The 68,908-nt window shown below is 31.9% G+C and overlaps 7 protein-coding genes across 8 annotated transcripts; 3 read left to right on the top strand and 4 right to left on the bottom strand.

Moving 5' to 3' along the window:
• Positions 1-25,976: 25,976 nt before the first annotated feature.
• Positions 25,977-27,570, top strand: LOC127247716 (CBS domain-containing protein CBSX5-like). The gene is made up of 2 exons (XM_051269689.1): positions 25,977-26,390; positions 26,526-27,570. Exons 1-2 carry the CDS (start codon positions 26,062-26,064, stop codon positions 27,370-27,372), a joined length of 1,176 nt encoding a protein of 391 aa, XP_051125646.1. The 5' UTR covers positions 25,977-26,061; the 3' UTR covers positions 27,373-27,570.
• Positions 27,571-32,187: 4,617 nt separating this feature from the next.
• Positions 32,188-38,397, top strand: LOC127247086 (MLO-like protein 11). Its single transcript, XM_051268791.1, has 15 exons — positions 32,188-32,800; positions 32,989-33,046; positions 33,132-33,349; positions 33,442-33,558; positions 33,908-33,968; positions 34,397-34,491; positions 34,687-34,761; positions 35,505-35,590; positions 35,881-35,930; positions 36,044-36,084; positions 36,430-36,600; positions 36,681-36,716; positions 36,803-36,870; positions 36,958-37,018; positions 37,111-38,397. Exons 1-15 carry the CDS (start codon positions 32,666-32,668, stop codon positions 37,468-37,470), a joined length of 1,632 nt encoding a protein of 543 aa, XP_051124748.1. The 5' UTR covers positions 32,188-32,665; the 3' UTR covers positions 37,471-38,397.
• Positions 38,398-43,124: 4,727 nt separating this feature from the next.
• LOC127247095 (putative nuclear RNA export factor SDE5) lies at positions 43,125-46,105 on the top strand. Its single transcript, XM_051268802.1, has 10 exons — positions 43,125-43,292; positions 43,763-44,217; positions 44,319-44,344; positions 44,417-44,738; positions 44,840-44,925; positions 45,003-45,059; positions 45,136-45,203; positions 45,306-45,403; positions 45,488-45,561; positions 45,626-46,105. The coding sequence occupies exons 2-10, from the start codon at positions 43,764-43,766 to the stop codon at positions 45,740-45,742; spliced, it is 1,302 nt and encodes a 433-aa protein (XP_051124759.1). The 5' UTR covers positions 43,125-43,292; position 43,763; the 3' UTR covers positions 45,743-46,105.
• A 1,038-nt stretch (positions 46,106-47,143) lies between these two features.
• LOC127248156 (choline transporter protein 1-like) lies at positions 47,144-51,182 on the bottom strand. The gene is made up of 10 exons (XM_051270388.1): positions 50,830-51,182; positions 50,080-50,441; positions 49,851-49,996; positions 49,454-49,637; positions 49,294-49,367; positions 48,937-49,050; positions 48,514-48,870; positions 47,928-48,188; positions 47,625-47,852; positions 47,144-47,520 (listed from the first exon to the last, which is right to left on the bottom strand). The coding sequence occupies exons 1-10, from the start codon at positions 51,033-51,035 to the stop codon at positions 47,329-47,331; spliced, it is 2,124 nt and encodes a 707-aa protein (XP_051126345.1). The 5' UTR covers positions 51,036-51,182; the 3' UTR covers positions 47,144-47,328.
• Positions 51,183-53,290: 2,108 nt separating this feature from the next.
• On the bottom strand, positions 53,291-56,954 carry LOC127247882 (vicilin-like seed storage protein At2g18540). The gene is made up of 8 exons (XM_051269947.1): positions 56,417-56,954; positions 54,976-55,021; positions 54,715-54,764; positions 54,566-54,607; positions 54,299-54,412; positions 53,825-53,903; positions 53,664-53,735; positions 53,291-53,540 (listed from the first exon to the last, which is right to left on the bottom strand). Exons 1-8 carry the CDS (start codon positions 56,905-56,907, stop codon positions 53,493-53,495), a joined length of 942 nt encoding a protein of 313 aa, XP_051125904.1. The 5' UTR covers positions 56,908-56,954; the 3' UTR covers positions 53,291-53,492.
• A 409-nt stretch (positions 56,955-57,363) lies between these two features.
• LOC127247922 (expansin-A12-like) lies at positions 57,364-58,429 on the bottom strand. The gene is made up of 3 exons (XM_051270012.1): positions 58,297-58,429; positions 57,906-58,221; positions 57,364-57,835 (listed from the first exon to the last, which is right to left on the bottom strand). The coding sequence occupies exons 1-3, from the start codon at positions 58,421-58,423 to the stop codon at positions 57,520-57,522; spliced, it is 759 nt and encodes a 252-aa protein (XP_051125969.1). The 5' UTR covers positions 58,424-58,429; the 3' UTR covers positions 57,364-57,519.
• A 1,821-nt stretch (positions 58,430-60,250) lies between these two features.
• Positions 60,251-62,784, bottom strand: LOC127247171 (E3 ubiquitin-protein ligase RMA1H1-like). Of its 2 annotated transcripts, XM_051268907.1 has the most exons (3): positions 62,646-62,784; positions 60,845-61,403; positions 60,251-60,756 (listed from the first exon to the last, which is right to left on the bottom strand). In XM_051268907.1, the coding sequence occupies exons 2-3, from the start codon at positions 61,397-61,399 to the stop codon at positions 60,718-60,720; spliced, it is 594 nt and encodes a 197-aa protein (XP_051124864.1). In that variant the 5' UTR covers positions 61,400-61,403; positions 62,646-62,784; the 3' UTR covers positions 60,251-60,717. The 2 variants fall into 2 exon arrangements, with proteins under 2 accessions (XP_051124864.1, XP_051124863.1); XM_051268906.1 differs by having other exon boundaries at positions 60,251-61,403.
• Positions 62,785-68,908: the final 6,124 nt, after the last annotated feature.

Genomic DNA, 68,908 nt, shown 5'->3' with positions numbered 1-68,908 from the left:
GAACTAAGGTCCGACTTATTGGACAAACTCATTCAGACGGTTGGTGGCCTTCTTTTTTACACTCCAACGGAATCACCAGCCGTCCCCATTCTGCATCGGCTGATGGAAAGACTTACAGAGCTCAAGACTGAAGTGGTAGTCATTGGCCTTCTGTCAGCCGAAACCCCCCAGCCCGACTTCGATCAAACAACGCTGGAGAATTCTTTGGCCAAGACTCGAGAATCCCTTCAGCATACTACTGGAAGACTGGGTGGTCTCCTTAGCACGAAAGCTCTGGTTGATGATGCCATTCAGAAAAAGGAGGCAGAATTGCAGGAGCTGAGGAAAGAACAGTCTACCCTGGATAAGCAAATTACCAATGAACAGCATCTGCTTGAGAAGTATACCAAAAATGAGGCTGAATTGGATCAAGAGCTGAAAACCCAAGCCCGATCCCAATTCATCAGAAGATATCAGACGGCTGCCAATACCAGAAGGCTATCCAGGGATGAAAACAAATGGACACAGATAAAAACTGCCCTAGGGGCACTGTTGTAATATTTCCCCCTTTGTAACAACAACTGACTTAGTAATCCATTTTTTCTTTCTTCTCTCAAAACAAGGATCACCTTTCAATTCCCAGCTTTATAGGAAACGAACCAAACTCCTTCTTTAAAAGCACACTGTTTCTCACATTTTAAGAAACATATTCCCAGGCATATTTTAAAAATCAAAACACTGAAAGTGTGAACAAACATGGCGAATGACCGACCTCATGTTCCATCAAGCAACTGGGAGGGTGTTCTTCAACCCTTCTTTGTAGGTAATCACCCTATTGGAGGCCATGCAGAAGACTTGTTATATATACTCAAGCAACTAGACTTCAAATTCCGATTCTCCCAACGAGGTAGAAGAACTATTCATCGCGTCATCCGCCTGATGGAAAAAGTCATTGAGGGGTATGAACCTCTTCGTGACATCCTCAGCCGCATCCCTGATCTCCATCATCACATGGAAATGATTGAAAATCATGCAGCAACCATACTTCCAGACCTTGGTTGGGATAACATATTTTCCAATCAACGAAAAGTCTTTTCAAGATTGCGTACCATTGTTGACCGTGAACATCAAGCCCTAACAGACATGCAAGCACGTACCCACCAAGATCTAGATGACATGCAAAGCCAATGGGAAAGGTCCCGACCAGACTTGGAAGATCTTATTGAAGAAGAACCAGAGCTAATATCCACTCACTGGGATGAAAAGTCTGATTCAGAGACAGAAAATTTCTCACAACTACACGATGACTAACAGAAATGAACCTTCCAGTAGGTTCGAACCCCCATAAATGGGTTCTGAATAATATGTGGTTTCAGGCAGTTTTGTTATCTGAAAAGGCAGGATAATACCTCTTCAGATATTTAGCATTAATACAATCATGTACTCTTCTACCTTCATGATTTACAATAATGAACGCGCCATTTCCAATATCTTTTTGAACAATGTATGGTCCTTCCCAATTCGGTGACCACTTTCCCAATTGATCAGTTTTCTTATATGTAGGAAGAATGGTCTTCCAGACTAGGTCTCCTTTTTGGAATGTCCTGTGAAGAACTTTCTTTCCGTAACTCCTTGCTCTGATTTCACTCTGTTTCACACTTCGATCTATTGCATGGAGACGGTTAACATCCAAATCTTCTAACTGCTGCAACATAAGTTGTTGGTATTCCTTTGTAAGATCACTATCAGTAAATTCTGTTCGGCCGGATGATACTCGAATTTCGGCTGGTAAAACAGCATCTTGGCCAAACGTAAGTTGGTACGGTGAGAACCCTGTGGCCGTATTTCTGGTATTTCTATGTGCCCATAAAGCCTGGGACAATAACAAATGCCACTTTCTTGGGTTCCCTTCAATCATCTTCTTTATAATCCCAATGATAATCTTATTTGCTGCTTCCGCCTGTCCATTGGCTTGGGGATAATAAGGTGAAGAATGATGTAACCGAACACCGAATTCTGCCAAGAAATTAGAGAACCTTTCCCCTGTAAAGACCAAGCCTTGGTCGGTTGTTATAGACTGAGGAATACCATATCTGTAAATAATTTGGTGCAAAACGAAGTCTATCACTTCTTTCTGATCCACATTTTTCAAAGCAACCGCTTCCACCCATTTGGTAAAGTAATCAGTCGCGACCAATATGAAACAGTGATGTTTCGATGAAGCAGGATGTATCTTACCAATAATATCCATAGCCCACGATTTAAAAGGCCATGGTTTTGCCAAGAATTGTAATTCGGTTACTGGCAAATGATTTAAGTTTCCATGTCTCTGACATTCCTGGCAGCCTTTTGCAAATTGTATGCAATCCTCAAAAATCTTAGGCCAGAAAAAACCCAAGCGATGAATGGCCCATCTCATATTGAGACCTGCCCGATGAGCTCCACATATCCCACCATGTACTTCTGTCATCACTTCTAGAGCTTCTTCAGATCCCAAGCATTTCAAAAGTAAACCTTCAAATGATCTCTTGTACAAAATTCCATTTATCAATTGAAAACGTAAAGCCTTCAATCGTATCGCAATTGAAACACTCGCACCAGGATTCTGTAAATACAGGATAAGCTCCGTTCTCCAATCGGACACTGTTTCGCCATCGGACTTCTGTCCGATAAAAACTTCGCAATCGGGCTCCTGACCGACCGTCTCCTGCCCGACAGGCTCGCAGTCGGGCTCCTGTCCGACACTCTCCTGCCCGATCATAACTTCACAATCGGGCTCCTGACCGACAGCCTCTTGCTCGACCGTAACTTCACAGTCGGGCTCCTGTCCAATATCCTCTTGCCCGTTCGTAACTTCGCAGTCGGGCTCCTGTCCAATATCCTCTTGCCCGACCGTAACCTCGCAGTCGGACTCCTGACCGATATCCTCTTGCCCGACCGTAACTTCGCAGTCGGGGTCCTGTCCGATAGTCTCCTGCCCGACCGTAACTTCGCAGATCGGGTCTGTCTTTCCTTCTATGCCCGACTTGACCTCCGACCACATATCCTCCAGAATTCCTTTACATGCCCTTTGAGCCAATTCATCAGCACGTTGGTTTTCTTCCCTCGGAATGAACTCAATTATTACTTCTGAGATTTTTGTCAGTAACCGACTCACAATGTCCCTATATCTGCGAAGATGAGGGTAATTGCACACATATTGATTGTTTACCTGGTTGACTACTAATTGAGAATCCCCCCTTATGATTACAGACTGGACCTTCCTGGCAATTAAAGCCTCCAAACCCAAAATTAAAGCTTCATATTCTGCCGAATTATGGGTCATGGATTCCAATCGTAGTTGTAAGTTGATCTTTTGACCATCAGGTCCTTGCAAAAAAACCCCTGCCCCTGATTTGTTTCCAGAGGTAGAACCATCAAAGAACATCAACCATGTTCTGGTACTTATATAAGGCACACATCCGACCTGTAGATTATCCAGATATGATGCACAACTAAATGGTCGGACACTATCACAAAGAGAATACCCGACTTGTGAGAATTCTGCCAAGAAGTCGGCTACTGCTTGTCCCTTAATTGCCCTCAGTGGGGAATGGTGAAGATCGAAAGGAGCCAATTTGATGGCCCATTTCATGAGTCTGCCCTTCATAGTAGGTCTCTGTAAAATCAATTTGATGAGATCCACCTTTGATATGACCTCAACTCTTCTGGGCAGCAAATAATGCTCGAGTTTAGTGCAAGCGAAGACCAATGAATAACACATTTTTTCTGGGATAGTGTAATTCAGTTCTGGTCCTGTAAGGGTTTTACTGAGATAGTAAATTGCCCTTTCCTTCCCGTCATCACCATCCTGCGCCAATAAACAACTAACCACTTCATATGTATTTGCCAAATAAAGTTTGAGTGGCCGACCTTGTTTGGGAGGCATCAAGACTGGAGGGTGAACCAATGCCTGCTTGATAGCATCTAAAGCCGTTTGTTGGTCGGGACCCCATTCAAAGGCAATTTTTCCAGCTTTCAACAATTTAGTAATGGGTCTGACCTTGCCAGCAGCATTAGAAATGAAACGCCTCAAATAATTCACCTTACCCAACAGACTTTGGATTTCTGTAACCGTCTTGGGTGGCCGACTATCAAGAATGGCTTTAGCCTTGTTGGCATCAATTTCAATTCCTCTCTCATGAACTAAGAATCCTAGAAAGCTCCCGGCTGATATTCCAAAAGCACATTTGGTTGGATTCATCTTCAACTTGTACTTCTTCATTCTTTCAAATGCCTCTTCAAGATCTCTCAAATGTTCGTCAAAACTAGCAGATTTAACTATAACATCATCAATATACACTTCCATAGATCTGCCAATTAAATCATGAAAGATTGAATTCATGGCTCTTTGGTAAGTTGCCCCTGCATTCTTTAACCCGAATGGCATGACTGTCCATTCATAAATACCCAAAGCCCCTGGGCATCTGAATGCTGTCTTAGGAATGTCTTCTTCTGCCAAGAATATTTGGTTATAACCTGCATAGCCATCCATCAGACTAAGGATTTTATGCCCTGCTGCTGCATCTATCAGCATGTCGGCCATAGGCATCACGTATTCGTCCTTAGGGGTAGCTAGATTCAAATCCCTGAAGTCGATGCATATCCTTATCTTACCATTTTTCTTGACCACTGGCACAATATTAGCCAGCCACTCCGCATAACGGCAAGGTTGAATGAAACCCACTTTGAGAAGTTTTTGGATTTCTTCCTTGATTTGAGGCATCAGATCTGGACTCATTCGCCTTGGAGGTTGTTTGTAAGGTTTACAACCTTCTTTGATGGGCAATCGATGCTCTATTAGACTTCTTGTCAAACCAGGCATCTCTGAATAATCCCACGCTAAACAATCAATGTTGTTTCTAATAACTTCAAGCATCATTGTTTGTTGCTCTTTAGACAAATAACCACTTAACCTGATCACTTTTGGAACCAATTCGGTTCCTAAATTAAACTCCAATAACGGGTCTTGTGATGAAGCTGTTGGTTCTGTTTTTTCTAATAAGTCGGGCCAACGAAATTGTTCATCTTCTTGGAGGTGAACATCCAGAATCTCTTTATTATTTTCTACTTTATGTAATAACTGTTTTAAATAGAACTTATTAATAAGAGAACTACATACTTCTAAAGTTGTATCTTCCATAACAAACAACTTATACAGAAATGGGTGTGGCTTTATCATGAGCCATACAATAAAGGTGTTCTTTTAATAGAACATCGAGTTCTGGCCAGTGACTTTATAACCCTTGTTTGGGTATTCCCTGGCCATATACAACTGAGACATCGGAGCCAAATGACTAGAATAAAACACTGACTCTTCCACTTGTTCTGTTACGTCGAATGGGTTGTCATTCGCTTCCATTTTAAAGACCTGATTTCCTTCCCAGAACATTAACTGTTGGTGCAAGGTTGATGGCACACATTGAGAGGCATGAATCCAATCTCGTCCCAGCAAAAGAGAGTATGTAGTATCTGCGTCCACAATAAAGAAAACAGTGGAAATTTTCTTTGGTCCGACCTCAATTGTGGCAACCATCATACCTTCAGGCTTGGTCGGCTGCCCTGTAAAACTTGTCATTTCGAATTCCACAGGGGACAGATCATGAATTCCTTTCCCTAGCTTCTTGAGAGTCTTCAATGGCATAACATTAAAGACTGCTCCATTATCCACGAAAACCTTTGTGATTGGTTTCCCACAAATGTGAGCATTAACATACAGGGGTTTCAAATGGGAGTTCGCACCCTCTGGAATAGGAGGAAACACAATTGAAGGTGCTTCCGACTGAGGCTCAGAATCTGTAATCTTTGCCCACTCTGTTTCCTCTAATTCGCCATCTGCCAAGAATGCCCATAAAGGTTCGTCCATAGTATCATCTACCAGACTCGCCCACGTCGGTTCATCACTCATCTGGTTAACCTCTGTCATTCGACAAGGGATTCGTGGTCCCAGACGAGATTTAACAGATCTTGAATTTTCCTCTGTAGGCACCACTTCTTCCTTCGTCTCATTTCGAGATTGAACCGTCAAGGATTCAATACGAAATTCTTCCAGAGATGGATTGATGTTGATCCGTTCACAATGTTGGCATCTAAAACCTTTAATTATTTCATCTGCCATTCCTTTACCTTTCCCCTGTCCCGACGAACTTCTTTTGGTATAGTCGGAAGCTCCTAATCCGTCCTTCGGTTGCTTTCCTGACCAGACCCGACGGGACCGACTTATTGGAGACTGAATGGCCGCTCCCTGCTCGTCGGTCGTTTGTTCTGTAAAGACTCTAATGGACTGATCTCCTGTCAAGTGGTCGGCCGCATTTTGTTCGTCGGTTCTTTGTTGCACTGCAGGAACTCGTTTCCCATACTTTGCAGCATACCTGCGTTTGGCATTGCGAATCTGTGTACGATTCATACCTGGGAAACGAGGATCTATATCAACGGGTAAAGGCTTTTTATTTCGAGCCCAATCGTTCCCGACTGAACCCGTTTTTCTGGTCGGGTGGTCTCTCACTAAAACCTTTTCCTTCACTTCCACGTTAAAAGAACCGTCTGGACGGTCCCATTTTTCAGCGACTGGCCTTTCAACAACCTTGAGTCGTTCTTCCGGTCGGCTGCTATTTGGCTGATTCCCTTTCTTTTTTCCGGGACTTGCCTGAGTTTGCTCCCCTGTTTGTCCACTATTGACCGAACTTTTCCTTGTTTCCGAACTTGGTTGGATGTCAACCATTGCAGTTGTTACTTTCGGAAATGGTTGCTGGTCTACACCTAAAGTGATGTATTTGAGCCGACCTGTCTTGATGGCTTTTTGAATTTCCTTCCTAAAATGAGTACACTGACTTGTAGTGTGTGTGAAAGAATTATGCCACTTACAATATGGTCTCCCTTTGATTTCTTCTTTAGTGGCAAGTCTTTGGCCCTTTGGAATACGGATCTGCCCATCAGTCAGTAGGATATCAAAGATTTCATCAGCTTTCGAACTATCAAAGGTCGGTTGCTCCTTTCCTTCAGATCCTGGTACTGGCTTCAATTTAGGACATACATACGGTTTTCCAGAAAGGATTTCGGCTGCCATCTCTTCTGACTGATTAAAATCAAAGTCGCATGTTTCTGTTCCCATACTTGCCATATGTTGGCCTCTATTACGCCTGTTATGCTGATCTTCCTCTCTGAACAAAGACTCTAGACGTCCTGCCTTGGATGCAAGATTTGCCAAATCCTCAACATCCAGGGCAGTGAGTGCCTTTCTTAAACGATTATGCATATTCCGGACCACTAAATTGGTCATCTCTTTCTCACTGATTACCGTAGGACATCGTCCCTTCATCAATCGCACCCTTTCTATAAACTGTGAAGCAGTTTCTTCTGGATACTGTCTCAATTCAAGTAAATCAGTTAAAGAAACAACTGGTAAAGGATTAAAGAATCTAGCGTGAAATGCCATCTCCAATCCTTCCCATGTCTGAATTTGTCCAGGAGGTAGACTTACAAACCATGAAAACGCCGTTCTGGTAAGAGACAAATCAAACAGCTGTAACTTATAAAAAGGGTTATTGCCAACCTCTCCTAATTGTGCTGTGAACCGACCAACATGTTCTATGGTGGAAGATCCGTCCTCCCCTGAGAATGCATGAAAGTCGGGTGGTCGAAAATTCCTTGGGAGAGGGTGTTCATGAATGATCCTTTCTGGGAAAGGTCTTTGATATGCAGGGCGGTTAGCCATCTGAGGAGTTAATCCATACTGATCCCTTAATATATGTGCAATCTCATCAGGATCTACATGAAAGCGTTGATGATCAGGAACCTGGAACGGATCCTGCACAGGAATATGAATCGGATCATGTATATATCCTTCAGGCCTGTCCTCCCTTGTATTGTTCGGCTGCGAACTGGTAACCCTTGGTCCCAGTGGAACATTGTTGGGAAAAGTCAAAGGAGTTTTTCCCCGATCCATTCGGTTGGGATTTGTGGCACTTGGGAATGTACTATCCACGAATGATGGCCCTGCGAAATTTGCCTGTGGTCTGGACGGTGACACTCCTGGTGGCGTTTGAGTGGGTTGAAGACTAACCCTTGACAATGCTTGATCTATCATGTTCTGCAACTGACTCTGTTGCTCACGCAACATGTTCGTTTGTTGCTCACGCAACATATTCTGCATAACCAAGGTATGCTGGTTGTTCATTTGTTGAACATAAGACCACCAATCAGTTGGTGGTTGTGGGATTTCCCCGGCATTTGGCACAATGGGTGGTGGAACGGATTCTCCCACCGGTGTCGAAGATGCTTGCGGTTGTGACCCTGCCATATGGACCCTTCCGATGATTCGGCCGGATCTAAGACGTATGAAATTATCGCCGGAATTGGAATGAGCAATTTTGTCTTGCTCCCACTGTGGTCGCCAATTTGTTGATGTAATTTTTCAACAAAAATAAAGTAAAATTCAAAGATATAGAAAATATCCTTAAACTTGATTAATTAGTGCCTGAGATTAGGAATCTCTAAACACTGTATGGTATAGAAAATAAACTGGAAAATAAAAGACTGAAATTTAAAGTGGTGATCCCCAAATCTGACTTTGCTTTGTTGAAGTTGATTGAAGATACCTTGCCAAATGATGATCCAAATCCTTAAATATTCCCTGGGAAACCGTACTGAAAACCGTCACCCGAACGGTTACAACGTCTCCTTCTCAACCGTCTTCCAACCTTTCTTATGCTGACACGTGTCCCCAGCAGACCAAAATTCCCTATATTTCACTCCTTGAGCCGACCACAGACCTTCCGCTCTTTTGGCCCGACTTCGTCCTTCGTCCGACCTACTTCTTCGCCCGACCCCACTTGGGCCGACCTCCATATCAACCGCCCCCTGTCTTTGATCAAAGGCCTCCGTGTTTGTCCGACTCCTCCTTCTATCCGACCTACAGTTTACCCGACCTGCGGATATCCCATCTCAACGACTTTCCGTCTCGAGGACCTCCCGACTTGAAAACCTTCCGACTCATCGTCTTTCCGTCTTGCGGACCTCCCGACCTGAAAACCTTCCGACTTGAGGTCTTTCCGCTTGAGGGCCTCCCGACCTGAAGACCTTCCGACTTGAGGTCTTTCCGTCTTGCGGACCTCTCGACCTGAAGACCTTCCGACTTGAGGTCTTTCCGTCTTGCGGACCTCCCGACCTGAAGACCGTCCGACTTGAGGTCTTTCAGTCTTGCGGATCTCCCGACCTGAAGACCGTCCGACTTGAGGTCTTTCATCTTGAGGGCCTCCCGACCTGAAGACCTTCCGACTTGAGGTCTTTCCGTCTTGCGGACCTCTCGACCTGAAGACCTTCCGTCCTGAATTTTTCTTAGAAATAAATAAATAAATTTATTTTCCTTGATTTCCTCACGGTGTCCTTCAGCCAGTTCAATCAACCCTATTGCCAGGCCCATTCCTCGTTTTACCTTGGGCTTTTAACCTAATTCTAAATTTCGTACGTAACACATAGTAATTCAAACAATCTTTGTAATTATATATATATATATATATATATGCATAATTCAGTATATTGCTAATAGCACATTTAACATCACATTATAATAGATATTATAAAATTATCATTATCAACAAGTTACATTTTATATTAATAATATATAATATAAATGTAAATGTAATAATATATGATATAATGTAATATGTAACATGTGAATGCAACATATATTTTCATATATTGATCTCATTACAAGATATATATTGAAACAAAACATCCCGTAATTATGAACAAAAACTACTATATGTTTAAATAACATTTGTCAATTTTTTATGTACTTATTGGGGCGTATATATATACATTCATGTACAACATAAGAAGTTATTTTCTTTATATCTGTTTAGTTAGATAATTGTTTAAGAATAAATCGATTTTAAATGAATAAGTTTAAATTACTTTTAATCTAAAATAATTTATAATTAAAAATTTATTATTTAATTGCAATAAGCTGTTGAAATGGTACAATACAAATAATATTTTAAATTTATGAATTCGCTTTATTGTGAAAATAATAATAATAATAATAATAATAATATTAATAATAATAATAAATTTGATGAGTAATTTAAAATATTTTTAACCCAGATACATCGAACCAAATAGGATAATAAAAGAATTATTTACTGTAATATGATTAAAAAAAAAGAAGCTATATATAAATAAACATGCTTATTTCATGATATATATATATATATATATATGCATTAATATTAAAGAATTCTTTTATAAGTGGAGAGCAGCCACGCAGACAAGTTGGTAGCGGTCCAGGTTAAGGATGCAGAATGTTCTAAATAATACTCCCTCCGGAGACACAACAAGTATATATTTATTTTTAGCGCGGAGTTTAAAAAATAATAGTATTTTAATTATAGTGGGCAAGTAAAAGCTGGGGTATTTAATGAAATTGTTACTTTTGTAGCTCAACATAGGAAGTATTATTTAATATACTTTTGTAGCTCGACATAGGAAGTATTATTTAATAATAATAGCCTTTAATTTTAAAAAAAATTTAAATACAATGGATCCTATATTAGTAAACTTATTTATTTATAAAATGATTTTTTTTTTATTTATAGATAGGATACGAGTTTTAAGAAAAATAGATAAAAATATAAATTTTAACTTTTTTTATAAGAAAAAATTTTAAAAAAAATGGTATTTTTTACTAAAAGAATAAACGAGAATAAATTTAGATAACAACAAAAAAAAAGCAAAAATATATTTGGATGACGGAAGAAGTACGTAATATTTATTTTTAATTTTAAACCATCATAAAAATACCTCTATCTCTATTAAATCTATTTTTAATTTTTTTTGTCAATTACAAATGTCTTATTCAAAAATATTAATTTTATATTATAATGAAAATAATTTAACTCTAATATTACATACTTTTAATTTTTATAAATTACAAATGTATAAATGACATATACAATTGATTATACATAAAATATAAGAGTATGTTTGTTTGGAGGATTGGATTTTATATCCACTGTTCATATTATTTTTTCTCCAAAAAATCAAATCAAACACCTACTTTTTTATTTTTTATATTATACTAAAAATCAATTTTACATTCAAAACATCACATCAACACCTATTTATATCACATCATACAACTATTCAAATTCAAAATTTTTACTATTCAAATCTCAACTTAAAATCCAAACTCCCAACCAAAAAGTACAACAAAAATTACAATTATTTTATACATTTTGACTAATAAGTACAATAATTAATACTTCATCCGTCCACTTACAATGTTTACATATTTCTATTTTGGGACGTCCAGTTACAAAGTTAACATTTCATTAAATACCCTACTTTTTTCTACAAATACCCTTACTTCACACCACATCATTACTTTTGTACAAAAAAGTATGGACAAAAATGTCATTACACTACTTTTAACTATTCACTGTAATTAAAATACTATTATTTCTTAAACACCGTGCCAAAAGTAAACTTTAAAGCGGACGGAGGAAGTATTTTTTAATCGACTAATAAAAACCAAAATGATATAATACATGCTCATACACCACTAGTAATGCAATATTTAATACTCACTATGTGCACAAATTTTATGTTAATTTGAGATTGATATAATTTTAATGAATATAGTCTTACATTGGTGATTGTTATATAAAGTTTAGATATTTTGAAAGTACATGAGTAACTTAATGAGGTAAGAAAAATTTTGAACATGTAAATAGTAGTGACATATTTATAAATAATTATAATGTTGAAAGATAATTACTAGTTTCACCTAAATTTGTATTCACCAGTGGCTCTATCATTTGATATATCTTTTTAAATATAATTAAATTTAGATTAATAATTAAGCAAATCGATCAACTTAAATGAGATTATTCTAATACTTATTGTCGCTTAACATAAGCTCATTAGTACTTTCATTTTTATTTATTTATTTATTTTTTAACGAAATGGATATTTAAAAATAATTTAAAATTCATACTATATAAGAATACAGATGTATATATATTGACGGCATAGAGTTGACGGACAGTCAAATTCTTCCTATCCACACTATGTATGTTGTCGGTTTGAAGTTGATTTAGTCAACTAAGAAAATGGTAAAAGTAACCTAGTACAATAATACACACTTCTATTACCTTTGACAGGGGTAATTAAGTTTAAAAAGGGCATGTTTACTTAATTAAGTTGGATTGCGATTTCTATTATACTCTAAATTTAAATTTTATGTTTAATATTCAAGGATTTTTAATTATATATATTACATTTAAATTATATATTAATTTAATAAATTACTTTTAATTTAAAATTCAATCGAAAAAAAAAAAAAAACACCCAACAAAGTATTTGGAACTGAAATATGCATTCGTTTTTTGTTTATAAATAAAAGAACATATATTAATATAATAAAAATAGAATAGGTTAAACTATTTCACTAAAAAAATCTTTCTTTGGTTACTTGACGCATTTATTAATAATACAGTATTTAAGGTAGGGAAATTTACTAAATTAATGATAATATATTCTGATGTTATTTTATTATTTTTTATTTAATCAAATAATATTAAAAAAAAAAACAAGAGAATTTTCCATGAAGAAGGAATAAGGTGATGAAATGTTGATTAGTGGGATCACCTATTCAATCGGTGTCATATTAACCATCAAGGATCAATAAAGAGTCCGCATAAAAGTGAAAACCGTGCAAAATAGTTCCTTTGATATAACGAAAGATTCGCATCACATCGTAGTAATGGATTGTCTAGGGGTTTGTCGTGAACTGACTTACCACAGGAATCCCATGAGTTATATCTGAATGAGTAATTGCCAATTAGATCAAAGATCCCACCAATGATAGTATTGTAACGGATTAAGGTTAATGATTGAATAACAAATAGAAAACTTAAACACGATATAAATTTACGTAGTTTATTAACAACGTATTGGCTACATTCACGAACAGGAACGGAGAACGGATTTTATTCACAACAGTTAGGTTACAGATTACAGATTCGTATCTCTAAGCCTCTTTAAATAAACCAAGATAATACACCAAACGGATTCAGTCCAATATCAACTCCAAAGTGACAAGAAAGATCCTCTAATAGAGTGTCATCGAGATGAGCGAGTAGACAGTTCCTCTTGGGAAGAGTGGATGCGATCTAGCTATCAGTCATGCTAGAACGAAATATGAGATTAGAGTCATATCTTGCCTGAGATAAATAGATATCATCTGGAGCGCAAAAATTTCCAAGACCGAGAAAATAATGAAGTAGACCAAGACTCTTCATGTCAAAATATCGATGGAGATACACCTGCAAATCAGAAATACTAAAGGTGTCATTGCCAGCAAGACAGTCTCGGACTTTTTTGGGACTATGACCAAAAATAAATTATAGGCCCTATAAACATATTATTAAAATATATTTTCAAAATAATATCACTGATTGACGTCGATTGGACAAGAGGTTGAACGTGACCTTATGGACAATGTCAATTTGAGAAAAGAAGATGAAAGACGCTCTGTCCGGAAGTTCGAAAAATGAGAAGGACTGAAGAATGGTGAAAGAGATAAGAGAGAAGGTGGGACGGGTTTGATCTGAGTTGGCGGGCGCAATGCGACAGAATTTGAGGTAAAAAAGTGTAGACAACGATTAAATTTTAAAAAATAAGGTGAGACGTGATTAGTAAAAAAGAGATAGAAAAAAATAAAAAAAATAAAACTAAAAATTAAAATTTAATTTTAAAATTTAATAATAATAATAATAATAATAATAATGTATAATATTTTAAAATATGGGTCATCGGCCCTGAGCAATTTCATTTTGCTCCTGCTAGGAGCCAATCATGATCGCCAGTGATAACCATATTATCCATATATAATAAGAGAATGATAATTCCACAGAGAACATGAGCTACTCGATTCATTTAACAACTTTAATCACGAGGATACACTTTCCTTTCGAATAGTTAATATAAATCCATTTATTAAAAAAAGTAAAAATAAAAATAAATAAATATCTTATAAATATGTTTATTAATTTATGACGGAAATTGAAGGCCCAGGAGGCAAGACCCAATTGAAGCCTAATTTCTTGACAAACAAATCAAAAGGAAAATCAGATAGTAGAAAATGGGCCCTTGTTAATTAACTGTAGGGACTGATCATAATAAGGCCACGCTTTAATTTGAGGGTTAAAAGTGTAATATAATAATTAAAATTAATAAAATAATATATACATTATTATCTTTTCCCCATTTACCTAGTCTACCGTACTTCATATACATATATATATTTGTATTTAATATTTATTTTCTATTAAAAAGAATTAATTTAAAACATTTAAAAATTGATTTAATAAATGGATGAGAATAATATGTTTGAATATAAATTATATAATATTTAAATTTATCAAAATTGTAAACGAAATAATAGTTAAAGAATAAAATTGAACTAATTCAATGCACTAGGGATTAAAATTATTGTTTTAAATAAAGAATAATTAAAATTGATCCGGATAAATAAAAAGATCAAAAAAAATATATTTTATCTTGGATATATCAATTTCATCATTTCATCAATATGATACACACATAATAATAATAATAATTTAATGTTAATAATATTTTAATGAATATATTTTTATACATCATCTATGATCTATCAATGGCAGAACAAAATTTAACTAAAAATGGGTCCGGTAAAGGAGGTCCGGTGGTGTAAAAGTTGGATTTGTGACCATGAGGTCATCGTTTTAAACCTCCGACATATGCTTATATGTGTTTTAATGACGATGGAACAAAATATATAGGAGGAGGAATTAGATAAAAGACTTTACCGGCACAATGAAAGTATTATTCTTATTTATTTCTCAAGTTTTGTTATTTCAATTTTTTTTTTTCCCATAAAATTGAGATTGTCTTTTCGCATTATTTTAGTATAAAATAATCACAAAGCAAATCTTTTAATATACGATAAATTATCCAACCATTGTTGTTAGTTACTATATAAACCATCCTCAAGAGTTGAATACGATATTTATGAGTAAGGTAAAATAGTTCGAGATAGAATTATTACTCGATCGGACCGACAAAAATGAGAGTGAAATTTATCTCAATAATCCTAGCTAAAAAATTGCAGAAATTATATGTTAGTAAAAACACACATCTTCTGTTGACAACAATAAATCTAGAAGCAAAGAGATCTAGAATATGATGAAAAATCTACAAAAATGATATATTTTTTGTAGAAGTATCAACATATAGTTGATGATATGTAAAATCTAATTATTATAAATGATTAAGTGGTTTATGTTTTGATTATCTAGATATATCAACATAATTATTACAAGTAATTAAAATTTAATATCTTAAAAATTATGGATATTTTAATATTAGTGTTACTCTTATTACAATATAGTAAATTATTTTGAAGGAAAAAAATAAAAATAATAAAAATAGTAGTAATATTTTGAAACATAAAAAAAAATAATACTATCTTGGTTCGTCTCTAAGGGTTACATTTATATTTTGCGTTATTTCACTTAATATTAAAAATATTTTTAAATTTGTATAATTTTTTTTTTATACAAATATTTTTGTAATTTTTTTAATTTGTATTATATTTTAATATAATAATTAATATTTAAAAATTAATATATACAAAAATAAATAAGATCTTTAGAACTCGGACATAATATTGCAAATTTTTTAAATTTAAAAAAAAAATTAGCCCTATCATCGGCCACGTGAAAGGTACGTACGGTACGGGGCGTCACCATACCACAGCACATGATTCCTCTGCTGCATCGTCCCAACCTCTCTTCATTTACGTACTGTCTACTGACTCACAATTGTCTTGTCTTTTTTCCACCCCACCCCAACCCCACCCCACCACCTCTGCTTCTTATTTCTCTTGGCTTATCTTGTCGTTTTCTGAGACATATACATGTTACATACACTTATATATATATATAATAAAGTAAGTCAATTGCAAATTGGAACTTCGCTTCGAGTGTGTTTCTTTTAAGGGTGTGTTTGTTTGGGGGTTTGGATTTTGAGTTGGGATTTGAATAGTAAAAATTTTGAATTTGAATAGTTGTATGATGTGATATAAATAAGCGTTGATGTGATGTTTTGAATGTAAAATTAATTTTTAGTATAATATAAAAAATAAAAAAATAGGTATTTGATTTGATGTTTTTGGGGGGAAAAAATTGAATGAATAGTAGAATTTTGTTGAAATTCTACAAACGAACACACCCTAATTTAGTTTTTTTTTTTTTTATGTTTGAATTTAATATTAAAATCATACTTTATCCGTCTCGTAACAAGGTATTCATTTATTTTTTGTATTATTGTACTTAACGTTAAAAATATCTTTATATTTGTATAATTTTTTATACAAATGTCATTATATTAGTATTATAAGACACTAATAGAAATATATTTTCAATTTTTTCTTGATTTGTAATACGTTTTGATATAATAATTAATATTCAAATATCAACATGCAAAAGCTAAACACTACAAGAAAAAATCATGTTTGTAACAAGACTTTTTTGTCTCTAAATCTACTTTTTCCGTTACTAATGACATTAGAGACGAAATTAGTAATGAAATTACGTTAGCTACGTGAACTTTAGGGACGGAATTCCGTTACAAAATATATTATTTTTTTGTAGTGAAATGGATACTTAGTTATGGGACGGAGGAAGTATATAATGTGATGTTTGATAAAAAAAATATATATATATTTCATTTATCTTCTATATCATTTTATTTAATATTAAAAATATTTGTATTTTTTATAATTTTTTGTATAAATGTTATTATTATAGAATTATAAGATACTAATAAAAATATTTTTACCATTTTTTCTTAATTTGTATTACGTTTTCATATAATAATTAATATCAAAATCAACACACAAAAAAATAAATGAAATCTTAAAGCGGATGGAGATAGTAGTTTTTTTTTTAAAAGAAAACATATAAAGTCTAAATAATAAATTTTGAAGATTTTTTTATATATAATTTGGAAATCTGTAGCCGTTACGTATCGAATGCGCTTTGAGCAAACTCCGGCCAAAGATAAATCATATTAGACGAACTATGTATGACATATATGCCTAGAAGAGCAAAGGTTTAAACCCATCACATTACAATCACAAGATTATCTCCCTTCCTTAAAAGACGATTGGAGATTTGGACTAATGAAACATACCCTTCTTTCTTTCAATTCTGCTGAATTATTATAACTTTATTACGTACTTATTTTTAAAATTATTTTTTAATAATATTTCTTTCAAAAACTCTATAATTATTTATTTTTATAAATTATTCTATTCGTATATTCAAAATAATTTATTTTTCTATTTTTTGTATGTTCATTCAAAAAAATTATTTTATTTTTAAGTAAATTTATATTTTACATAAATATAAAAATATTCACATTTTATCGTCATATTATTATTTTTATACAAAAAAAATAAAAATAAAATTTTACATAATTCATTCATCTACATACACTTCAATAAAATATTAATATACTAAAATTTATCCAGCAAAAATAAAGAAGATAATAATAAATAAATGAAAAAAAAATATCAAATTAAATATTTAATTTTTTATTATTTTTAAATCGGTAGGAATCATAAGATGAATGTTTTGAATAAACACAGCCGCCGAAAAGATATTAAAATTAATTATGAAATTAAAATAATTAACTTTTTAGAGCATGGGTTGGCTTCGGTTGCCAACGCCAAATCTAACGCCACTTTTTTATTTTGCTACAGTGCAATGTCAATTTTTTTTTAATTTTAAAATTATAAATTTGAATTTTAAATTTAATTTTTATTTTAAATTATAAAAATAAAAAGTTGTTTAAAATAATAGGAAAAATTGAATATTTGAAAAATAATAGTGAAAAATAGAATTATGGTTGAAATAAAATTACTGTAACAAATGCATATTTGGAGTTAAAACTAAATTAATGAAATTCATGAGTTGGAGATGGCCTTAAGAGTTCAGCATAAGTGCTCCTAAATACTTCCTCTAACCGGTAGAGATATAGATGTTATTTAATAATTAAAAGACCTTTAAACTACGTGTATAAATCTTGTTATATTTTAATAAAATATATAAAATATTAATATTAATTTTTAGCAAATAAAATTTTATATAATATAAATAATAAAAAGTATATTTATTTATTATTATTACAAATTAATTTTATAAAAAATATTTTAAAAGTAAATAAAAATATTTGTTAATTTTAAAGAAATATAAAAATAAAAGAGTTGAGTGAATTCTAAGTCTAGAAAATTATAAAATTAATTAAATTAATTTATATTTTTATAAATTTATTTAAAATTAATAAATTTAGTAAAAATAAAAAGAAGTAATCTTTGTGTGACGGAAAAAAAAAAAAATCATTTGTAATCGGGAAGATCAAATACTTTTTTAAGCATTTAGATTTATAGCCTTTTTAAAATTTACATTGCATTTTTTTCTATTAAAAAAAAAAGAAAAAAAAAATCTTATCTAGAAAATCATCAAGGGAGCTCACTGGTCTGATTACATCATGCGTGACGACGACGTATTAGCTATAGATTGAATGTTACAATTTTATAGTAATAAATATTTTTTCGTCTATTAAATTTATTTTTATTTTTTTAGTTGATCTGATATATTTATCTTACTATTCCTTTTGAAAAAAATAAATATTTAATATTTAATTATTATTCTTTCTCTAAAATATATTTACAAAAGATATTACTCTTGTCATTTTATATAAAATATTTATATTTTTTATTTCGTTAATTCGTTTTACATAATTTGTTTTTTTTTAAATATAATTATATATTTTAATAAATTTTAAAATTCATTACTTATAATTATTTAATTTTAATTAAATTATTTAATTATATTAATTTTCATCTATAATTATTTTTATTAGTATTTTATTAATTAATTATTATTTATACATATCTAAATTCTTATATTTAAAGTAATATGAAAATGTATCGAGACGGGAGAGAGTACTATATGTTTTAATATATTGTATATTTTAATTACTAATTAAATTTTCATAAATACTCTTAATTACTTTTTATATTTATCATTTTAATAAAAAAATTATTTTCATACCCAAACCAAATATGCTAATTTTACAAAATATTAAATTAAAAATTATTTAAATAAAATACCTAATGTATTTGTTTGATTTTGAATTTACTTTGAATTTTTAATTAAATAATATTTTGATATACTATTTGATGAAAAAAATAAAGTACTACTAGTTTTTACTGAAAACCAAAAACAAGCAATCATATTCAATTTATGAGACACAATATTAATTTGTCTTAGAACATTTTATGCTATAGAAGAAATAAAATATTTTTTTTAAAAAAAAAACTGTATTTTTTAAAATAAAATGTGAAAATTGAATAATAGATGGACAATTTTTTAATTTCAAAAATAATTTAAAATGATAAAATTAAATAAAATTTAAAAGTGACAAAAAGTTCCTATATAACTATAACGTAGCCATGTACACAAGAATAATACTAATAATAATAATAATAAAATAATAAAATCTGAAACCTTTTACAAAAGAATATTACAACTTGGTCCACATAAATCTGAAACTTTTCACAAAAGAACAATTGCCTATTTATTACAGTTCTACTATATTACAAGTTGGTCCACTTGACCTGCTATTTATATTTATGCACTAAAGAAATCTTCAATTTGTCTGTCTTGAGACAATGTCACCTATACAATTTGGTTCAACCATTATCTCAATAGCTTAACGAAAACAGTACTGTCTTTTAATAAAATATAATATTATTTCAACTAATGTTTCTATTTGCTTCAATAAACACTGTCTGCACACAAACACAATTGTTATATCCCTCAGTCCGCTAAAGTTTTATTTATTTCTTGTGTCATTGTATTTAATATTAAAAATATTTTTATATTTATATAATTTTTTTTTACAAATATCCTTCTATTAGTATTATAAAATATTAATTGAAGTATTTTTGTAATTTTTTTAATTTGTACTACGTTTTGATATAATAATTTATATTTAAATATCAACACGACAAAAAATAAATAAGACCCTTAAAATCGCATGAAAATATTATTTTTTTTTCGGATTACTTTCATATTCAAAATTTAATATAATCCGCATTGCTTATATATAAACGTTTAAACTACTCCCTCCGTCCCACATACCATGTCCACGTTGCCGTTTCTGTCCGTCCCATATACCATGTCACTTTCTTTTTTTGGAAAATGATTACACACGTTAATCTCATTTTAAACTTTTTAATTTTATTTTTTAAATTTTAATTAAACTAATTAGTTATATTAATCTTAATTTATAATTATTTTCACTAATACATTTTTAATTATTTACTAATTAGATTTCTCCTAAAATATGGTGTCTACAGTGTAGCAGATACGATACGTGGGACGGAGATAGTATTATTTATTGATAATTATATAAAACCTTTATCAATAAAACACGATAAGAAAATAAGAATATATATATATATACATACAGACATACACAGACAGAAGAGACGTATAAGTACAAGCGCGTTTCATGTGATCATGATAGCTAACTTATAAGGTTGTCAAACAAACACCAACATAATCATTGATACGTGAATTATTATGTATCTATATATTATCTATATATATTTATTATTATATTTATTATTATTATATTTATTATTACTCCCTCCGTCTCAGATATTATGTCCATGTTGTCGTTTCTTTCCGTCCCAAATATCATGCCACTTTTTTTTTTGAGAAATGATTACACACTTTAATCTTATTTTAAATTTTAACTTTTTTAATTTTAATTAAACTAATTAGTTATTTTAATCTTAATTTATAATTATTTATATTATAGGATAATTATTTTTACTAATACATTCTTGATTATCTACTAATTATACCTCTCCTAGTGTCTACAGTGTAGCAGACACGGTATATGGAACGGAGGGAGTATTATTATTATTGTACTGTCAAATGGAAAGCCAGCTGTGTGCATGTAGAATCCAGCAGGGCCATTGCAGGTCGCCTGATCACGACAATATCAGTCAAATAATTTGATTAATTTCAAAACTTTCAACCAAATTAGGACAAACACAATATCTGTATGTAAACAGTAAATATATATATATATATATATTCCCAGCAGCAAGGGTTTGTTCATTCACCTGTATGTACCAATATGATTGATAATGACATATATCACATCTGTTAGAAATTAAACCAAAATGAAATGAACCAACATAAAAGAAAAGAAATAGCTGTGTTATTTCGTGCATTTTATCATGTATTTTTATTATTTCTATTATTTTTTTTTATTATTTATATTATTTTTTTAAAAAAATATTATATTAAATAATTATTTTTTTATATTATATTAAAAATTTATTTTATATTCAAAATATTACGTTTACTTTTATTTATATTAAATTATACAACTATTTAAATTTAATTTTTTACTGTTCAAAAATTAAATTTAAAAACTAAAAGCCACATGCAAACACACCTTTTTGTTCATTTCCAATTTCTAAATTGGTTTTTATTTTTTTAGTTCTAATGTTTTTTTTTTAATATATATATATATTTCATAAAAGAACGTACCACCTTCATCCCGGAAAAAAAGTAATATTTATTTTTTACACGTAAATTTTTTAATATTAATATTATATTAGTTTATAATGAAAAATACAAAAATGTCCTTATTAGATTGTGTGATAAAAAAGTAATGATATTTGCGTAATATATTGGAAATTGTAAGGGTATTAACTATATTAGGTAGGTAGTATATAATTACCAAATTAATAAATAGTATCCTTTTTTTTGGGACGAACAAAAATAAAATATAGTATCTTTCATATAAGACGGAGGAAATATTAAATATTATTTTAATAAATAACTCAAATATCTAAATCCAATTGTGAAAATAATAGACCCGATATTTTCTTATGGTTTGTTTGTTTGGTCAATGGTTTCACATTACTATTCGAATCAAAAATTTGTTTTAATTCATTTGCAATGAGACAAAATAAATGTATTCTTTTTAATATTCCTAAAAAATTATGTTAGTAAAAACACATTTTTTACTATTCATCCACTACTTAAATAATCCAATTAGGCAGAGATATATATGATTTCAACAATTAATTTAATATATGAAGAATGTAACTTTAACTTGTTAGGTTAATGTTTGTTTATGTTAAAAAGTGATTTACTTAGGAATATGACCAACCAACAAAAATTGTTTTCCACTAATTTGGATTTGAATAATTATTATAAATAATGGTTTAAAGAAATCCAAACTAATGTTTAATTTATTATATTTATTTTATGTTGGAGAGGTGAAACTTATCGATCACATTATTAACAAATAATACTTTTTTTTTTTTTTTAATCTTATCGTAGTTTTTGTTCCAACATTTTTATATAATATAAGTATTTAAAATATGTAAAAGACAATCATATTATTAAATGTTGCAAGTTACAAGTTGTTACATAGAATTCAAAGGCAGCTGTATGATATATTATTCTATTCAACTTTTGCCTTTATATATTGTAGGTTTCACATTAGATAATTGAATGAAAAATGCATTATCAACTTAATATTTAAAATGAAAATAAAAACCCTATATATATACATATATATATATATATTACTAAATAAATGGTGAAAAAATAAATTTGAAAGCTGAAGATAGTACAATCTAAAGGTGAATGGTTGTTTAGATAATTTTTTGAATTGTTTGGATTTTTTGAATTATTTTGTAAATAGTAAAATTCCGAAAGAAAATTTAAGTATTTAAGTTTATATTTTAAATAAAATATACGTGTATATAGTTATATATATATGTGATAGATGTTATTTTTTTAGAACAAAATTTTGATAAATAATGAAAAATACAATTGAAAATACGAGTAAACAAAAGCCACTTTTATAAGGGGAAACTTTTAGAGTGTCATCATTTAAAGTTTTGGTTTAAAAATAGTAAATATTTGATGTGATTTTTTTTTTTATTTTTTTGAAGAAATTTTGATTATTATTTTTCTTGTAATATATTAAATTAAAATGTTGTGTTAGATTGACGCTTTAGGAGAAATTTATTTGATAAAATAGTGTGAGATTAGATTTAAACTTTAAAAAGAAATGGTTCCTATATGTTTTCTTCACTTTGTGATAATGTAAATTTGAGAGATGAATTTGAAAATTATAATAAAATAAATTGAATTAAATAATTATTTGATATGATATAGAATAATTGTAGTATAATATTTTTAATGTAAAAATAAATTTTAAAATAATAAATATTTGATTTAATTTATTTATTTATTGGAGGATATGTAAGGGGAACTGTAGTTTTAGAAGAGAAATTATATTTTATTTACATATAAATATTTAAAAAAGAAAACCTATTATTGGTGGTAATCATGGACCACTGCGAAGCTAGTGACGGGACGAATCTGTCTTGGGTTGCGTTCAAGTTACCTAAATAATTTACTCCTGACCCACCGACGTGTCTGCTGCACGTTAGATACGGTATTTTAGAAGGGGTGTAATTAGTCCCACGTACCGTGTCTGCTGCACTGTATATACGGTATTTTATAGGAGATGTGTAATTAATAGATAATTAAGAATATATTAGTGAAAATAATTATTCTATAATATAAATAATTATAAATTAAAATTAAGATAACTAATTAATTTAATTAAAATTTTAAAAAAAAAAAATTTAAAAATTTAAAATGAGATTAAAGTGTATAATCATTTTCCAGAAAAAGAAAGTGACGTAGTATATAGGACGGACAGAAATGACAATGTGGATATGGTATGTGGGACGGAGAGAGTATTTTATATCAATTTTTGGAGTAGATGTGATTTTATATATAGAGAAGCAAAAAAATAAAAATAAAAATAACATATTTGTAGTGTAGAAACTGTATATTGTTTTTTTATTTTTTATAATTAAAAACTTTTAGTTGATCATAGATCCACGTCATTGAACATTATGGCATTATTTGATGATGATTTTAACTACAAATTTTTACATTATCTAATTTATATGATTTTTAATAAAATATATTATCTTATTTCACTTCAAATTATAATGATAAAACCTCAAAATTAATAATTGGGCAATGAATCCATATGAAATGTTGAGGCGGAGAATAACGATTCTATTTATTTTGATGTTTTTTTTTATTAAAAAAAGAAAAAAAAATTTGTCCACTTTCGGATAGCGGCTGCGAATTTCCACATCATAAAAAAAAAATATTATTTAAACAAAAATTCAAATAACTATAAATTATCATTAGCACATATAAATGCACTATTATCTATTGATGTGTGATAATAATAATAATAATAATAATAATAATAATAATAATAATTCTGTATATTCATTTTATTTTACTATTTTTAAAATAAAATAATTATTCAACATTAATAGTAGTATATGATATGCATGCAGCCATGTGCTTTAGAAAGCGTTCCTTCATGTGCATGATTTTTGTCCTTAAGCTTAAATTGTTAACTATTAATAAATATGAGGCTGAATCGAGTAGTTACAATAATATTGAACATGAATTGATGTTTAGTCCATATTTGTTTGTAATTTAGAAATTATTTTTTATATTATAAGTTTATGATGTTTTCTATATATATATATATATATATATAGAGATATATTACATTACTTTTTTACTTTTAAGTTACAAAGTTTCAATTATTTTAAACACAAACAAACACGTTCAATGCACATAGTAAAAAATGCTAGGCTTTTTTTTTTTTTTTGAAATAGTTTGAAAAAATATATTTTTTTAGATAAGATATAAAAAATTATGTAGATAAATAATAAGTGTATATATATTAGTTTTTTTGGAGTATTTTTCATAAAAAAATATCACAATTTAACCACTATTTTACTTGATCAAAATAACAAAAACAAAACTTTGAGAAATAAAAAATAACACGCCCTTAGTATCACTTATTTTTTTAGTAATCATTAATAATAGGGAAGAAGTCGATTTTCATCGTAATATAATTAAACTGTATCAATTTTGGTCTTAATATAAAAAATTTATCAATTTTAATTTCATTATAAATAATTTCAATCAATTTTGATCTCCTGCAATGTTAAAAAAGTTAACGGAAATTGATGACGTAGACGTAACGCGGTTGACGTGGCAGCTGACCTGAAAACTACATAGCTACGTAGAATTATACATGACTATGTTATCACACGGTCGTATAAAATATACACAGCGATATTGTCACACAACCATATATATAATTCTACGTTGCTGTGTAACTTTATGTTGTTTTTATTTTACATTTCTCTAATAAAAGTTATTTTTTATTAAAAATAGTTTAATTAATTAAGGGTGTGCTTTTTTTTCTTTTTTTTTTTTTGAAAATTTTGTTATTAAAATAATATCTGATAAAAATATTTGTGAGAGAAATTATTCTTTCAAAAAAATACAGAATTCAATAAAATTTGGAAATTTTTTGATAAAAAAGACGCACCATTAATCAATCGAATTATGCTGAAAATGATTGAAAAGTGACATGATAGATAATTATAAAAATCATTTTAAAGATTAAAAAAAAAAAAAACTAATAATAAAACTAAATAAATAAGTAAATTGAAATCTGATAAAGGATCGTACCTATACGGATTGGATGCATATGGAGACGCTAAATCGGGACAAGTACGGCCATTTCACTGGGCCCACTAGTATTACATCTTAAAGGACGTGGGCCCCTTTTGGTACTTTTTCCTAATTTCTTTTCTTCTCTCCTAATTTATTTTATTTTATTTTGATTTAAAATCATTAAAAACTCACAAATGTCCATCTATATATAATACTCATAAACTACACCACAAATCTCCACCTACCTTTCTTCTCAATTCGCTCTGCAAATTCAATCCCACCAACGAATTCCAACTCTTTCTGTGGCTTTTGTTCTTGTATGGCAGCAGCTCACCTGTATCCGTACGTCGTGGCCGACCTCTGCCTGGGCAAGCCGCCGCTGCCGTCCCTCCCGGCCACCGCCACCGTCGCCGACGCCATCGCCGCCCTCAAGTCCGTCCAGGATAACTGCATCAGTGTCTGGAGCTGCGACCACTCCTCTTCCCGGAGGAACTGCACCTGCGTCGGAAAATTGTGTATGGTCGACGTCGTTTGCTTTCTTTGCCAGAAAGATAATTTGGATTCGCCGGCGGTAGCTCTCAAGTCTCCCGTCTCTGTTTTATTGCCCAAATCCGAAGGCCTCGTCAGGCACGTCGAACCCTCAACGAGGTAGGAAAAAAAAGGAAACGCTAATTTGTGGCGCGATTTGGATTGATTTTGGATTTTTTGGTGGTCAGATCTGAAATGGAATTTTCAATTTTGATTTTTAGGGTTTACTCTGTTTAATTTGTTTGATGTTCGCAGCTTGGTGGAAGCCATTGATTTGATTCTGCAAGGAGCTCAGAATCTGGTGATTCCGATCAAGACAAGTTCCCGGCGAAAGCATCTCCCGAAATCGCCGCCGTCGCCGTTGATTTTCCCGACGACTCACAACGGCCAGGAATTCTGCTGGCTAACGCCGGAGGACATCGTCCGTTTCCTCCTCGGCTCCATCGGACAGTTTTCCCCACTCCCGACGCTCTCCATCGACGCCCTCGGCATCATCACCGACGACTTCGAAGCCGCCGACTACCACTCGCCGGCGTCTTCCGCCGTCGGCGCGATTTCCCGGTCCCTCGCGCGGCAGACGTCGGTGGCCGTAGTGGACGCCGGCGGGATGCTGATCGGCGAAATCTCCCCCTCCACGCTCGCCTGCTGCGACGAGACGGTCTCCGCTGCGATCCTGACGCTCTCCACCGGCGACCTGATGGCTTACATTGACTGCGGCGGCCCGCCGGAGGAAATCGTGAGGCTGGTGGAGGAACGGCTGAAGGCGAAGAAGCTGGAGGGGATGGTGGAGGAGTTCGTATTGGGTCCGTACAGCAGCAATTCGGCGTCGTCCGACGAGGATCTACCGTCGCCGACGACGCCGCTGGCGCGGGCGGGTCGGGTCGGGCGTTCCGGAAGCGGGTATTCGGCCCGGATGGTGCGGCGGGCGGAGGCGATGGTGTGCCATCGATGGAGCTCGCTAGTGGCGGTGATGATTCAGGCGATCGCCCACCGCGTGAGCTATGTGTGGGTCATTGAAGACGACGACTGTACTCTTCTCGGAATCGTCACTTTCCCCAAAATGCTTCAAATTTTCCGACAGCATTTGAAGCCAATCATCTGACACATATACATACATATATATAGAGAGAGAGAGAGAGAGTCACATTATTTATGTGATGAGAGAGAGAGAGGCCCATTGAGGCCCATTGGCATTGTGAATAGGAGTGAGTGAGGCTGTGCTTTATTTCTATTGTTTTTTTTTTTTTTCCGAAAATGGTCTATGCTTTTGTTTGCATATTTGGATTGTAATTTTGAGTGACTGCTTTATTTATTTATTAATTAATTATTATTATTATTATATTACTACTACTACTACTACGTGGGAATTGCAATTGCTTTCCGAAAGTGCACACTCGATAAATTTTTGGCTAAATCTAATATTTTGTAAATTAGGCTCGACAAGAAAGTCGTACTGGACATATCATATTTGGCAGGTGATTGTTTTTTCTTGTCTTTCTGTATCCAGAGTATTATTATTAATTTGTCTAATCAATTTATTAAACCAAAGAAAAAAGATTATTATTTTTTTAAAATGTGTATATATATTCCAATGTTTTGTTTTTTATTTTTTTAAGTTTGTAAAATTTTGATTTAAATTTGATACGAATTAGAAAAAATATAATTTGAAAAAAAGAATAATACAAATAAGTAAAAAACTGGTGTTTGGAAGCTATCCTCTACAAAGATAAATTGATCTTATTGGCCTTTCATTTCATACATGTTGTACCGATTAAAAAAAAAAAAATTATTTTTAAAATTTTACTTTGTTTACCTTAACATTTTTTTGTTCATTTGATACTATTTATTTTTAAAAAATATCACAATAAATATATTTTTTTATTTTACAAAACATCAAATCAAATATTAATTTTTTATTTTTTTCAAACTTTCAAATTTTAAAAAACCTCCAAAAATTTCCATCTAAACAATCTTTTTTTTGCAGGTCGGGTATGTATATATAATGGTTGGTGATACTTTATTGGTTGTCGTAGTCATCGTTTATTGGGCTCAGGATGTTGATGTGGATCATTTTCTTGACTCAATTAATTATTCCAATCCAATTTGAACTACAAATGATAATGAGATTCAAATAATATTTTTATTAAATTAAACTAATGCTTAGGGTGTATTTGTTTGTGTTTTTGGGCAGGACATTTGCTTGAAATTTAAGTTTTATACTCTCTCTGTTCACGGCTAGAAAATATACATATTTTTACTTTTGAAAGTCCAATTATAAAGTAAATATTTTATTAAATATCTCATTTTTTTTCCACAAATACACTTACTATACATCACATCATTACCTTTACACCAAAAAGTAAGGGCAAAAATATCATTCTACTACTTTTAACTGCGCACTATAATTAAAATACTATTATTTCTTAAATATCAGGCGAAAAATAAATATTTACTTTTTGTGTGGACGGAGAAAATATTTTTTTATTTTTTTCTGAGTAATAATTTTTATTTTTACTTTTCTCCAAAAATATCATGTTCAACACACAATTTTCAAACAAAATATTATATTTAATAATTATTTTACTTAAAAATAGTAAAAATAAAATAAACTCAAAACCAAAAGAACATATTACCTATCCTATTATTTTAGTAAAAAAAATAAAAATTTACCTACATTTTTCAATAAAAAATTATTGTTTTATACAAAAGATTAAAAATAATAAAAACTATTTTACCCAAAAACATATCATAATTTTTTAAAATATTTTTATGATTTTCAATAATTTAATAGCAAAATTTTCACAAAATTTAAATAACTGAAAAACAAAAACACAACCTCGATTTCCTTTAAAACACCAGATTTACAAATTATTTTTTGAATTCAAAATATTTCTAGGGATAAAGTATATATGACATAATTTTGTCACAATAGAAAATTCCATATTTCCCTGACTTGTTCGTACCCCATTCCAATGGGCGATTATATTTCATCCCTAAAGTTTACGTAGCTAACGTAATTTCATTACTAATTCCGTCTCTAATGTCATTAGTAACGGAAAAAATAGATCTAAAGACAAAAAAATTCTGTTACAAAAATAATTTTTTCTTATAGTGTAATATGCTCCATTTCTACCAAACTCTTCCAAATTAATTTGGTTTCAATATAAAGGCTACTAGAAGTATATACATATTCTTGTTTTAATTATTATTTTTGTAACACAAGAATTCGTGATTGTTATTTTTTTAGTATACAATGAGTAAATTTTCAAGTCGAATACAATGATGGATTTGTATTATCTTTGTTGGGAAAGCTATCTTAAGTAAATTTTGTGTAACATTCTCGATCAAGAAAAATTAAGTGAGACTCAAATTGGTTACTACGATCACTAGCCAAACACCACACCAATTAACTGTATTTTACGGGATCAAATAGATTAATTTTGAATAACCAAATAATTATTAAAGTGCTGACAATTCACATTTTACGGTATATTTTATGAATATATATTATGTGCTAAAATCAATAATAGTATATGTTGTATGAAACTATTTTCAATTTATATGAATTATTTATATTATACTTATTAAAAAATTTAATTTAATTTAATTTTGTGCTGATATATTTGTTTAATTTAATTTAATTTAATTCATTCTAATTTCATCATAGAAACGTCAAATGAATCTATTTGATTACTAATGAGTTATGAGGTATATATGGTAAGAAAATTCAGTTGTCAACTCCTAATATGTGTAATTTAATTGCATGCACTATTCTTGACTTTAATTAAATGCATTGATTAAGCTGTGAAATAAAGTCGTGGTCGGCTGCTGCTTTATTTAGGCCCAAATAATTGAAATAATAAATAAATAATAATAAAAATTAATGCATGCATGTGGGAAAATCACACCCAATTATTTTGATTGCTGTACAAAATTTTCATTTATATCTCTAAACAGTTATTGGTTGGTTCATTTTTCATTCACTGCGGAAAATACTTCTTCCGTTTTATGTATCGTGTCCGGATTACTGTAGATACGAGAATTTAGAATAAATATAATTAGTAGATAATTTAAAATATATTAGTGAAAATAATTATCCTATAATATAAATAATCATAACTTAAGATTAAAATAATTAATTAGTTTTATTAAAATTTTAAAAAGTTATAAGTTTTTCAAAAAAAGTTAAAAATTAAAAAATTTAAGATGAGATTACGGTGTATAATCAATTTCCAAAAAATGAAAGTGAGATGTGATGTGAGACGGATAAAAACGGCAACGTGGACACAGTAGGTGAGACGGAGGAAGTATGACTCTCAAAAGATTAGATACTCTTGTATAGGCAAGTTTGTGAGCTAATATCAATTAGGCTCAAATGTGTTATGTATATAATTCATTTAATAAGTATGATCGTATTTAGGTAGTCCCACTAATTTATACTCTCTCGTCCACGGATAAAGGTAGGTAAAAGTAGTATAATGACATTTTTGCCCTTTCTTTTTGGTATAAAAGTAATAATGTGATGTAAATTAAGGGTATTTGTGAAAAAAAAATGAGGTATTTAATGAAATGGTTACTTTGTAATTAGACGTCCCAAAATAGAAATATATACTTTTTTATTTTTGTTTGTCCCGTTTATTTTGTGATTTTTTTTTAGAAAAGAATTATATATTTTAATATAATTTAAAATTTTTAATTTAGAGTTTTTTTTAAATTTTAATTAGACTAATTAGTTATCTTAATCTTAATCAAAAATTATTTTTATTATACGATAATTATTTTCATAATTTATTTTTAATTATTTACTAATTATACCACCACTGAATTCTCGTGTCTATTGTAAAAGGAACACCGTAATTGGGATGGAGAGAGTAACAAATTATTTACTTTGATATATATTTTTTTAAAACAATATATATTTAATTTGATATTTTTGAATAATTATTATAAAAGAAAATTCACATTAAAAAAAAAAAAAATCTATATAAACAAAGCCTTAGTGACCTCAGTAGTCAAGCTAAAAAGTAATGTGTGAAGTTTATTATAGATCAAAATTGTCAAAAATATGTATATAAATTGAGCCCTAATGACCTCACTGTGTCATGCTAGAAAATATGTAGTATGAAAGCTGTGAATTGTTGTTACTCATTAACTTAAAGAAGAGAGAGATAGAGATAGAGAGAGAGAGAGAGTCATATTGAAATTATTGTTCTATTTAAAAATTAAATAAAATTCCAAAAGTTATAACAAAAAAAATAAAAAATAAAAATTTGCATACAAATAATTATAAATTAAAATTAAAATAATTAATTAATTTAATAAAAATTAAAAAAAAAATTACAAATTATAAATTTTAAAATATAATAATTTTTTTTAGTAATATAAATATAAAAATAGTAGAATTTTTTATTAAATGTATTTATTTTTATTAAAAATATCACATTATATATATTATCTTATACTAACCATTTTCATCAAATGTCCAAATTTATTTTTTTTATAATTATTAATTTTACTAATAATTTAAAATTTCAAAAACCTTTATAGTCATAATTTTTTTAATTAAAAAAAAAAAGCATGAACTAGTACTACTGGCAAACAATAAAATAATATTAATGTGCGCATGTGATATCCGTTGATGGTCACGAACAGTAGTACCAAATACCAATTGATTTTGAAATTCACATGTTCTGATTCCGAGAGTAACTGGAATCAGAATACGTGTTTTCCAGGATACGAGACGACGTCGTCTGGAGTCGCCCCTACTGTCGTAAATTCCGCCACCGTTAATGGAGACGGAAGGAAACTGCCCGGAAAATAAATACTCCACTACTAAAAAATACAATAAATATATTAATGGAGAGACAGCGACACTTGCGCCAATTCGAACATCACTATTTAATTCAAATGGAAACAGAACAAAACAAGAAAGAAAATAAATTTGCAGTCCAAGATCCAACTACACCTGGGGGAAACCTCTGCACCTCAGGGAAGGACAGAGAGATTGATTCGAGATTCTTCCCCTTTTCTTCTACTCACTTTTCTTGCTTTTGTTTGATGCCACTTTTGCAGAACAGTTAAAAAAAAAACCCCTTTTGCATTTTTTATATAGCTTTTTTCTTGAAGATGACACGGTTTTGAAGAGATGTGCTGAGCTTGGTGTTAATGGCGCATATGCACTTTTGAAATCTAAGGCCGAAGAGAACGCCTTCTCGAAGCACTGGATGATTCTCACAAGCGGTTGAGAGCATTTTGACGAGATGCTTCGGTAGATTCCTTAAATGATTCGATTCCCTGGGTGCCATGTTCCAGAGTTGCAGGGATAGATTTTAAGAGATTAGGGAGGGGCTAGTAGGTTTCTCTTGAAGCTTTGCACACTTTTGGTTTAGCTGAGGATGTCGGAATCCCAAGAGGGTGCAAAGGAGCTGAGGTCACTGGCCTTGACCCCAACATGGTCTCTTGCTTCAGTACTGACAATATTTGTCGTTGTTTCATTACTTGTGGAGCGCTCTATTCATCGGCTGAGTAATGTGAGCGACACTCTTACCTAATTTTGAAATTATCGATCACTTATGTGGTAATGCCCCCTGTAAATCTTTGAGTGTTTGGAGTTCTTTAGAGTTGACTATTTGTGTGAGATCTTGAATTTTTTGGTTTTGTGATTAGATTCAAATCCAGGTTTTCTTGTTTATTTATCAACATGATTCATAATTTTCAGTGGCTGGAGAAAACTAATCGAAAACCATTACAAGCTGCTGTTGAGAAGATGAAGGAAGGTATAATAGTTATTCTTGTTGCAGTCTGAAAAGGACATATGGAATGGAGATATAACTTCGAGCTCCATTTGATACTTTTCTACAGAATTGATGCTTCTTGGTTTCATATCACTACTACTTACAGCAAGTGCGGGCATCATATCGAATATTTGTATTCCCTCAATGTTCTATGATAGTGCATTTACCCCATGCACTAAGAAACAAGCTGATGAAGAAAGAGAAGATAGTAGCTTGAAGGAACGGAAACTTTTGGCGTCGTCTAGGAGAGTACTGACTGGTTTGAATCAAAATATGTGTCGGGAGGTGAGTCAGTTTTTATGGGTTTTGCTAGTTTGGTTATTGATCCGTATGAGTTTGAGAGAATTCATGACAAGCTTTCTATCTTGTCGTCGCAGAATTATGAGCCATTTGTTTCATATGAAGGCCTTGAGCAACTCCATCGGTTCATCTTTGTTATGGCAATTACTCATATATCTTACAGCTGCTTAACAATGCTGCTGGCAATTGTAAAGGTAAAAATGTCTCATTCATCGGCTTCAAGCTTTTTATTTTGTATCTAATATTGGAAGCATACTTGCAATATTATTGGGCTTCGGATTTATCTTCTACTCTTCATTCAGTCACATCGTATGCTCGTGAATTTTTACTTGCATGGTATCTCATTGTATGGAACTTCATACCCGAAGATGCCCAAGGACATTACTTTTGCAAGATTTAGTTGAACATTTGAATAATAAACTTATATTAGGCCTTTACTTATCATCCTTCTCTGAATGTATTCATGTAGTTGTGTTATTTTCTTTAATTTTTTTTCATTTAATTTAAACTTCTTTGTTATGGACATTTTGGCATCTCTTGCAGATTCACACTTGGAGGGCATGGGAGGATGAAGCTCACATGGACAGATATAATTCAATGAGGGGTAATTCCCTAAGCGAAAATTGCATATGTACATATTAAAATTATTACCTGATAACTGTGAAGTCCATTCTTCTCATTTTGTTTTCTGGAAATTTGTTGGATCACTAAAATTGTACATAGGCCACTCAAAAGACGACAAAGGTCCTTAACTGATAAGCAGTTAAGCCCGCTTTATAAAGGCATATAACAAAATTTGTTAAGATAAAACTTAAGAAATTGTATACTTTAAGGAGAGAGTGGCCGAAATATTGATACCTTAGTACAATTCTGTTTCTCTTTATGAACAAACTATTCTTTTGATCTATAATGGTGTGATTTCTCATCTTTGAACCACTTGTGCTGTGAACTAAAATAGCTACTGTAAGCTCTGTATAGTGTGCAATGAAGTTGGGGTTGAGCTAATCTGCTTTAGCATTGTTCCTCTTGTAGAAATCACCCGAGCCCTGACAATGCGAAGACAATCGTCATTTGTCAGAGTCCAGAGTTCGAATCCTATGGACAAGAACAAATTTCTTATTTGGGTGGTATGTTCTCTTCCTTTACCTATCATATTTTTAAAAAAATTTCATCAGTTTCTATTTGCACATTATAAAAATGTGTAGCAATTCTGAATGCTTGTATTAAACTGCTTTTATAATCCTAGTTATGCTTTCATTTCCCTTTAAATCCACACACAATGCAAGTTTCTTTCTTACTGATACTATGTTTGGAATATCCAGACTTGTTTCTTCCGACAGTTTGGTCGTTCAGTAGTCCGGGCAGATTATCTTACACTCCGTCAAGGATTCATAGCGGTATGTTAATGTCTAAGCAAGTTGTTTAGCATTGCATTTATACGACAATTTTTTGGAGTGCAAATTGTACAAATCTTGAATTTTGTAAGGCATGAATAGGTTGTTGGATTTCCATCTTTGCTAACCTCTAACAGCTTACCTATACATGTATACGTTAAAAAAATTAAAATCAATTGATACACAAATTTCCACTAATATGGTGAAATTTCAATCGTATTTTCAAAACAATAGTATGTAAAATGTCAGATTATGAAGAAAATTTAAATGTCCTATAACAGATTCATCAATTTGATTATTCAGTGTCATACACTTTATAAATTCATATGAGAAGGATCTTGGACGAAGAAGGTTTTCATGTAGGTTAGGAGACAAATGATATTGAAAAATATCCTTAGCATTTTCTATGCGACTGTGTTTTATGTATTGTCCGTAGAACATAAATTTTTATGACATTGCTAATTGTCTGTACAACAACATCAGTCATCAATAAGTACCATGATTGTTATTGGATTTAGATAATTATCTTATAAGGATCTTTTTGAGATTGTTTATACATGTAGATGAACCTCCAAAGGCATATCCGATTACTGTAATAGTGGTAGTGGATCAGACTAAACTGGTCTGTTTTGTTGTGGACTGTGGTTTGGTTATATTTACCATTGGTGACATGTTTTGCTTCTTCACAGCAAGAATCTGTGTACATCAAATCTCTGTTCACATTTTGATTTTCTTATTTATGGCAGAACCACAACCTTACACCAAAATATGATTTTCACAGCTATATGGTTCGCTCAATGGAAGAAGAATTTCAACGGATTGTTGGTGTTAGGTAATCTAAACTAGGCTCGGCCATTTTTCATGTTCCGATTAATGCAGCTTAACTCTCATTCATGTCGCGATTATAAGGCAATTATTATGCATTGATTGAATGCCAATGGTTTGTTCTATGGTTTGCAAACTCACGTCCATTGATGCTAATTGAATTGGAAAACAGTCTTAAACTTCATCAATCCTAAATTCATTGTTTGTTCACATATATTCTACTGGACATAAAAAAATTTTAGTTCTAGCCTAAACCTTTTTAGGTTTCTGACATTCTTCTTCCTTCAATTTTAACAGTGCTCCACTCTGGGGATTTGTTGTAACTTTTATGCTGTTCAATGTGAAAGGTAATATGAATTTTCTTGGCAAGTCTGATCGTTTTAAACTATTGCATTTTTACCATCGAGCAAAGCATAACAGTCTGGCTAAATTCTGGTTTCTTGACTTTTGAAATTTGCAGGGTCTAATCTCTATTTTTGGATTGCACTAATCCCTATCACCGTAAGTTTTTTTTTAAATCGATGTTTACCACCACTTTATTCTTCGATGAGTGGTTTCCAAAGAAAATGATCTGCAGATAAATGTAAAACATGATCTTTGCTGCTGTTTCATAATTATCTATGAAAAAAATGGAATATTATTGATGCAAATCGATTAAATGGGAGTGATAGGTAGCTTACAATGATATAACATACTTCCATAGTGTCCATTTGCAAATGCTTAAAGTAAAAGTATACTGTATGTTACTTTGATATGCTTTTGGTTAGGTAATTGTTGGATCATATTTTTCATTTAAAATCGAAAAATGCGTTCTTTACATAATATTCATCCGGTCTTTATTCACAGCTCGTGTTATTCGTGGGTACAAAACTCCAGCATGTGATCGCAACCTTGGCACTGGAGAGTGTTGGAATGAACGGGAGTTCTTCCAGGCCGAAGTTTAAGCCCCGCGACGAGTTATTTTGGTTCAATAAACCAGAACTGTTGCTGTCCTTGATTCACTTCATTCTTTTTCAGGTTGCTCGATTTCAAAATTTCAACACTGAACTGACTATTTTAGCTTTATGACACTAATTTTTCTGTATTTTTGCCTGCAGAATGCATTCGAGCTTGCTTCGTTCTTTTGGTTCTGGGTAAATTCCCCCTACGATTATTAACATTATTGTTTGTGTTATTCTTGGAACTTCTTCTTGATTAGATTACATGTGTCCGATTTCAGTGGCAATTTGGTTATAGCTCATGCTTCATAAAGAACCATTTCCTCGTTTACTTGCGACTGATCATGGGGTATGCGACGTATGCATGCGCGTTGAGTTTTGTTGTCGATTGTCGACGAATCAATTTAACCTGATGCTGTTGTTTTTTGTTTTCCAGGTTTGTCGGACAATTTTTATGCAGCTACAGCACCCTGCCACTCTATGCACTCGTCACTCAGGTACGATATGCCGAGGAACAATATCGCAAATGGGTTGAGTTAAAGATTCCTGATTTTATCGGGTATCCGTTTTTTTTTTTTCGTTTTCATAGATGGGGACAAACTACAAGGCTGCCTTAATACCACAGCGAATCCGCGACACGATCCACGGATGGGGAAAGGAAGCTCGGCGGAGGAGGAAAATGGGAGGCGATGATTCGACTGTTCTTACAGACACAAGCACGGTTGTATCGGTTGAAGAGTACGACGATAATCAGTTGCTTGACAGCCCCGGATTTGGTCCTAAATTCGATACCGAGATCGAGCTGCAACCCCCGACGATCGTGATCGGAAGTCATCCACCGGCAGGCGGCGGGACGCCTCTCCTTCGCCCCTCGGCTTCGATTTCCCCTCCGTTTTCGAATCGAATCCTGCCAGAATTGTCGCAGAGATCGTCGTCGATGCCGCGGTAGGAAATCGGGTAACGCTAAATACAGGTTTGTTGTTATACAAGATATAGTTGCAACTAGCAAAGCAGCCATCAAAGGATCTTCAACATTGTTCTTATTGATTCAGAATATTTCTGTAGATGCAGCAGCATTACAAAAGAACAGAGTTATGGCACTTATTACATATTTTTATTCTGCACGTGATCAAATACTTCTTCTTCCATCACTTTCCATGGCCATGTTGCTCAGGAGCCATTGCTTGACCAGGTCCTCCATGGATTCCATCATCGTCTCCTTTGATGTTATCCGTCGATCCGCCGCCGACTCCGTGCGGCGGCCAATAGATCGCCATCACCAACACGGCAGGCTGCTGTCCTTCGCCGTAGTTCGGGGGGCAGGTAATCGGGCATGTCGGTGGCGGCGGCGGAACGCAATTGCCGTTACATGGAGGATTCCCTTCACAGCCGCCGCCGCTGCATTGTGGCGGCGGCACGAGCATAGGAATGCAGATAGAGCCGCCGCATTGCTGAGGCAGCTGAATTGGAATACAATGGCCGCCGTATGAAGGGCATTCGCCGCCGCCGCTGCCGCCGCAAGCAGGCCAGCAGGGCTGCTGGGTCCAGGTTTGGGTCTGGGGGTTGGGTTCTTCGTGAGTTGTAGAAATGGCGTGGGGGGGTGAGGTGTGGTGGTCGGTTAAGATCCTGTTGGCGCTGGAGAAGCACAGGGAAGCAGCCAAGAGCAGCACCAATTTGATGGGATCCGCCATTGATGGATGCTGGTTTGGTAATTACAGTTAGTTATTAATGGTTGCAGGGAGATTGGGGAAGAAGACTCCCTCGTCATTTATAGAGGACAGGACATGAAATGATACGATGATGAATGGGAATTCAGTTCGGGGGAGACGAGAAGCACTTCCAGCTTCTACGCGAACATCAGGGGATCATGATCATCTCTCTAAGAATTTTTGTCCCACACCCTACACCTACGATTTGATATTCGATTTAAAATTTTATAATTCAAATTCAAATATAAATATTGAATATTAATCCAATATAAAATATAAAATTTTAATATTCAAATCAATATTAATAAATATTGGATTCAATAATATAATATAATTTCTCTTTCCTCCTAATATCTCTTTTTTTTTTTTTTTTTTTTTTTTTTGTATTTTTTACAAAGAGAATATGAACAAATTTCAATGACGTTTTTTTTTTTTTTGTATTTTTTACAAAGAGAATATGAACAAATTTAAATGACGGGTAATATGTAATATAAAATATATTATGCATATATTTTTTTTTCAAATTAAATTTATTTATAATATGACTTTTAAAATTTTATATAACTACATATGTATAATATAATTAATTAAACATGTTATACAATGATATTTTATATTTGGTAGAGGAAAGAACATATTTTAATTACAAAATTTCGAATCAGGACAAAATGAATTAATATTGAATCAAATAGTTGAATGATATTGTTATTATTATTATTTTTAATTCAAATTGAATTTAGAATCAAATAGTCGAATAATTCAACGGTCACAATCCAATTCCTACACCACCGTATCATCTCTTACCAGACAAACATAGGACATATTTTTATTAGTTGAAAGAGATGATCAGACAATATAATGTGATCTGATGACGTGAGTGTGGATTTTTTAAAAAATTATTTGAGATATGAAATTCGAGTTCTTTATAAATTATTTGTAAAAATTTTATTTCTGGTAAATGTCTTCATTAACCATTTACAAGGAAAAGTAACGAAGGGTATTTTATTTTTATTTTTATTTTTATTTTTTTCCAAATTTATTATTATTATTTTTTTATGACTCCGTCAGCTCAAAAGATTTTCATTTTGCCATCTGCATGTTACAAATAATCTTATATGTACATTTATTTCCTCAAAATTATTATATTAATTTATACACAATGGGCAAAATAGTTTTATCATACAAAAAGGTACTCACCAACTACTCCCTCCGTTTCAAATATCGTGTCTGCTACACTGTAGACACCGTATTTTAGAAAGAGTGTAATTAATAGATAATTAAAAATGTATTAGTGAAAATAATTATTTTATAATATAAATAATTATAAATTAAGATTAAGATAACTAATTAGTTTAATTAAAATTAAAAAATTTAAAATGAGATTAAAGTGTGTAATAATTTTTTTAAAAAAAGTGACATGGTATGTGGGACGAACATAAACGGCAACGTGGACATGGTATCTGGGAACGGATGGAGTATTATTTAAAATATACTAAAATTTATTTAATTTTATACTAAAAGTAACTGAGAATTTTATGAATAGATACAAAAACATTCATTATCCAACATATAATGAAGTATTTTTAGTTTTTGCTTAAACATTTATAATGTGATGTAATTATATATTGATATAATATTTTGAATATACAATTTATTTTTAATACAATGTAAAATAAAAATATAAACATATTTGATTTGATATTTTATTTTTTATTTTTTTGTGGAGGGTTGACATGTGTAATTAGAAGGATATTCATGCCGGATTGAATATTTTAAATTTTGTTTACATACTACCTTTGAACTTATTGACATATTTTTTCTGAAAATGTTAAATCAAATATTTATTTAATATATTATATTAAAAAATGTATTTTTCATACAAAATTTAATATTAAAAAAAAAACTTATTTACATCACATTTAATAATCATTTTTCTTAAATTCTAAAAAATCTCAAAAACTTTTAAAACTCTTATAAAAAAAAAACATAAAATCTTCTAAAACTCTTATCTAATCTTTTGAAAAAAATGTATAGTTATAACTCTACACTACAAAGTTCTCTAGAAACACAATATAGGGTGTGCTATTATTATTATTATTGAAATAACAATTTAGATGTTTTTTTTTTTAAATACAAATACTATATTTTACATAGAATTAAGATGATTGAATAATTTTTTAAAAAATTAACCAAAATTGCACTAATAATTTATTAGAACAAATTGCACTGACACTATATTTTAAATTCTAACTTTTAACTATCAAATTGTACTAAAGAATTCCAATCAAATTCAACAAATTCCACTGTTCAATTACAGTCGTAACATGCACTTGCACTGCTGAATTTAAAATTCAGCAGCTACAGTGAATATAATATAATATAAATAAAATACGTGAATCAACGATGCATTATATAGTACTTCCTCCGTCCCACATAATTTGTCCCTATTTTCTATTTTCGTTCGTCTCACATAACTTGTCCTTTCTATTTTTGAAAATATAATTATGCACTTTAATCGCATTTTAAATTTTAAATTTTATAATTTTTTTAATTTTGATTAAATTATTTACTTATCTTAATCTATAATTATTTTTACTTATACACTTCTTAAAAACTTACTAATTATACTTTATCTAAATTTTCGTGTCTACAGTAATACATCCATATTACATGAGAAGGAGGAAGTAGACAAGGATGAATAACTTCAAAAGAATACTTAATAATTTATCACTCTAAAAACAACTCATCAAAATTCACATAGACCAACTTTGGCTCACATGTTGAGGCTTCGGTTATCCAACCAACTTTTAGTTATTTGATAGTATTTATTTTTTAAAAAATATTATATTAAATATTTTTTTTTTCTAATAATATATTAAATTAAATACTAATTTTATATTTTTTATTTTATCTTTTTACATTTTGTTGCTTTGATTATCTTTTCTGTTTTGAGAACCTCAATGCATTTTGTTTTATATGGCAAAATAGAAACAAAAATTTCACACACACCAACTTGGTTGACAGACTGATTTTGTGTCTATGTTTGGCCGAATTCTCCATGATCATTTATAGTGCTTTCCTCTTTTTATTGCTTTGATTTTTATCGGGATCAAATGCTGATTTGAAAAATAATTCAGCATAAGCATTAAAACGTACTGTACAGACAGAGATACTGTTCAAATTTCAAAGTTAAAATCCTAACCCTACTAACCTACAGGCTTTGCTGAACCGTAGTTTTTATTTTTCTCACAAAAATTGTCGAGAAATATTATATTTTTTAAAACATTATATCATAAATATAAAATATTATTATATTTAATAATACAAAATACTATATTTTATTAAAATTATCTATCAAATCAACTTTTACACACACAACATAAACAAATATTATATGAAATATTTATATTTTTTAAAACGTGACATCAAACTTTCATTTCAACTATTTCAAAAATATTTTTCAATTATATTTAAATATCATTTAATTCAAACTATCACATCAAACATATCATCTCTCTCAATAAAATAATAATTTCTTCCAACATAAAGAATCTTCGAAATATGAAAGGGAAATAATTTAAAATTTTGAAATTCACGGTATTGTCAAATAAAACCAATGAATCTAACATGGTCAGTTGAAGTATCTTTCACACAAATCACTGGGAATCTATTTAATTTAGATTATTGGATTATCTGAATAATGAACTTAATTACTAAAAAAACATTAATATATTGCAAAGGTCAGCAGGTGGTCTGGTCTACCTACTTAAAAATTATTCAGTTCAATTGTATGATTGATTAAAATTGAGAGTTTCAATTATATATATATATTTTTTAAGTATATACTTTATATTTTTGAGCTAATAATTAAAATCACCAAAATGGTCTTATTTAAATGAAAGTTGGAAAGTAATCTAACCTCTTATTATAAGTAATAAATTCGGTCATATAATTGACTCAAGTTGAGATTTTCGAATCAATTTTTTCAATGTAAAATTTGTATTAATGATCAATTAATGTTTGCTTGGGTATTAATGAAATTAAACAAACTAGTTATTGAAATTCAACTTATACATGCTATCGCGGCAGCTACAGTACTGATTTTGTGCCGATAAAAGAATAATACATCCTATAAAATATATTTCTCCGTTCCAATTCAAATAGACCTTTTGGAAATTTATAATAAATTAATAAATAATTATATTATATTAGTTAATAAAAATTTATGAAAAATCTTGATATTTTAAATGTATAAAATAATTATATATATAATAATGTGTTGGTAATTTAAGTAACGTATATTTTCATATAATATAAATTTGGATGGAATGAATATTAAATATAAATTTACTATACCATATCTATTGTTATATTTTCATATGTTATTTATACTATTTTATGGGGAGTATTATACAATATAAGCTATTACAATATTTTTCTACATTGTGTAAATTATTTTCATATATTTATGAGCACCTTAAATCAAGACAAGATACAAACAATATGCAAAGATCAACCGGTGGATCAATCATTTAAACAAATTCTTGCTTTTGAAAATATTCAATGCACATCATATCATATGATTGGATAAAATTAAAACATCAAAATCGAATACCCAGTGCTATGTATAGGCATGCATCTATCACACATATATAGTTCGTCTAATATAACTTGTGTTGTTAAATCTACTTTGCATGATATTAAGTTTGACGAGCCGAGACTGTAATATATATCGAAACATATTACAGCAGTTCGTTAAATGGTGGTCCTAAAATTTGACTAAATAATAAACAATGCATTCAATTTGCATGTGATGGGCCCACAAAAAAAGATTCGAACACAAAAGAGGTCCCTTCCTTCCCTTCCTTCCTCGCATTTTCTTACACTAATTAATTAATAAATAAATAAATAAATAACCTTCTCACTTCTTTCGTCTTCCCAGCATCTTCCTTCCTGCAACCTTTCTTGGTCGGGCTTCCTTCGCTCTGAATCTACACTCCACTCCACACTCGTAAAACTAAAATCACTCTCCATATCTGTCTCGACGCCATTTTTGCTTCAGGTAAGAACTCGAGCACCCTTCTGCTGTGTTTCCGAATTTGTTTGATAGGTGATGATGATGACTGACTCACTGACTGACCTCGGCATTTACGATTCAATTCAATGTTTGATGGTCTTTTCTTGGACAAACTATGTTAGAGTTCGATTTTGATGTATTGTTAAGTTTATTGAATTAATTGGTTTTTTCTTTCGTGTTCATCTTTCGTTCCCCTTTAAATTTCCTCTGTTTTGATTGGTACTTGTGTTTGAGGAAAAGTAATTGCATTTGTTAGGTAGGCCTTCGATTCACATTCTGGATGAATTGCTATTTCGTATGCTGTCAGTATTTTATTTTTGTTTTCTTTAATTTGGGATGAAGATTAGGAAATGCATCTGTTGTTTCTATTTCCATTTCTGATCATCGATCGAATTCTTTCCCTAAATACACACTTCATTTCTTTGTTCTTTTTTGTGCTTCTTATTCATGTGTAGAATGAACCACAGCGTGCAATCTTCAATCTCTTCATGTGCCGAAGGAGACGATGAAAACATAAACCAATTGCCTGAATCCTGCCAAACCATATGCTGTCCGAAAGAAATCATTAGTACTCTGCCGAGTATCGTCGGAAGTTCATCGAAATCTTCGAATGAAAATGAAAATGTGACTAACTTATCCTCGGAAAGTGCCATAGATAAACCTTCCAAGAATCCCCAAATTCGTAATTCTCGTGCAAAAATGTGTTCGAAAACTATGGAAAATGTAAGTGATCCGATCGGTAAGGACTACATTATTCCTAGATCGCAATCGGTTGGATCGAACGAGAAAGAAAAGGAACTAGCATCATCTTCGAGTGGCGAATCCTTGAATGGCGACACCGAGGATTTGGTTCTTCGATTGCTCAGAGATGGATTTCAGCTCGATACAAATGTAATCCAGGATGTTCTTGGTAAACTCATTATGAAACTTAGTGCTTTCGATCACTTTCGATTCATCTTTGTCCTTAAATCGATGTTGTAGTTATGAGTTGTGCATATGTTTTCTTTTCAGGTAAATGTGGGCATAATGTTCCCAAGGTAAGTCTATTTTGTTCATTTATTGTGCATTTTTTTGTGCTCGGCTCATTTGTCGTGCTTCGGAAAATGCAGAGCATCGACAAACTTCTTGATCTGTCGGCAGAATCTCTAGAGAAGAGTGACGATGTACTTGGAAAAGCTTCGGAAAATGCAGATACTGCTGTCGACGAAGAATTGGTATTATCTGAGCCACAGGAAGAGAATGAAAACATCCGAAGCGAAATTCTAGATGCAATCTTCAGAGTCCCCGACAGAGTCGAAGAAAAGAATGAGCCAACTGTTCCATTTAGGTCGATGCGCAGCTCGCCGTATGGTACGATTGTGACGAAGCCACCCGAGGAGTCATTCATCGAAGATTTTACATTTATTACGACGCAACCGCTCCGTAACAAAAGTAAATGTTTTTTTTTTCTCTTTGTTGTTGCATTTCTTCGTAATTTAATTACCATGTGTTAACATTGTTAGTTACATACCTTTTACGTCGTTTACTATTAGGCGGTGAAGCTAACGAAAGTAGCTACGAGGAGTTGCGCGAAGCTGTGAAGGAGAATTGGAAAAAAATGAGGAGATGCTACAAAGCTGTAAGTCATAGCCTTAATGTTTTGCGCGCTTACTTCTTGCTCGATTCGTAAGCGTTTTATGCATCTACATTGTACAGGCTGTGGATGAATTCATTAAAGACAATTATAGACATGCGGAACTTCTTATGGAGCAGGTAAGCCGCTGTATCTATCGTTTGTACACTTCATCGACGCGTGAACCGACTAAATGGCTGTGTTATGTGCGTTCAGGGAAAGTATTTCATGAAAAAAGCGCAAGAAGCAGATGAAAAATCGACGCTAATACTTATAAATGAAGGGTCAGTCTAGGATCCTTTTTTGTACATACATTCAAAATACCTTTGAGTTTTTGACAAACTTGTCGAATAATGACCTTAATGCTCGTGTTTTATATCCTTCAGCGACGAGGAAATTTTTTTCTTCAACGTGCATTACCTAGAGCCAAAGGAGGCTCTGAAGATGGTGAAGCTGAATTTTAAAAATTTCGCCGGTTTACCATGTGAGTTTCGCTGTCTGAGCAAATTCGAGCTGTGGTTATGGATTTTGTTCACGACAGCGATCTGATGCTCTTGAAATTCTTCAGCTATTAGCCACTTCAAAGTCGTGGTCGGGACTGGCGATGCAGACAACAGGGATGATAAGCGGCGCAAGCGCCTGGTACGTATAACCGAACTGTGGTTGTTCCGGAATTTTCGAGATGTTCATTGGTTTGTGTCTGCAGATAACTAAGCTTTTGGAGAAGGAAGGAATTCAATGGACAGAAGAAGGAAATGGTTGGACAATATCCATCGAAGTGAGCTACATTGATCCTACTAAGCTCAGTTTTGCCCAGAAATGAACTTCAATTCTTTCACACAAATTGTGTTTTTTTTTGGCAATAAACTGTGATAGAGCAGAGGATCTCTATCTTATTTATGTTTTTTCTTTAATGAGTTTTTACATTCTTAAAGCCTTCGATGTCACAAGGATTCAATACAAAAGTATATACAGTGGCGACTAGGCTGCTAACGGTGTCAAGTCAATTCTGGGTTTATTTGACTAAGTTAGCATATTTATTTGAAAATAACATTTTATTGCTATGTTGTGTTATATATAAATATGTATCGAGTGAATTATATAGTATTAATTATGTTATTTGTGCGTGTTAAGGCCTCAATAATCACCGGCCAAAATATATAACAAATCTCCACTTTATTTTGGACGTGAAATATTGTTTTTTCAGGTGTCATTACAGTCCGAACTTTCATTGCTTCTTAATACTTTAGTTCATTTTTAAAAAGTTCATTTTAACCAATTGTTAGAATTATTCTCCTGCACAAAGAAAATTGAAATCAAGTTAGATTTAAAACAATATGAAAACCTATTATGATATATAATAAACCTAAAACTACACACAAATACCACCGGTTAATCAAATGTATCAAAACATACAATTTTCACACAAGATACAAACATAATTTTTCAAAACATGGTATATTTACCAACAGGATTATACTTAAATTCAACTATTAGCAAAGCTACTAAATATTGCATGATCTGATCTGTTCTTGTGAATGAATGAGTGAAGTGTGAGACTGAACCGATCCAGTATATATATATATATATATATATAAGAAACAGAACAGACCGGTTCAACCCGGTTCAAAGCTAGACAGCTTGAATTTTGGGCGGGTCGGTTGGTTTGATATTATGGTAAATTGAGTCCGAAACGTTGCTTCTGTAATAAATCGATGTTTTTCTTTAAGTTTTGTTCGATATTGATTTTATTTCGAGAGAATATATCTTATTCGATCTTGGCATTAGTAATAACATTATCTTATATAATCGACTTATTGTGCTAAAATTATTGTGATATATAGAAGTATATAATGTGTTATATTATATATTATTAATATTTATTGTATAAATTATACTCTTCCATCCCAAATCAAAGGGTTGTTTTGGACATTTTTGTAGTAGATTAAAAATAATAGTATTTTATTATTTAATGAAAATGTGTAAGAATTTTAGATATTCTTGTTGTCGTATAGAGTAATTATATATATATATAATGAAAATAAGAAATGAATACGTTAAAACGAAACAAACAAAAAATTATAAAAATAGTATTTGAATCGATAAGGAGGTAGTATATTTTATCATCTTATATAAAGTTACCATGAGAACTATAGTGGCTGAATAGTTCTTTCTATCGTAAAAGTTAAAGACTTTTTCGAATGTAACATTTACCCTAATCTCGAGTTGCACTAAAAGGTAACTACATTTTTTGCAGTAAAAATGTAGGGAAGAAATGCATATGATTATATATATACATACAACTAGTGAGAATCCATAAGGAAAAATACTCAAATGTACACAAAATTCTTGATATTCAAGCTAAGATAGATCGGATAACCGACGACGAAGGCGTCGAAAGCGCTCGGTTCATTGCATCAGTCTCTGCTTCTCATTTTGATCATCGTCGTCAAAAGTCTGCAGCAGCAGAGGCGGAGCATATTGCGCGGCGCCTTGGTGTTCGTCCGAGTCTTGGCAGAAGGAAAGGATTATCGTGTCGACAGACATCTCCACCACTCCGAAAAAGAGGGTCGCGACAATGTAGCCAAAACACCAGCAGACCTGTACGTAAACAAAAAATGCAACAATAGTTAGCGCGCACATTTTAATTTAACCGGAGAAATCATCGAGAAGACTGTAAAAGGTTAAGTGTTTAAACGGCGAACCAGCGCGGGAAACAGAGGGGATGATATCTTGTTGTGTGAAGATTTATATTTGTACGTATCCAACATTAGGAACGCGAAGATTTCGCTCGTAAGGCTGACACAGAGCTTCCCGAGAAAGAGGATCGCATCGCCTATCACATTCACCTTTCCGATTCGAAGGATGTTGCTCATGATCAAGTCTGTCGCAATCTCGGAAGCTCTACAGAAGCCTTTTCCTGTAATCGCAATCTGGAAAAACAGAAGCCATCAAAACGAATTAAGGATGTGAAAATTCCATTGATCCCGATGTCGGAACAAACTTACCATAATATAGGCGTTACGGTTAACAGATTTGATGATGCATACAATGCATTTCAGGCAACCCTGAGACGTCCGATACATCGCCTTTTCGATCCAGCTTTGGGGCATAGAATCGACATTTTTAAGCCTACGACGAAGTCCTTCGAGTATAAATCGAATACTCTCAACGAATGACACTATTAGAGAGCCAAGAGCAACCGAGCCGAGGCTGTATCGTGCAAGCCGCTTCATCGAGGCAAAAACAGGAAGAAAGGGAATTTTCGGCTGCATTTCAAAATGTTGTGACGAATTATAGTTAATGATCGAATAACAAAGACAAAACACATAAACAGGCAGAAACGGAGAACAAATATATTCACGATTTCATATCTCTAAGTCTATTGAAATAAAATAAGAGAATACACCAAAGTGAAAACTCAACGAAGTGAAAAACTAGATTCAAGGCATATCAACACAAACGAAAAGAAACATCTAATGAGAAAATTTTTTTAAAAAAATTACGAAAACATCATAATATAATGAGATGAAGAGATCATTGTATACTAATAAACCCGAAAAATCTATAAAAATTCATTTACGATAGTCTTACCGATACTTGGCCTCTCGTCCAATAGTACGAAGCAACAGAACCGGCAATCACCGTCGAAGAGGATGCGATGAAAAATTGGGTGGCCCAATAGGCACCAAATAGGTGAAAGACGATCGCGGCAGCAATATGAGACGTGTATCGAACATTATAGCCGCAGCAACTGTCACAGTTCAGTTTCATTGCTTTGAGATCGTACGCGCAGCAATTAGCATCACAATCATTTCGTACGACGCTCCCGGAACTAAAAAGATGGAGCGCGGCGGATAACCAAAACATGTAAAATATAGCAAGAATGGCATATGGTATCACCGGAAAAATGATCAATGCTCGGACTTCTCCGATGACTTTCGCAGCAACCTAGAATAGCCAAAACTAATTAGAACAATGTAATTGAAAACAAAAAAATCATACAAAGAGCTTTACTTTGAGGACTGAGGTTGCTTTAAGGATTCGGCGGACTATAGCAATCGACGATAAGAAAGCAACGATCGTCAAAACGGTCATCGAAACAGCTGCTACTTGGAGATGATGTAGCTCCTGAACAAAGAGCAAATCCACGTAAGAATATACCAGGCTGTGTTCTTTTGTGGATTTTACATAAGGTTATTACTATTCATATTTTCTTTTCTTTTAAAAAACATCAAATCAAATAATTATTTTTTTTATATATTGTACTACAAATTTATTTTACATTCAAAATATCACATATCATCTAATGATTAACAATAAAGCCGTGGCTCAAGAATGAAAAATTTGAGATTAGTTATATGAAAAACCTACCCTCGCGGAAACGCTATAATACGGGTCGTGCTTGCCGATGATGGGTGTGACAGCATCGTCTCCAATCCATCCAGCTGAAGATAAGATAAAGTATTTACGTAAATACAAAAGCTGTTGATCGAATACGTATACAAAGAAGCGTATAAAGAAATGCGCTAACCTTTCAAATAATAAAACATGGTCACGGATACCATGAGAAGATTGAAAACAACAACGGTAATCCATGGCATTCCCGAAACAAAATAACGGATCATCAAAAGCCATAAAAGTGACAAAAATAGCGGCAAAAATCCTCCACAAACAAGCAGTACAGGCCAAGACTTTCCCACATCAGCCACATATCTCTGCGGCCAAACAGAAATCGACTCGAAATATTCAAACCTCAAATTACAGAGTATTCTACTATATTCACAACATTCCACATCCGAATTCGAATGCTGTTTGTATGCATAAAAACATATCCAACGCCAATTTATCATTCAAATTTTTTATTATTTTCAAAACAATCCGAGAAACTTCCAAAACACAACTAAACAAACCCTTATGATTTATCTAACCTTAAGAACCGACGATCGGGAGTTAATCGATTTGTGGATAGATTTATCGATCGAAATATCCTCCACGACTTTAACTCCGCCCGTCACCTCCCAATGCTTCATAGATACATTCGATGCACGCGCAATTAACTGACAGGTCCAATAAACTGACAAACAGTAGGTTGAATCAGCGATGACTCTCGTTTAAACAATACGGCTTTTGAGATATTTAATTCTTACAATAACTTACCATTGACACTGGGAAATATTACAGGATAGCAAGGACCCTGAAGCTGAAGAGAAGTGTTCCTGAGCTCAGGTGTAAGGTCTGCAAAATAATTGTAATTTCGATCGATCCATTCGCCGATCTTGAGACGAACTTCGCCATCGGGATAATCGCAGACCCAATTCAGTGAGTCCTCCTCAGAAGGGACAGGACAGCTCATTAAGCAAATACTTCGGGCACTGGAGAGATGGAATTTGGTGTCCTTCACGCCTGTTTGGTAAACCTCGTTAGGGTTCATGAAATATCTTAGCTGCAATTGTCGGAGATCGGGATTGGCGTGCTTGTCGCCGCAGACATTGCCTTTGTAGTCTAGACTGTAGGTTAGTCTGCAATACATCGATATATATATATTTATATATGTATGTATGTATGTATAAACAAGCAAATTAACAGCTACAGAATCAGAGTTCAATCGATACATAGCAAATAAGCAATAATTCAGACAATCCAGGAAGAATCCTGCCCTAATCCAGACATAAAAATCTCCCACATTCCTCATTCCCTAAATTGCTGCGCCTGTCCAAACACGACAACCTAATTCACACAAAATTGGGGAAGCCATGTATGTCTACAACCTAAATTTCGACAATTCAACAATGAGCACTCGGAAACAGATCGAGAGACCACAAAAATCGCAGAACTGACACATCTCTTACACAAATCAAATTAGAAACAAATAAATAAAAATGCAAGCAGAGTTTTCAATTAACTCACCTCAACGGGTCTCCCCGGTTGAAACCGAAGCTGGAATTGACAATCATTGCAACCCAGAAGGCCACAAACAGTACGAGGAACACTACATCCCGACACTTCCTGTTGTGCTTTATGACATCATTGATTCCCCCCTTCGTCGTCCCGCCGTCTGCACCGTCGGACGAGGGGTACCTCCCCAGCACTGGCCTCAACGGCCCTTCGCTCATCTTCCTCGAGAGACAGACGGACAGACAGACAGTGGCAGCAGAGATAGAGACAGCAAATGTGGGTGTGCGGAAGGAAGAATGAAATAAAAATTAAGATCGAGAGAGGCAAAGGCAAGTGGGAAAAGGCAGAGAGGAATGGACAAAAAAAGAAGAAGAAAAACAGGGAAGGGTTTATGGGGTATATCGAATATTTAATTAATATTTAAAATCTTGTAATAAAAATAATATTTACCTAAAGCAGCTTTATTTAGTACAAACAAAGGACCGTTTAATACGTATGTCTGAATAATTTCAGGAATCCAATACTCCAGGTGGCGGGGCCCACTTTCACTTTATTTTTATAATTTTAGTATTTATTATTTTTGTATATATATATATACTGATTGGACAAATGGACCGGCGGCTTTGTGGATATGTGAAATAAACCAAAATGTGGAAAGTAAATAATGTAATGACTATATTTAGGAAATTTGTTTTATTTAGAAAAATATAGAATGTATACATATGTTTTATGGTAATTATGTTAAATTAATTATAGTAAACATGGGTGGATCAAATTCAAATGCTGATTTTTTAAATGATTAGGACTCTGTATAAGTAAAAGTTGTGGAAGAATTGGACTTTTGTTTACAATTACTTTTGGAATTCTTTACACCATTTAAATTTTTTTTTTGGAAAAAAACAAACTATCATATTAAATATATATTTTTTATATATAAAATATCATCCAAACAAGTACAACCATTTTCAATTTTTCAATTTTTTAATTTTAAAAACTCTAACAAGTCTCTTGATTAAATATTGAAATTTCGAAAAAAATTAAAATTAAATATTTTGTGTGATATTTTGTTAGAATAAAAGAATATTGTAATGCATCCCTTCGTCTTACAAAAAAATGCTTAAAATTTTTTTGCACTAGTTTCAATGTGTAGAATTTTGATTGAAATTTTTTTGATACTTTTTACCTTTTTATAGTAAAAAATATGATTATAATAATATTTTTTTACTACAAAAAATAAAATAAGAATATACTTAAAGACAAACAAAAAACAAAATTAAACATTTTCTTAAAAGATTGAGAGATTAGTGTTTCTTATATATATATATATATATATATATAACGAAAAAGCTCCAAGTATCATGTATAAAATGACCAATACAGAAGAATTAACCTGAATGTGAGAAAAACTCTAAACTACTATATATTATTGTTGAAAATTACACACATATATATATATAAATAAAAGAGTGAAAAATAAACCTGGAATATAAAGTATAAAATCCTAAATAAATAAAAAAAATTGCAAAAAATGAGATAAAGAGTAAAAAGTGAAAATAATAATAAAGATATCTCTTAATTCCCCCTACAAAGTTTTCTTTAATATTCTTGTAACTCTAGTCTCTTTGCCTCCTTCACTTCATTTAACGAACTAATCTCCTTTTAATTCCATTACTTTCAATTTTTATATAAAATATCATATTTAGTAACTATTTTATTAAAATATAAAACAAACAATCAATTTTTTTTTCATTCAAAATAATTAATCACATTACTAACATGAAAATGTAGATGTGTTTGTAGCAATTCTACTTTTTTGTATAGAACAAGCACATATGCATAAATTGTTTGATTATACTGCCCCTTTTTAAATATTTTAAAAGATAATTTTCTTAAGTCAAAAGTCATCAACAGAATAAAAGCGGCCACTTTGTTAATGGCTCTCTCCTATCCCATCAATATGTCAATGAGCTGTGTAAGTTTTAAGGGGGGACCCACTTTTGTTATTACTAATATTTTATCAAATAGTATAAATTGAATGCATATGGATTATATTAAACTTAGTAAATCTTATCAATTAGAGAAGAATGATTAATGATTTACCCGACTTTCGAATTTTGTTTGCTATACATTTATCTAATGTAATTTATTTTGTCAGATTTAATTTGTAAATTACTAAATTCGATCCAAGATCGCATAAATCGTAGTAGTGCAATTATGTTGTTAGCGTGGTACAGTTTGATATATAAATTCACATTTCTGGCACGAAATTCCACTTACATATACTCCATTTGGTGTCATCAACATCAACCTGTAAAGGTTCATTGGGAAGCGTTATTCCTACCGTCCCAAATTTCTCTGTGTTTTCCGTTATTTCTCTTATCTCTCTCTTGACTCTCTTTCTCTCTCTATATATATATATGTGTGTGTGTGTGTGCGCGTGTGGAGAGTGGATCTGGAATGGATAAGAAGAGTATGAGAGGATGCCGTTTCTTCTTGTCTTGTTTGTACTTTCTAGGGGAACGTAGAAGTGAGACAACACTGCTATCTGTAGTAACAACAGTATGTAGTAATATGTAAATGTAATGATAATCTTGCCGCCCAAATTTTCTCAACTACTTAACCTCCTCTAGTCATTGTCTGTGTTCCTCGCCCAACCAACACGGAAGGAACTCTTCTTACATGGCCACATCTGGATCCAGCCTTCGTTGAATAGCCGCAGCGGCCTGCCCGACACCATTACAACAACACTTGATGGTTAGCGCCAAGACGGCAATGGCAATGGCAATGGCAATGAGTCCACAACCATATATATACATATATATATATACTTTTATCTATACTCTCACCTCAAAGTTACCGAGCTTGTATTGGTAAGCCATCTCTTCCCGGAGTTGAGCTTGCTCTTTCATAGCTTGAGCCTGCCAAAACCACAACAAATTAACTCACAATAAAACAGAACAAATCAATAATAGTAAGAAGAAAAAGGAGTTTCTGTTTGCACGGCTACCATTCCACTCTGCATCGATCGCTTCAATTCCTCCACCTGATGTGCCTTTTGTCGTTCACGTTCTTGAAGCAGTTCTTGCCTGTAAAATGGATGCATACAACAAAGATCAGTTCTTGAAGCAATTCCTTCAAAATTTTCACATGGAAAGATGGGTCTCCTAGCTTTCACTCTAAATCATTATCAGCCTCGTCTTTATCCATACCTTAGGATCAATTTTTTTAAGCTACAAAGTGCGTGATCTGGAGGATTAGATTCTCAAAATTCCACTAGACATTACACATATCTACGAATAAATTGTAACAATCACTTAACAAGGTCTTATGTTGTTTCTACCATGCAAATTCTAACAGCCCTGAAATAGTGGGAGATATAGAATCCGACAATAGATGCCTTTCGTCCAAGAAAGGATGGTATTCCAAAATGAATGGGTTGGTAACAGGAAAAATGTAAAATTCATTGGCAAGGCATAGTTACCTTCTCTGTTCTTCATCATTAAATACAGTTCGTTCTGACTGCGCAACTTTAGTAACTCCCTTCTTCATTTCCTTCTCCATTTTACGCTGGTAATAAGCATCCAGATTGTAATACCTGCAACCGCAAAAATAAACATATTTGTTAGAAACAAGACTCTCTCCCCATCCAGTTTCAATGAACACTCTTCAAAGTTTGGGCAAATTACTGTGTATCTGTCTGTGAATTTAATCGACACCGAATATAATCAGCATAAGACAGAGGACTAACTTTTTAGATGGAAAAGTGGCTGTGTTATGATCTTCCATGAAGCTGCATTTCACAACCAACAGAGCATCTTAATATTGAATTATGGACCAAATTTCCAGGCATTGTAATTTAACTGATATCAATTAGAAGAGTCTTATATAGTTAATTACTCTTTGAACAGTTGCTTCTCTTCCCAATTAGGGAGACTTTCCAGGTTGACCTGCAAATCGAATATTTCAATCATTAGTTGGATTCTTAAAACTCTCCTTGTGAATGATACATATTGGCCACCCCCACACTCTCAAAAAAAGAGTAAGATGGATGCATAAAAACATTTGTTTTAAATTTTAATAGAAATCCAAGTTTACGTAAAAAGAAAATGTGCTAAATTAAAATGCACAAACTCAACCAAGTTCATCAAAATAATATACCTGTTTCACTTCTGCTAGCCATGCAGTAAACTCAGGCCGTTTGTTCCTGCATAAAGCCAAGATAGTTAAAAAGATGACAAAAGCACTAATTCAGATCACAGCAGTGATTGAAACGATTCCACAGAGAAACAAGTCCACTACATTTCCCCTGCAGAGATATAACTACATAAAGATATATTCCATTGAACTTTAGTATCATGATCGTGGCTAAATTTGATTTTCACGAAAACATCACCTCAACTTTCCCTACTCAAAGCACCTAAAGTGTTGGATTAAATTGATTTCGTTGAGCACTGGTGGTGTACTAAATGAAATCGATTCGCATATGCGCTGGACCACGAATAGTAGCCTGGATCTGCAGAAAGCACCTTACTATTTTTTTGGAATGGCAGCTCTATAAAAACCTAAAATCATATAACACAATAATCCTATACCGACTTGAAACCATAACAATCAGACTTCTCATCTAGAAGATGAACTAATATAAACAGAATAAATAAATCAGAAATAACAACATCATCCCAGAACAAGGCCCTCTGGACATAATAAACACAAGATGAAACCTAATAGAAAAGTGAAAGTACCATGCAAGTACACAATCTAATGCCTTTGTTAAGATGAGAACTATTATCCCTAGGGGACAAAACCCCGAAGCCAATACCCAGCATATAAGACTCCGGGCGACCAAAATCTACATGCCAAAAATGCGTGCCCTTCTAACCATATGATCAAAAAAATCCTTGGGCCATGGTAGAGAGAATCATTAGTTTGGGTTGGGGCAGTAAATCCAAAAACCAAAGCACAAAGCATATCATTTTTCAATCTTCGACCAAAGATCATTGCGAAGTTCTGAAATAGGACCAAATGCTATGAAAGATACAGATCAACGAGACGAGATGGTGGCAACATCTAAATAATTTACAGGGAAGAACGCTAAACAAGTAGAAAGGCCTACCGGAGGAGAAACGGATATATTTGTTCGACAGATACCCAAACCAAGTAGGGGCATTACAATGCCAACACAGAAACAGTTGCTAAGCCTCCCAAACTCATACGAAACTCTGACTACTCTATCCATAGTTAAAAATCACAATACTTCCCACTGTTATATCGGCATCAAGGAACCAGCTTCTGCTGAAATTACTACTTAAAATTCGATATTGTATTGACATAAGCAACTAGCCCACTGCATAAAGCAACTTAATTTGATACAAACATCAAACAAGAACAACCTCGCTACGTGTACTAATCTTCATAGTTAGTCAAATTATTGCCCGAAGATCTGAGAACAATGCCCACATTAAAGCAGGAAACATAGGAGTGTAAGGTCATTCGAAATCATGTAAAAATCCTAACATTGCCTGTTGTGGGAAAGAAATCAAGCTGCAGAAACCACCAATTTATAGTTGCAACCATTTTTGGCATAAATTGAAAGACGCACCACATATCGGTTTCTCTGATAATCCCGTACTTCCCCCACGAATTGGTGACGGCGCCTGTCTTCCCCTTCTCAGTCTCTTTCTTCTTGTCCTTCCTTTTTCTCCTCTTCTTCTCTTCTTTTCGTTTCCTCTTCTTGTCCTTCTCCTTCTCCCTCCTTCGTTTTTCCCTCTTCTCCTCTCTCCTCTTCCGCTCTTTCCTCCGCCGCCGCCTCTCCTCCTCCGAATCCGAGTCCTCAGAATACTCCGAATCGGAAGAGCCGTCATCAGACTCAGATTCAGACGACAACGAGTCAGAGTCCCTTTCGCTCGAGCGTCTCCTCCTAGGGCTTTTGCTCTTCTTGTGCTTGCTTCTTTTTCTGCGGGATTCCTTCTCCTCCTCCTCCTCGTCGGCGTCGGAATTCGAATCGGGGTCAGGCTCTAATTCTGATTTGGATTTACTCCGATGACGCTTCGCACCGTTGTCGTGCTCTCCTCCGTTCCGATCCTTGGCCATCTCCGATGCCGGGTGAAAAGTGCAGAAGGGTTCCAAGCGAGTAGCGCGACATATATACTGAATTGTTGCTGTAGCGACTCTTAAACTCGCACATTAGAGAGACGCATATATTTTGAAAAAACGTGTTACTTTTTCTATAGCATAAATGTCAATCACGTTAACCAGCTGTAATCTCACTTATAATTATATATCTTTTTTATTTAAAATGTAAAAGCTTTAAATTTAAATATAGCATTCCTCAAAACAAATCACGGCCCAAACCCAATGAATATACACACTGCTTAAACAATACACTTTTGGTGCTATTTATTTTTTTAAAAAAAATATATATTTTTTCTTTTACAAAATATTAAATTAAATGTTAATTTTTTAGTTTTTTCAAATTTTCAAATTTTCAAAAATTTTCAAAAATCCTTATCTAAACAAACTCATAGATATATTTACCCAATTGTCGAAACATTACATCAACAACTAACCATACAAATTGGTGGAAATCATAACAATCACTTGTATAAGGAAATATACAATAAGAAATCGCAACCCATTCATGAACCATTGCAAAAAGTGCTGGATCATATAAATTAATAAATATAATAATAATAATAATAATAATTAAGAGAACTGATTAGAGGAGGCAAAAGTCTGTCCAAAGTTCCATGAAGAAGGGACAACGTGGAGGAAGTCGAGGGTGCTGCCGCCCGCCAGACTCACCCTAAACGACAGCGTTTTGCTGTGGACCTCCACGCCGCCCGTGATCTGCCAATTGGCCCCCCAATTTCGGCTCATGGGGGCCCAGGCCCCCGAGCCGGACCGAACCCACGCCGACCTGACCTCACCACTCCCCCCGACGTTTGAGATCATCACCATGTTGAAGTTGGCCTGCCCCTTGAGCGTGAACCTCACTCCCCCTCTTCTCCGACACGTCACTCTAAATTCAATTAATTAATAATTATATATTCAAATTTTAATTTCAAAATATTTGATTATTAATTACTGACCTTGTGTAGAGTACAGGGACGATGCCTTCGGGGCCGGGGCGAGCAATTTGGAGGAAGGCCGGCGTCGACATGTCGAAGTGGTGGTTGGGGGGGTCGCACCACCCGCCGCGGTGGTTCGCCGGGCAGAAGTTCGTGGCGGTCACCGTCACGGAGGCGGCGCGTGGCGGGAGGCACCACTGGGGGTCGAGCTTCCTGTCGCACGCAACAAGGTAGCAGGCGCCGCACGCCTCCCCGTTTCTGAACAACGCGCCGCTCACCGCCGCCGTGTTCTGCCCGAACCCGGCGGCGTACGTATTCTCGTACCCGCAAGCTCCACCTGACCGGACCACCACGACATTGGTACACAATTCAATTAATTAATTACCTGCCATAAATATAATTAATTAATTACCAAGGGTGGGCCCACCACCATAGAAAGTGGCACGAGCGTGGATCCACGTCACCCTGTGGGCCCTCACCAAACTATCCACAAATATCCCAAAGAGCAGAACCCTTGATAGTAATCTAGCTGCAGCCATGTTATGTTTATGCATGTAATTACGTAAGTTAACTACTGAGGCCAGACCACATCCTACGTACGTGACATTTATAGAAACTTTTTTGCAGAATGAATATATGTAAATAATTAATAATAGTATATGTACGCGTTTGTGTTTGTGTGGCGGTGATGAAAAAAAAAAAAAAGATAATTAATTAATAAATTTCTACGCGTTTAATTTAATTTGTTCATTTTCCTCATGAGATGTACGGAAGAGAGTAGTACGTAATGTAATGACATGCCATTCTAATTTATTATTCTATGAATTATTATGATTATTATTATTATTTTATTATTATTATTATTATTATTATTATTATTATTATTATTATTATTATTCGGGGACAATAAGAAAGCAGCGGCATGTGAGTCAGTTTTATAAATTTCCACCCTAGCTCCTTAAATAATCTGTCGGTGATTCTAAAATTTCCCTTTCCTAAAATATAAAAAAATTAATAGTGTGTTCTTCGTCAACTAACCCTATTAGATATATATATATATATATGTATATATTCGTAATTTGAATGGAGGATGATAAGATGTTTGATACTCCCTACATATTATGAAATTAATTAATTAATTAAATGACGGGGGTGTATTTTCCTCTTTATATTTTTAGTTCTGAGAATTAGTGTATGAAAAGGATATGTATAATATATGGATAATGGACACCCGAGAGGCAACTCTGGGCAACATGCATGCATGCAGGCCGTCCTTTTAAAGTTTCAGGCAAAATAATAATTATTTCCTTATATATTGTTTTCGTTTTTATTTTTATGTATACAATAAATATATTTTTTTTAAAAACAAAAAAAATCATAGTCAGACCCGTATGTTTTCACAAAATATATATATTTCACATTTAATCCCACTAACCAAAAAAAGAAAACAAAGGATACTAACATCTATAAAGTTAAGTTTGGTATAGAAAATACAATTCCAGAAAAATAATAATAGTAAGAGCAGCTCTAACCCAGTTGTGTGGGAGGGGCTTTAACCCACTTCCAAATTTTCCTTATTTTTTCAATTCACTCCATTTTCTGAGTAGAGTTTGTGTGATGTTTTGTGGTATTTTTGTTATTTTTTAAAGTACATTGTGTAATTTTATTTTTTTAAAAATAATGTATAATTCTATTTTTTTAAAGTGATATATAATTTTACCTTTCAAAAAGTGATATATAAATTATATATATATTTGGATTATATTGTAAAAATAAATTAAAGTTATGGCATAATTAAAATAATATAAAAGAAGAATAAGTAGGAAATATACTTTTTAAAGTGAAAAATTGAAAATAATTTGAATAAAATTACACATTTTTAGTATAGCTACCGCAAAAATAAAGTAATGAGTTGGAGATGGTGTAAATAATTGTGTGGTTTGAGTATTATTTATATTAATTATAATTAAATATCTATATAATTTTATTTATTTGTATTATATAAAATTACATATATATTTGTATATATTATATTAAATTATTGTTACTGAAAATATTAAGCAATTAATTTCTTCCGTGCAGCGCGGCCGTGCACGGCGATTTGTAATTTTCTATTTGAAAAATCAATCAAATCCTATAGACCTACACTTCAAATTTTGTCTCGTATATTTCGGTCGGTTTAGTGTCTTTTTTGCACTAAATAGTCCTAACACAATAAAAATTTCCCAAACTATGTGCCAAAGGAACACACATTTATGTGGTAATTGATGTGTACAAATTTTGAAAAAAAAAAAAAAAAATGCAGGAAAGAAAATATTGCTTGACAAAGAAGAAATAAGCAACGAAAAGTAACACAAAACTAAACCAAAATGTCTCTGCATATACCTCAAACCACACATCAACCATTCTTAAAATGCACACCAATTTTCACACGTAAAAACTTCCAATACAACATTTCGATTTGGCCAAGAAAGAAGATACATACACCTACAGAAAACACCTAAAAAGAACCCGAAAACAACGCATATGCAGCCTATCAGTTTATATAAACATAAAATTAAAAAAAACAGTTGCAAAACAACCTGATCGATAGACGAGATCACACGGCTAAACCAAGATGATAAACAGCAAGACAGAGAGCTTCATATAGCCCAACCAAACGGCGCTGTGTATAAAACAAACGAACATTATGAAGCTAGAAGGGTGTCGAAATCTATACAGAGGTGTACAAAACAGGGGAGAATCTAAAACAGAATAAGGCACAAAATGAGGCAGCAGAGCAGAAAGATCGAAACTCTGTTAAGCGACTTATCCAACTCCATTTCTTGCCTTCTCAACCTCGGACTGCCATGGCCATTGCCATTTCCATTTCCTGGGATAAGGTAAGAATTCGAATAAGGAGAAGCTAATAAGCTCGTATCTGACCTCCCAAACATTCTAGCAAACACCATTTCACCAACCATGTTAATCGTAGGGCTGCTGAAACTCGTCGTTGTGGAGGCTCCGAATGTAGGAGGAGGCATGGTTGAAATGTAGCTGCCAAACGGGTGGTTGGAAAAGTACTGCTGTTGATGAAACGACCGGTGCTGATTCGAGTGAGAATTCCTCGATGTTGTAGCAGATAACAAGGCATTTGAACCAGGTGCCTGTGGCCTCTGAGGTATGGCCAAGTCCATTTGAGGTTTCGCGGCTTCAGATTCGCACGACCCTCCGCCATAGAGAGGTACAAGTGACGACTCAGAGATGTACGCCTTACAAACAGGGCATTTAGGCCGGGTGTCTGAATCGAACGAGGAGTTCTGAACCTGAAGCCATTTGTAAATGCACGGCCAACAAAACAAGTGTCCACAAAGAGTGACCACAGGATCACGAGATGATTCTAAACATATGTTGCAATCGAAACACCCGCTTAAGTTTTCTACAACAGCGGCTGACTGTGATGATACTGAACTCCATTTTTGCTTATTTGAGACATCCCCATCTGATTCAAATCCAAAGTTTTGCCGCAAAGCCATATAACTGGAGGAAGGGAGGCACGGTACTTAAACATTAGGCGTGGAGAAAGAAACTACTTAGAAAGAAATTGACAGCTTTCATGCTCGTATAAAACATATAACATCCGGATTTGAGTTTTTCATAACAAGGGAAGCCATTAGTAAATAGTGAGATCGGAAATAACTATGGTGTTTTCAGCTTGTTGCTAAAAAATAATAACTTCAGTACTTTAGAGGGTCAAATTTTCACATTCAACATATCATATTGGATGAAGAATTTTTATAACTTTCATATAACTTTAAAAAATAACTATTACATATCTCCAAACTTTCATAACCCTACAAGTTCAACGTTCAAACTCCATACTCTTAACAATCATACCAATTTCAAACTGTTTTCTTTGAAGAGCTATTTACCAAAATCATAAATATATACATAAAATAAGATTTAAGGAAATTCAGCAGAAAGTAATAGTTAGTGAAAAATGAAAATAATCTGAGACTACAGCTACCAATATCTCTCCTATTCTGATCATTTCACTTAACAATTTTCAAGAAATTCCCAAACTACAAAACAGGGTAGTCACCAGTTTTAACGAACTACTTTTCTTGAAGAAGTAGTTCACCAAAATCTCAACATATAAAGTCACACCTAACAGATAAAAACAAATTTCGCACAGAACAACGAAGACACAAGAAGATCCGACTCTCTGATGTAAAATACAATGTTTTGCATAGATAGTTTCAGAATAATTTCTTGGGTTAAATCCAAGAGAACCAAACGAACTTTTAGGCAAGAAAAATCACATCAGACAGCTGGAATAAGAAACAATGATAAATAAATTACTAACAGCCAATCCCAATTCCCAAAGGAAGATGAATTTGAAAAGAGAACGTATCCATAAACGACAAACCAAAGCAATCTCAACCCCACGCCAAAGTACTGAACGCAATATTCAAAGAACCTAAAATCAACTCAACCTAGAATTGTGAATTATACATCGATGGAAAAGTTGTCACGTCAATCCATCACCTCCTCCATCATCATTCCAAACGCACAATAACAAAATCAAATTACTGAAAATGCAAAAAAGTAAACAAACAACGAAATATTTTTGATCTAAAACTGCGTAATCAACCCCCAGAACAGATCATCAACAAGCTAATTTCATATTCCAGACGCACAAAACATAATCACACAAAAATTCACGCAACAATTTTTCATAATGTCGAATCAAAAAAAAAAAAAAAGGAGCGAGAAACATACCAACAGGAAAATTAACGAGCGCAGGAGCAAGAACGAGACCGAAAATGAAAAGAGATTTGAATATTGAGGAAGAAATGCTGTGGTGGAGAGCGAAGAGAGGAAACACGAGATAGGAATGAGGCGATGAACTACAAATGGAAGTGATGAGGAGTGCGGAATGAAAATTTCGGAGCCGTATTTATATACGCGCGCTCGCACACGCGCTTCACGCAAGACAAATGTTCTTATTACTTATATTGCCGGTTTGACTGCACAACACGCGCCTCAGGATCCTCACTGTGTTTTCATTATTGCAACTCAATTAAAGGCTTTTAATTGGAAAGTCGTTTTTATTTCAAATTTCCTTTTTCTTTTAATAATAATATTTATTTAAATTTTTAATAAATTAAAAAAAATAGCTGTACTTCTTTCCTTGTCTATGTACGATTAGATATACAACATTTTTTTAAGTAACCTATTTAATAAATACTTTAAAAAATATGTTAATAAAAATAATTAAGTTACAATATAAATTATTATGGATAAGATTAAAATAGTTAATTATTATAATTAAATTGTAATAATAAATAATATAATTTAAAATATAGTTAAATTACAATCCTTTTTTGAAAAAAAGTTACCATAAGAAATTTATTTGGTACAAATTAAGATGGCAATACAGAGAGAAAATGTGAGAGATAATAAGTAATATTTTAATAATAAGTAAAAATATTTAGATAAATTTGTTATTACAAAGTAAAGAATTTGTATTAAATGTTGATGATATATTTGTAATTTATATTAAAATAATGATGTTTTATTTTGTTTCTATTTTTTTTTTTGAATTTTTGTTATTAATTGTTTTAAATTGTGAAAGTAATACTAAAATACTCTTTTCTTTTCGTCCCATCTAAATGTCATTTGAAATTTTGTAATAAATTAAAATTTAATAATATTTTATTAGTAAGTAGATATATATAAAATTATTTTAATATTGTTGTCATTATTTTATATATAAATTAATTATATATGTAACAATATGCTTATAATTTATGTAAAAGTTAAATGATATTTACTACTCTCTCCCTTCTACATAATATATTCATATTTTATATTTTAATCAATCTCATATGATTTGTCTTTTTTAAACAAATATATAATTATATATTTTAATCATATTTTAAATTTTATAATTTATAATTTAATTTTTAATTTTAATTAAAATATTTAGTTATTTTAATTTTAATATATAATTATTTTTATTAATATATATCTTAATTATTTAATTTTTATTTTACCTAAATTCATATATTTGCGGTAATATAGACAAAAAAAAAAAAAACTATAACGGATGGAATATAATATAAAGTGTACGTTTTTAATGAACAAATGAAAATGGTTAAAAAGTATTTTTGAACTGGACTAATGCAATATTTTTTTATGTTTTAGATAAATTATGAAAAATTATTTGTTACTGGAAATTATAGATGCATTTGGCTGTGGGTTTTTCTTGGTTTTATTATATTATTTTAACAAAAATATTAAATTAAAATTTTTTTTATTTTTTTTATATTATACTAAAATTTAATTGAGAAAAAAATTAAAAGTAGTCTCATTGAAAGTAAAAATAATTAATTTTATTCCCTATATAAAGACTCATCAATTTTGGTCCTGTTATAAATAATTTTAGTATTCTTCAATCTCACCGTTAAAAACCTAACGGAAAAAGTTGTCGTAAACGTAACGGACCAAACGAAAATATAAATTGTATACTTTTTAGTGGAACAAATAAAAATGATAAAAATAAAATACTTTCAATTCCACAAATGCAGTATATTTTATGTTTTAGATAATTTATGAGATAATTATTTTTTATTGAAAATTATTGGTGCATTTGGTTGTAGGTTTTTCTTGGTTTAATTATACTATTCACAAATTTTTAAAAAGAAAAATTAAATCAAAATATATATTTTTATTTTTTTATATTATACTAAAGTTTAATTAGGAAAAAATCAAAAGTATCCCATTGAAAGTAAAAACAATTGATTTCAATCACAATAATAATAAAAAAAAGATATCATCAATTTTGTTTCTGTTATAAATAATTCTAGTCACTTTAATTTGATCCTTTTAAAAACATAATAATAATAAAAAAAATTGACGTGAACGTATCGGACCAGATGTGGTATCTAATCTGGATTGAACATGATCGTATTTGAGTATTCAAAAATATTCTCACCAAAACCAAACACACACGGTCGTACTTTATAAAAACACAAACATATGTTGTACTGGATGAATGTTGTATGTTGTATGTTGTAGTATATAATTCATTTTTCATTTTTACTTTATTCATTGTCTTAGTTAATTTGAGATCTTTTAATCAATCTCCTCTACCTATATCGGCCAAAGTTTTTTCTCGGTGATTATTGTTGGTGATACCAACAACTACACCGCCGGCATTTAAATTAGTCTTGATAACCATCTTCATCCAAATCCTTCCGACCCACCGCCATAATCGCTTCTCATCCTCCCCGATTTGTTGCGGCAGCCGCAAGTAAAAATGATACCCCATGGATACAAAGCTCCACAACATTTTCTGATGGCTGATGAACAATAAAAATTGCGATTGGGTATAGGAGAGGTTCTTAGTCGCTCCCAACTACTCCACTACTTTCACCATGACGATGACGATGATGCTTCCTTCTTCCCCAATTTCAAAATTTTGCTCTACATCAATTGCCGCCGCTACTATTTACATGAATGGGTGGGACAACGTCACAGATGAAGGATTTCAATCGAACAAACTTTTATAAAACATGGTTGTGTATATTTTGTTTTGGTGAGAATACTTTTGAATACTCATACATGACCGTGTTCAATTCAGATCAGATGCGACATCTATTTGGCTTTTTACGTGGCATTTGATCTGAATTGAACACTGCCGTGTTTAGAAAAAATACGGTCATATATGGGTATTCAAAAGTATTCTCACCAAAACCAAACATACACAACCATGTTTTATAAAAATTTTGTTTCATCCATCCAATCACTTACTTTTTAAGATTAAAATTAAGATAATTAATTAATTTAATTAAAATTTAAAAAGAATTAAATTAGAAATTTTAAAATAAAATTAAGATGGGTAATTACTTTCCAAAAAAAAAAAGTGACATGAGACGTGAGACGAACAAAAACGGCAACATAGATATGCTCTGATTATATATATATATGATGACTGGGTTATTCTAGTCAACATAACTGTAGTCAATACAATAACTACAGTTCCGAGCTTCCATGGAGCAAGAAGATATGACTTTCATAGACTTTCGAACGACAAGCTCCATCAACTCTGAATCGGCAACCTCATGACACTAATGGAAGACCATGAAGAGTGAGGGCTCCATGTAACTCAAGGCTGTCGGGAACACATTCCCGTAGACCGGCTGGGAGTATGATGGAAACGAATCATGGTAGGTTGCAGGTATGATCTGAAGGCAATGAAAAAATCCAAAGCGAATGGAACTTGGTCCAGGAATAATGGAAGATGCTCAAGACGAATGGAACCCGGTCCAGGAGCAATGGAAGCCGCTGGGAACTGATGAAAGGAGGTTATTTGATGGTTAAGAGAAGTAGAAAGAAGTGGGAATAATTTGTAACCACCCCCTTTAGTGGGAGAAGTGGTTATTCAGGCCTAAGATTACAAATAGGAAAAATAAAGATAACACACACGCACAACAGAACAAATCGCATCTTTTCATATTTTTCTTCCTTGTTTTATTTTCGTTTATGCAATTTAATCTCGATTGTATGCTTTCTGCAATTTATTTACTTGTTTTCCGTAGTTAATCGTAGTTTAGTTCAGTAATCGTGTGAAATTCGCATTGCCCGACGACGGATTGGCTCTCTGGAGTACTTCCGGAACCCACGCCGACGAAATCGACGAGCTATTTTGGAATTCCGAGTCGCAGGATCCAACATATATATATATATATTTGTATAAGTGATGATTTCAAAATTTTTAATTTCAATGTAACATATCGTCAAATTATTCATAGACCATTGTCCATTGTTCACACTTCAATTCAAATTGAAGTCACGATACAAATAACAATATCATAATTACTTTAAAAATATAAATAAAAGAAATAGTAATAGCAATTAAATTATATATTATATATTATATATATATAAACTTCAAAGAAAAGTCCTTATTAGGGTGCGTTTGCATTTTCGTAGGTTTTCATATTATTTTGCGACATTAATTTATTTTTAAATCTTTATTTATATTAATTTTAATTTTTAATATTCTAAAAATAATTTAAGATATCAAAAAAATGTCACAGTACACAAAACATTTTCCAAAGAAAATATATATTTTTTTTCAAATATATATATATATAGCATTTTGCATATGAAATAATGATTTAGAGGGTGTTTGACAAATAACTTATTGAAGAGTTTTTAGCTTATTGAACAGTTTTTAGCTGTTTGACCAGTCAAAAAGCTAATTTAGATGTTTGGTAAATTAGCTTTTAGGAATAACTTTTTGGGCCTAAAAAACTAATTTCTGAAAAGCTAACTTACCCAACTTTTTGAAATAGCTTTTTCTATAAAAAAAATTTATTATTTATATGCCCTTAAAAATTTATTATGCATTTTACACAAATAAATATATTTTGATAATTTATTAATTATATTATAATATTTTATTATATTATAGTTTTATTTTATAAATTTAAAATAATTAATTTTTATATAAAAATTATTTTAATTGTAAAATATATAAATTTATTAAAATCAACATAAAATAGAAAATATAAATATTAATAATTTATTTTTATATTAAAATTACATTATATAAATTTTATACTAAAAATAAATTAAATAAATTAAATGTATTGAAAATTATAAATATAATGAACTAATAGATAACTAACATAATAAATATATACACGAAAAAATTATTATTTTATATTTTACATTATTTTCAATAGAAAAAATTATTTATATATTTTAATAAAAATATATTAATTTTTGAAAATTTAACTGTAATAAAAATAAATACTTTTATAACACTTTTACAATTTTTAATAACTAATAATAAAAAATTTTAAACATTCTAAATTCAAAAGAACATAATTAAATATATTAGAAACAAAAATAAAATAGAAATGTCCTCAATTGTCGTTTTACATATAAACAACTAATATCAAATAGTTGTTTTACCAAACATTTTAATACAAATAGCTAATCAAATCAGTTAGTCAAACCAGCTAATTGAATCAGCTAACAGCTAACATCTATCAGCTAATTATCAAACACGCTCCCAAATTGAAAATAAGAATAGAGCCGTCACTATTTAATAATGTAAAGTGGTCAAAATTCGCAGTCAAACTACGTGTCATTTTAATGTGTTAATAATAAATATGCTTAAAAGTGCACCAAGAAATATCTTTAAAAGTGAACAAAAATATCTTTAGTGTGGGGTATTATCAACAAATATCTTTAAGTCCGACGTGTTTTTTCTTTTATTTTTTATTTTTTTAAAAAAATATTACAATTAGTTTATTAAATTCAATTTATAAGTCCAAATTTGAACTTAATAAACTAATTGTAAGAGTTTTTATTTTTTTTTATTTTTTTCATAAAATATCATATCAAAATATATAAAAAAAATTAAATACAAAAAAATTCAATTTTAAATCAAAATTAAACGAACCCTAAAATGTAGACATTATTCTAGATATATATATATTTTTAAATATTTCCTTTTTTCAAACAACTATTCGCTTTTAATTTTTATTCAAATTGTTTTATTTTTGTTATATTACTTTATAATTTTGAAATATATATATATATAGTATTATTTTTTTATATAAATTTTCGTATTTAACAACTATGTATTACTATTATATATATATATATTATTATTACTTTAACAAAGCTATTATTTATCATAGTACTTTATAATAATTGAACACATAATAATTGATGGTGACTTTGTTATTATTTTTTTAGCTTATTTATTATTTTTGTAAGAGATAATTATTTTATTTTACAAAACATCATTTTCAGCTACTTTATACAAAATACAAAAACAATATAAAAAGAACGTACAAATCCGAAGACTTTTGATGATTATTTGAACAAATTTGTTCGTTGTGTTTTGCTCGTGATTATTTGAAAACTTGTAAATATTGAAAAAATTATCTTATCATCAAATTAGAATTGGTACAAATATTTTACTCTCATGGAGGGATTTCGTTAAAAAAAATTATATT

The sequence above is a fragment of the Andrographis paniculata genome, unplaced genomic scaffold (assembly GCF_009805555.1).
Source record: "Andrographis paniculata isolate CXL003 unplaced genomic scaffold, ASM980555v1 Contig32END, whole genome shotgun sequence".
In the NCBI taxonomy this organism is placed as follows: Eukaryota; Viridiplantae; Streptophyta; class Magnoliopsida; order Lamiales; family Acanthaceae; genus Andrographis; species Andrographis paniculata.
This window is presented reverse-complemented; position numbering and strand designations above follow the sequence as displayed.

Excerpts from the sequence above, each read along its gene's own strand:
- LOC127247716 (XM_051269689.1), top strand. The coding sequence starts at position 26,062 with ATGGCAGCAGCTCACCTGTATCCGTACGTCGTGGCCGACCTCTGCCTG. Across the intron at positions 26,391-26,525 it reads CACGTCGAACCCTCAACGAG|CTTGGTGGAAGCCATTGATT; the intron begins GTAGGAAAAAAA and ends TGATGTTCGCAG.
- LOC127247095 (XM_051268802.1), top strand. The coding sequence starts at position 43,764 with ATGAACCACAGCGTGCAATCTTCAATCTCTTCATGTGCCGAAGGAGAC. Across the intron at positions 44,926-45,002 it reads TGAGGAGATGCTACAAAGCT|GCTGTGGATGAATTCATTAA; the intron begins GTAAGTCATAGC and ends TACATTGTACAG. Across the intron at positions 45,060-45,135 it reads CGGAACTTCTTATGGAGCAG|GGAAAGTATTTCATGAAAAA; the intron begins GTAAGCCGCTGT and ends ATGTGCGTTCAG.
- LOC127248156 (XM_051270388.1), bottom strand. The coding sequence starts at position 51,035 with ATGAGCGAAGGGCCGTTGAGGCCAGTGCTGGGGAGGTACCCCTCGTCC. Across the intron at positions 48,189-48,513 it reads GGACGAGAGGCCAAGTATCG|CCGAAAATTCCCTTTCTTCC; the intron begins GTAAGACTATCG and ends TTTGAAATGCAG. Across the intron at positions 47,853-47,927 it reads ACCGTAACGCCTATATTATG|ATTGCGATTACAGGAAAAGG; the intron begins GTAAGTTTGTTC and ends CTGTTTTTCCAG.
- LOC127247922 (XM_051270012.1), bottom strand. The coding sequence starts at position 58,423 with ATGGCTGCAGCTAGATTACTATCAAGGGTTCTGCTCTTTGGGATATTT. Across the intron at positions 58,222-58,296 it reads TGGTGGTGGGCCCACCCTTG|GTGGAGCTTGCGGGTACGAG; the intron begins GTAATTAATTAA and ends TGGTCCGGTCAG. Across the intron at positions 57,836-57,905 it reads GTCCCTGTACTCTACACAAG|AGTGACGTGTCGGAGAAGAG; the intron begins GTCAGTAATTAA and ends AATTGAATTTAG.
- LOC127247086 (XM_051268791.1), top strand. The coding sequence starts at position 32,666 with ATGTCGGAATCCCAAGAGGGTGCAAAGGAGCTGAGGTCACTGGCCTTG. Across the intron at positions 32,801-32,988 it reads CTATTCATCGGCTGAGTAAT|TGGCTGGAGAAAACTAATCG; the intron begins GTGAGCGACACT and ends CATAATTTTCAG. Across the intron at positions 33,047-33,131 it reads TGTTGAGAAGATGAAGGAAG|AATTGATGCTTCTTGGTTTC; the intron begins GTATAATAGTTA and ends ACTTTTCTACAG.
- LOC127247171 (XM_051268906.1), bottom strand. The coding sequence starts at position 61,399 with ATGGCTTTGCGGCAAAACTTTGGATTTGAATCAGATGGGGATGTCTCA.
- LOC127247882 (XM_051269947.1), bottom strand. The coding sequence starts at position 56,907 with ATGGCCAAGGATCGGAACGGAGGAGAGCACGACAACGGTGCGAAGCGT. Across the intron at positions 54,608-54,714 it reads GAGAAGCAACTGTTCAAAGA|CTTCATGGAAGATCATAACA; the intron begins GTAATTAACTAT and ends TGTGAAATGCAG. Across the intron at positions 53,541-53,663 it reads ACAAGCTCGGTAACTTTGAG|GCCGCTGCGGCTATTCAACG; the intron begins GTGAGAGTATAG and ends GGTGTCGGGCAG.